General features: G+C 52.0%; 2 protein-coding genes across 2 annotated transcripts in view; both read left to right on the top strand.

The window, feature by feature from the left end:
* Positions 1–10,071, top strand: part of Il22ra1 (interleukin 22 receptor subunit alpha 1) — a 20,055-nt gene extending 9,984 nt beyond the window's left edge. The window contains exons 5-7 of the mRNA XM_057785522.1: positions 3,049–3,187; positions 6,938–7,059; positions 9,127–10,071. Of these exons, the coding sequence (XP_057641505.1) occupies positions 3,049–3,187; positions 6,938–7,059; positions 9,127–10,071 (1,206 nt within the window). The remainder of the gene's footprint in view (positions 1–3,048; positions 3,188–6,937; positions 7,060–9,126) is intronic.
* Positions 10,072–19,161: 9,090 nt separating this feature from the next.
* Positions 19,162–65,969, top strand: Myom3 (myomesin 3). Its single transcript, XM_057784604.1, has 36 exons — positions 19,162–19,322; positions 20,188–20,268; positions 21,213–21,372; positions 22,018–22,175; positions 27,264–27,359; positions 28,157–28,245; positions 30,307–30,351; positions 30,649–30,789; positions 33,161–33,322; positions 33,943–34,084; positions 34,801–35,000; positions 36,278–36,331; positions 36,717–36,844; positions 40,013–40,196; positions 40,506–40,680; positions 42,332–42,453; positions 42,832–43,019; positions 43,331–43,457; positions 44,805–44,983; positions 48,091–48,205; positions 50,070–50,226; positions 50,650–50,759; positions 51,154–51,198; positions 51,884–52,020; positions 54,574–54,718; positions 54,918–54,977; positions 55,294–55,361; positions 56,586–56,696; positions 58,925–59,012; positions 59,475–59,513; positions 59,775–59,883; positions 61,039–61,202; positions 61,807–61,843; positions 62,001–62,023; positions 63,538–63,593; positions 65,362–65,969. Exons 1-36 carry the CDS (start codon positions 19,162–19,164, stop codon positions 65,623–65,625), a joined length of 4,320 nt encoding a protein of 1,439 aa, XP_057640587.1. The 3' UTR covers positions 65,626–65,969.
* The last annotated feature ends 4,248 nt before the right edge of the window (positions 65,970–70,217 follow it).

The raw sequence follows: 70,217 nt of genomic DNA, 5'->3' as shown, positions 1-70,217 counted from the left end.
CCACGAGGCAGTTTTCTGGCACTTGCCTTGGACCGGTGGCTTCAGAACCTCCCCGGGTAATCACTGGAAGTGCAGCTCCTGGGGGCCCTGGCAGACATAACCTAAGGAACAGAAGGAGTCTCAGGTGTCAGCTGGCAAGGTGGGAGGGGCGTGGCAGAGCAGAGCAATGCAGATCACAGAAAGGGGACCCGGGAAGAGGCCAGGGCCTGACTCAGGCTTCAGGGACATATCCAGTGACTTCCTTCCTCCAGAAGATCACTCCCCAACCCTCACCACTTTCTAGAGAAGCCATCAGCTTACACATCCATCAAGGAATTGATCCATTCGTTAGGTCAGAACCTCCAGCAACCCATCTTCTCTGGACACACCCTCACAGACACCCAGACAGCTTCGCAGTCTCCTAAGTGGCTCTCAATTCAATCAAACTGATGAGATTACCCATCAGGGGCCCCTCCCAGTTTGCAGCTGCCTGGCTGAGACCTGGATTAGAGTGACCATTCCACAGGGGACTGACTCTTCCTTTGCCGCGAAACTTGAGGACCTCGGGTGTGGAGGGACCGTGGAGACAAGCTGGAGGAGCCTGTCGGGACTGTGGGGTGCAGGTGGTAGAGGAATTCTACAGTTGTCATGGGAACAGCGGGAGATAACCTCATCATCAAAGTAGCTCCTGATAAATATTTGGGTTGGACTAGAGATTTTATGGTTCCTGATTTCTAATTTGATTTGCCCTGCGGTCCGTGAGCCTGCTCTATCTGAATTAGTCTTTTTAAGCTCATGAAGGTTTATTTTATGGCCTGCCATCTGCTTGGCTTCTGAAGAAAATAAGTGTGTTTGGAAGGGCAGGGTAGTGTTTTCGACAAACACCAACTAGATAGTGGAGGCTAAGAGAGCACTCCGTCTGTATCTCTTCCGACGGGGGTTGGGGGGCACGGGAGCGGCGGCTGTATTGTTCTTTTAGCTAATCGAACTAACTCCTCAGCTAGGGATGTGAGTTTATTATTTCCCCTTAGTTTTGTGTATCTTTCTCTCATGCATCTTGAAACCTTTATTAAACATATGCATGGTTATTACATCCTTCCTGATAAGCTGGCCTCTAATCGTGATAGAATCCCCCTTTCTGTCTCCTGGGAAAGTCCACTTCCTCGGACATGGATATTGACACTCTAGTCTCCTTATTATATGTGTGGTATATACATGCGTATGTATTTCAAGGTTTATTTACTGTGTATGAGTGTTTGGACTGCACTTATGTCTGCGTATCACGTGCATGCTTGATGCCCCTAGAGGTCAGAAGGAGGCATCAGGTCCTCAGGAACTGGAATTATGGATGGCTGTGAGCCATTATATGGGTGCTGAGAACTGAGCCTGGACTCCGCAAGATCATTGAGTGCTCTTAAACACTGAGCCGTCTCTCCAGGCCCCAAAAGAGAAGCTGGGGAGATGGGCTCTGACATGGGAACTGAACTCTCAGAGTTTTGATTGTGAACCTTAGCTTTTAATGTCTGAGCTATCGATCCAGTCCTCGTGCCTTTCTATAACCATTTTTCTTTAACCTGTGTTTTTATATTTAAAATGCATTAATACAGACACTATTCTGACAGAGTATTCTTTTTGCGGTTTGTATATGTGTGCACGTGTGGGGGCATGCATATGTCACAGCACATGTGTGGAGGTCAGAGGACAATGTGCTGGAATTGGTTCTCCTTCCTCCATGTGGGTCCCAGGGACTGAACTCAGATCCCCAGTTTTGGCAGCAGGCACCTTTACCTGTTGAGCCATCTCACCCCACCCTCATTTATGATGAACCTATTTTCTTTTACGATCTTGAGCACAATTTTATTGTATGTGACACCTAACTCTCTGGTCGTGTTGGGTCACAGTTTTTTCTTTCATTGATATTTTGTAATGTGTACTGGATATTATGAATGCCACATTGAAGGGACTCTGGGTTGTGTGATAACCTCTAAAGGGTGTAGATTCGTCTTTGTTCTTTTGGGGGGGAGGGGGTTGCTGTTTGTTTATTTGTGTGTAAGTCTCCCACTATAGCCCAGGCTAGCCTGGAACTTATTTTGTAACTGGCAGCAATTCTCCTATGTCTGCCTCCCGACTGCCACCACACCCAACTTTCTGTGGTGTTTTGGCTTTACCTCGGCTGGACTTCATGCTCGGGTGTCTCCATCAGTCTTTTACATTCCTTTAGGCGTGGAGGCTGTCTCACACACGCAGTGTGTATGTGAAGGCATCCAGGGATAGAGCTGAGTTCACGCAGAGAACCTGGGCCGCCTCCACACAGTGTTCCTGTCTCTGGTTTGCCAGAGAATTCCCTCTGGGGCTCGCGGCTCCGGAGGACTCCATCTGGGGTAGCTGGCACCCTGTACTTGGGCAGAATTGGTGGTGGCAGAAACATATGTCAGAGAAGGCTCCTCATATACAGAAAATAGAAAGCAGAGAGAGAAGAGAGGAGGGGCCACGAGGGGAGGGCAGAGCCCTGAGCCGGGGGCTGTAGGTGGGGGTTTGACCAGGATGTTGCCTTCTGAATATGGTCGAGTAGCCAAGTCTCTGGAGAAAGATCACAGTGGCACCAAGAAGAATGTGCCAGTGAATGGGGACCAAGCCAGAGATGAGTGAGCAGTCAGGGGCTACTGCAAAGCCCAGGCTGGGGAGAGCAGGGCAGGAGGAGCAGAAGGGTGGAGGAACATAAGAGTCGGGGGAGGGTAGGGGTGATGATGGAGGTGGCAGGGGAGAGGCAGAGATGGTGGCGGCCATCACCCTATCACCCCAGTAGCTGAGAGCTGCAGGCTGCAGAGATGTGACAGACCAGGTGCTAGGAGGAAGGTTCAGAGAGCTTGAGGACTGAATTGAGGATAAAAGATGGGGTGGGGGAGGGGGGGCAGAATGAAGAGCCACCAGTTGAGCTGCCCAGTCTGATGGGGTCATCTGAGTGTCAGGAAGAGGAATGAAGAGGGGCATGTGTGTGTGCACGCGCATGGTGTGTGTGTGTGTGTGTGTGTGTGTGTACAATCACCCTGGGTTCTCTGTCCATTTCAGCACCTTGAAGGCAAACAGAGAGAATATGAGTTCCTTGGCCTGACTCCCGACACAGAGTTCCTCGGGTCCATCACAATTTTGGCTCCCATGTGGTCCAAGAGAAGCGCCCCCTACGTGTGTCAAGTGAAGACATTGCCTGGTGAGTTCAACTGAGGCCTTGGTGGAGGATTGCCGAGTGCCCGGCTTAACCCCCCTCCTTCCTCCCTGTAACCAAGGGGATGCTTGGCGGGACTCTGAGAACCCTTGGAGATTGGTGGTGTCCTAAGATTGATCTTTGTTTATCCACAGCCCGGCTGTCTAATGGGTCCACTTAGTGAATGTTTAATCACTGCCCTCAGCCAACGCCTGGATTTCTTTTCCCTGGCCCAGCTTTCTGTAAACTCTGGCAAAGCATATATAAATTATCAACTCAAGGAACATACACTCAGGGAGGAGGTGTGCAGGGGTGGGGACAGGAAGGACAAACTGATCCTCAGTGTCTTCCAAGCCAGTGAACTATAATGGCAATAACGGTGGCTTGCATTTCTGCTCAGCGGACCAGGGACCATGACTCCTGCACAGTCGGGGCGGGGCGGGGGGGGGGGGTGGGGGGAGGGAGATGCTTTAATCACCTTCATTCTACAGAAGAGGAAACAGGCTGAGGGTGGTAACATCATTTACCCAAAGCCACACACGAAGTGAAGGAGGAAATGAGGCCCAAATCCAGTGACTCTGTTCTACCCGCCATGTTTCTTCTCGGGGAGACGGAGGCCCGCCCACTTCCTCTCGCACATCCTCAGGACTCGGGTTACGGCTCAGTAGCAGAGCACAGGCCAAGTTTGGGGTTCCATCCCGAGCAATGGGAAGCAGGCTAACAAAAACTGCAGAGCATCTGCTCTTTGGTTAGACTCATGTAAGAGTCGTGATGCTTCGAGCTGCCAGGTAGAGCAGGACGGTGACGTCAGTGGGCGGGGTTGACTGTGAGGCTGGGGGCCGCCCGAACCCATCACGTTCAGGAGACTTCCACCAACTATAGTCTCCCTCAGAACTCAGTTTGAGAACTGGACAACGGTGCCTGGCACTGGGTGAAAAATGATCCCGGTCCTCAGCTTTGTCCGGAAACTCAACCCTTCAGAACCTGCAAGACGCTGGCTTCTCTGCCTGAATCCCAGGGCATTATCTGGCAAGAGACGTAACTGGAGGACAGCCAGCCCTGGCCGAAGGCGCGGGGCATGCCCTTCCTTCGTGAGGGACCCGGGTACCAGAATAGAACCTGGCAAGCAGGAGGCTAGGAACAGAAACCACTCTGTGGATGCCAAGCTGGGGCGTGTATAATGTGATCTTTGACCTTCACCCCAACCTCGCTGGATGTGCTTCACCTGTCCCCAGGCACCCCACCCCACCCTGCTTCTGGACAGCCGATGGGCCCCTCCTCACCCACCATCCTGTGGGCTTGACCTCACATGAGCTGGCTTGCAATGCCACACTAGGTTTTGCTTAGATTTGGCTTTCTTGTTATGTTTTAAGACAGGGTCTCCCTCTGTAGCCCAGGCTAGCCTCCAGCTCCTGATCCTCTGCCTCAGACTCTTGAGATGACAGGCATACACCACTTTCACCTGAGATCATTGCTGCTTTCATCTGAAGCTTGCTTTTCTTGGGTGTTTCTTGCCAATGAAACTAAGATGCTTGCTCCTTAAAGAACAAAATATAGTACATACCCTTCCAGCAATTACAAACAATCTGTCGCCGACATACCAGATGCTTTATACATTCTTTCATCTTCATGAATGCATATATTACTTAATTTTTAAAACAACCCCCCCAAAAAATGTTGGTAGCATAATCCTCATTTTATACAGGAGGAACTCTTGCTCAGAGAGGTTAAGTCACTTGTCCTTGGCTACACAGCTGATCAGTGAACCCAGTTAGCTTTGCCTGATGCTAACCACCACCTTACAGTCTAGTGTACAGCTAGCTCCTTCCACTGCAGGCTTGCTCCACGTCTCCATTCCAGAGTGAACCATCCCGCCCTTGACCTTAGTCTAGGTTTGGCCTCTCCCCAGATTCCAGAATCCCCTCTTTATTTCCTCAGGATGCCTGGGAGCTACAGAATACCATCCCAACATGTTGGTGGGGGAAAGGGGTCTCAAAGTTGTCTCACCTTGTTTATTTTACAAATGAGGCACAATTGTACATTGTCTGCGGGGATGCGCTCTGGAGTTGGTACTCTTCTGCTGGGGAGCTGTCTGACCCTGGGCAGGTCACTGAACCTCTCTGGGTCTCATCCTTGTTGCCCTAGAAGAGGAGAGCATCCCTGTCCTTCTGTGTGTCCTGGTGATTTGCTGGGAGAGCCTGGGCGTGCAGGCAACTGTTACGAAGATGCTGGAGCAGAGAGGGCTGCACAGCAGGGAGGATGCTCAGCTCATTGATGGCAAAACGGACCCTAAGGTCCCTGCTCCTCATCTTCAGGTTGCCATTTTCTCACCCTGCCTCCACATGGGTGAAATGACGTATGTAAGCTATCAGGCTGAGGATGTCTGTGTTCCCGTCTTGTCCTGGTACAAAGAGTGATGGCTTCCCACGAACACTGGGCACAGTGTAGAGGTGTTCACGTCATTCACTGTAGCAGTGACAGGGGCCAGCCCATGACTTCAGGCTGGCCAGATCCCCTAAGGCCCCAGGTTGGAGGAGGCTGGAAGTTAAGGTTCTGAGATCTCTACAATATCTGGTAATGGACTCCCTCACTGAAGTCAGCTGGGGCCACAGGGGGCATGGGGCATGAAGGAAAGGAGGCGATGTGGGGGGCCAGGACCCCAGATAATGTAAATAGCTGGTCACCGGAGCTTCCACCAGCCTCTGCCTCCCCAGCTTTTCACAAGTGGCCCTCAGCCTGACCACAGGACAGCACAGGGAAAGAGTCTCAGTACTCTGCCTCTCTCACTTTTCAGAGGCTCTGTGCCCCGCAGGGTCCTCCGCCAATGCCAGAGACAATCTACCCTCTGACCCCCTCAGATCCCAGCCAGTGGGACCCTGCCTGCTCACTACCCTCCTTCCAGAAGCTCTTCCTCTGACACACACAATGAAGAAGCCCCTAGCAACAGTGACAGATCCGTCTGGACTTTCCACATCAGTGGTTCTCAACGCTCCCCCCACCAATGCTATGACACTTAATTACAGCTCCTCATGTCGGGTGACCCCCAACCATGATTATTTCTGCTGCTATTTCATAACTAATTTTGCTACTGTTATGAATCGTCATGTAAATGATGGTCTTAGTTGAGAACCACTCTAGAACCCTTCTAGAGCACACTCTGAATAGGAGACACTTAGAAGTACCAGTGCCTATAACAGAGCTTGTGTCCTGACCAGGCTCACCTGCTGAAGGAAGATATCAGCTAGCATACAGACACTTGGTCCGGAGAGTGACCAGAAAGTGTCTAGATGCGGGGTCTGAACGAGCTGGCCGTGTGGGCTGGGACATCAGTGGGCAGCTGAGGCCCCTGGCTGTATGAGTTGGAACTACACTGAGGAAAGGGACCTGAAGAGAGGCCTTCCCTACATCTCACTGTGCGTCCAGGGCGTCCGCTGTGCTCTAGTGTGTCCGTCCGCTGTGCTCTAGTGTGTCCGTCCGCTGTGCTCTAGTGTGTCCGCTGTGCACTAGTGTGTCCGTCCGCTGTGCTCTAGTGTGTCCGCTGTGCACTAGTGTGTCCGTCCGCTGTGCTCTAGTGCGCCCAGGGCTTTGGGAGAGCTGGGCAAGCCCTCAACCAACCGAGCTACATCCCTAGCAAGACATTTTGCCCTTGAAGGTGGTGAAGAACTTATCCTGACTGTGAGGGTCACATCGATTTTGCTCAGGACGGAGCCCAGAGGTCTCCAAGCCTCACCAGTCTTCCTCTGTTCTCTTCTGCAGACCGGACGTGGGCCTACTCCTTCTCCGGTGCCGTGCTGTTCTCCATGGGTTTCCTCGTCGGCTTGCTCTGCTATCTAGGCTACAGATATGTCACCAAGCCACCAGTGCCTCCTAACTCCCTGGTAAGTCTCCCACCTGGGGTTAGAGAGGGGTATCTTGGGGAGACCCTCCAAGGCCCAGAGCACAGAGGAGGCCCCTGAGCAGTGTAAAGTTCTGCCTCAAAGCAGGTTGGGTTAGAAATAGGGTTCAGCAGGTTCAGGGTGTGTGAAGAAGGTGAACGGTCCGGGCAGTGGGACTGAAAAGGGGGTGCCCTGTGTCTTGAAAGCATCAGGGCCAGATGGGAATGCAGGTCCTGGGGAACATCAGGGGCTGAGCTGTGGGACTCTATAAGGCTGCAGAACACCTAAAGTCAAAGTTCAGTGTGTGAGTACGGTCATGTAACCCCAGGACTACGGGTACTGCTAATACAGAAGAATCTCAAGGTCCAGGTCAGTCTGAGATGCATAGTGAGACTTTATCAGACAAACCTACCCTCACCACGAACCAAGAAAAAGATCAAAAAAAAAAAAAAAAGCAAAGAAATAAATCAAAACTCAGGCAGAGGGATGATTAAACCAGTACTCAGAAGATGGAGGCAGGGAGGCAGGGGAATTGGGATTTCAAGCTCATCCTTAGCTAGAGTGAGTGAGAGCCTGTCTCACAACATGTAACAGGGGCTGGGGACACAGCTCAGTTGGCAGAGTGCTGCCCCTGCATGCACCAGACCCTGGGTTTGACTCCCAGTGCCGTGATCCCAGCACTCATGAAAGGGGAAACAGGAGGAACTCCAGATCATCCTTGGCTATAGACCAAGTTCAAAGCTAGCCTGGGCTACATAAAGCCCTGCCTCAAGAAAACAAAACCAGCCACTCACTGTGGTGCACATCTTTAATCCCAGCACTCAAGAGACAGAGGCAAGAGGATCTCTGTGAGTTCAAGGCTAGCCTGGTCTACATAGCAAGTTCCAGGTCAGTCAGGGCTGCATAGAGAGACCCTGTCTCAAAACAACAACAACAAAATTCAAAACTAAACAAAAGCCCCAGATCTGCCCTGCAAGGCCACCCACTGCCACTTTTTTTTTTCTCATGAGAATCAGGCTTCAGATTGTAACATGAGCTCTCTAATTTCAAATACTCACACCTAGTTTTAGCACTGAGTCCCTAGGGAGTCAGCACACCCCATCAGCGGCCCCACCTGGCTGTGGGCCCAGCCTCTGCTCTAGCAGCAAGGTCACCATCACAGCCTCAGGTTGATCAGTGTGACTCGGGGGGTCAACTCTCCATCTGGGGGGCTCAGATGGCATTCTGCATAGTGCCACAGTCCTGGCTATCCATTGTCTCTCAACCTCTTCCGGTCCTTCCCACATCACCAACCTTTTCCACCTCAGTCCCTCATAGCCATGCAAGCCACAACCTTGAGGAAGCTCAAAATCTGGACCATCTACTGCCTGGGCTGTCAATCACCTGGAGCAAGGAGATCCTAAGTTACTCTACCAGGTGTAACCTTGATTTTACAGACCACAACATCCATTTGCTTGTAGGCCTTGGTTTTTCAAAACATGGTCTCACGATGGAGCCCAGGTTCACCTCAAACTCAAGCTCTTTGTACGTCAGCCTCTCTAGCATGAGATGTCTCAGAGGCTGGGTGCATTCGGAGGGAACCCTGTGGGCAGGGATGAGTTACATACATCTTGAATGGACCCCCCAGTGCCTTGACAACCTACACAGAGGTCCTTGTGTACCCATATCACAAAGCAGAGCATGGAACTGGAGGAATGGCTTAGTGGATAAAGCACTTGCCGTGTAAACATGAAGATCAGAATTAGGATCCCCAAATTCACCTACGTGCTTGGAGGGTGTGGCGGCCCACCCATAAATCTAGTGCCCTAGAGGCAAAGATACGGGATTCTCAGATCAAGGTGGTTAATTAGACCCACCACACTGGTGAGCTCTGGGCTCATCAATATCCTGCCTTGATATAGAAGACGAAGAATGACCAAAGATACTGGGTGTCGGTCTCTGGCTTCCACACGCGTGTGTGTGCACACACACTCAAACACCCATTAGCACACACGTCATGTACAATGTCATAAGAAAAAAAGAAAAGAAAGCAGGACACGTGCTGAAGGGTGGATTCTTGTCTTCCCGCAGAACGTCCAGCGTGTCCTGACCTTCCAGCCCCTACGATTCATCCAGGAGCACGTGCTGATCCCTGTCTTGGACCTCCGAGGCCCGAGCAGTGTCGCTCAACCCATCCAGTACTCTCAAGTGTTGATCCCCGGGCCCAGGGAGCCACCTGGAGCTACACAGCGCCACAGCCTGCCCGAGGTCACCTACATAGGGCAGTCAGATGCCTCCATCCTCCGGCCCACCAACATGCCACCTCAGCAGACATTGTCCCCGCCGTCCTATGCCCCAAAGGCTGTCACTGAGGTCCAGACCCCTTCCTATGCACCTCAGATAGCCTCTGACGCCAAAACTCTGGTCTACTCGCCACAGCAGCTGATGAAGACCCAACCTTCCACCTATAACGCGCAGGACCTTCTGGATAGCTGGGCTGCTTCCTATGCTGTGTGTGGTGAAGACACTGACCAAGACTCCACTCCTGAGGTCATCCCCAGTCCCAAACACCTCAAGTCCAAAAGTCAGCTCCACGAAGACACACTTGCTGAAAGTTGTCTCCCAGGGGACCTTTCTCTGCAGGGAGTCACCTCCTTGGCTGACAAGGAGGTAAAAAGACCAAAATCACTCCCCCCACCTCTGGGGTTTTGCACAGGCAGAGGGCCTGACTTTAAGGCACTGCACAGTGGTGAACCAGAAACACCAGGGTACCTGAAGGGGGCATTATCCCTCCTGTCCTCAGTCCAGATCGAGGGCCACCCTGTCTCCCTCCCTTTGCACACCCATTCCCTCTCATGTTCCCCCTCTGACCAGGAACCAAGTCCCTGGGGCCTGCTGGACTCCCTCGTGTGTCCCAAGGACGAAGGTCTGGAGGCCGAGACTGAACCCAGTGCTGCGGCGTCTGAGCTGGAGCAGCCCACAGAACTGGACTCTCTTTTCAAAGGCTTGGCCCTGACTGTGCAATGGGAATCCTGAAGGGAGATCAAAGCGAGCAGGCCTGGGCACCCTCCTGCCTGACCCCCGCTGACAACCCCACACCCACAGGCTCTAAGGCCCAGCCCCAGGTGGGTACCCTGGTGAGAGCCAGCAAAAGGAAGATTTGGGCCCCAAGTGGGAACGCGAATGTACGGTGAAGGCTCTAAGGGAGAGACGACAGGCGGGCAGCATATTCAAATGGCCTGTGCCACAGAGCCCAGCAGGTAAGACAGATGGAGCTGGGTACTGCAGGAGACCCTCCTGAAGACCCATGCCACCCCGTCCCTCAGCTCCTAGGCCATTGGGCCGGAGGCTGCCTATCTTCACTTGCTTTCTGGCCAGCTTCCTAATCTAATTTAGCCAAGGGTGAGGCAGCCACCTTCTGGGGGGCCCAGAACACCCGGCGCTTCCACCAAGGCCAGAGGCAGCACTGTGGCAAGACTTCCGGGCAGAGTGTGGCTAAGGGCTCACTCCCTGCCACCGGTCCCTTCTTTGCTCTTCTGTGGGAGGCTTTATTCTGGAATGGCTTGTAAATCCATCATAAGATGAAGGGGGTGTCACACAAAACTCTTCTGCGGGCAGTGGTCCAGAGAAAAGCATTTGGACGGAACACGGGACCATGAAACCCAGAGGCTTTAGAATCTCAGCACGCCTGGGCTCACATTCCGGCCTCTCCATTGATATATCATCTATATGACAAGTGGATTAGCTAGCTCAGATTTTAGCTTCCTCATTGATGAAACGGGGATCATCACGTTCCCCTTCCGAGGTGGTGCCAAGGATGACATTAATGTCTGGGAGATGCTTTGTGGCAGGGATGACAAAACACGGTCACTGTCTTCTGCTAGGATTTTTTTTTTAATCTGAAAACACAAGGGAGGGCCTCCTCCCATTCGTGTTGGCTCATGGGCGTCTTCTCGTGGGAAAGAGACTGTTGTAGGCAAGGACTGGGCTATCTAGGGCAGACAGGTGGAGTCTCTACAGGGCTTTCTGGAAACAGGCCCAGAGGCAACAGATGGCACAGAGCCTTCTCTTTGAGGTTGTAGGTGGAAGCAGTCTGGACTGAGGCCATCACAGGGCCTTCTTGGCATGGAGGGAGCCCCAGGCCTGTCTGCCCCATCTCATGACACCGTGGCGGTACAGCGCCACCCTGGCCCCCTAATCCCGTGCCTGTACCCAAGAACAGGAAGCATCTTTTACTCTCTGCGGTCATGAAGCCATGCCCATTAGACCACTCCCATCTCAGAGGGGCCTTACCAGGAGGAATCCAAGGCTCTGCCGTGGACTTGGCCCTCAAACGCAAGGCCTTTTGTGTCGAGCGGATGCTCTCCACCCTGTTGAAATTCTTGGGGGCTGAGTCTGACCGAACACAGAGAAGAAAGGGCCCCTTAAAGCGTTCCTGAGAGATAAGTGCCCTCCCCATCACCTTCTTGCCCCAAATTTCTGCGACACAGCACCAAACTCCATCTGAGTCACGGTGGCCTTCCAGAAGTACACCGTGCCCTTCCACTGTCCTCACCTGTTTCCCCTTCTCTTCCCCGCCCCATTCCCTTAATGGCACAGGGTGACAGGTGGGGCTCTTATCTATATGTCATTAATATTTAACCTCCCTCCGAGGTCACTGACCCAGTATCTCTGACCAAAGGTTAACTGCCTCTCCTTTGTTTATGAGTAAAAAGAACGGCAGGCCTGTTCTGACTTGGTCAGTGCACCCACAGGTGTGGAGACGCTTTTATGGAAGGCCATAAACTGGCTGCCAGCTCCCAGAGCTATGCATGTGGCATCCATAACAAAAAAAAAACAAGGGAGAAGTAGGAGTGTCTAAGGAGGAGCCTGTGGTACCCTGATCTGGGGGCCCCTCTGGGATCACCACACACACTCCTCCCCTGGCATCCCAGGCCTATGGCTGGGTTGGGTCCTGCTAGAAGGCAGGATGTCAAAGTTCCACTGTGTCTCAGGTGAGCTTGGCTTTCCTGGGAACCCTCCCCTGCCCTATAACCTGGAAAACCTCCAGCTCTGCCTGCTGTGCCCTGTCCCACCCAGAGAAAGGTGAGTCCCCAAATCACCTGCTTCACAAGCAATGACAAAGAACAGTGACCGCAGCATTTCCCCAATCTTACCCTCCGGGGAGGAGTCCAAGACCCCAGACCCCTGTCCAGCTGGAACCCACGAGCTGCGTGCAGCCAAGGAAAGCTGGGACTGCGTCCCAACATGAAATAGTAAACTTGCTTAAAACATCACAAGATGCTTCTGTCTTTTTTTTTTTTCCTCTTTGGAATGCAGTTGCTTGTTTTTCCAAGTGCAAAGTTGACGGTGTCATATCCTGAAGATGCCTGAAACCTCAGGTGCTATCAGATGCTCTGGTGTGCTACATACCTGGGATAAAGCTTAATTTGTAAAGCAGGCTCACAGAGAGACTCACAACCACAGCAACTACACTAGAGCATCTATAGGAAGCACAGTGAAGGGGACTGGAGCATTGAGCACAGTGGGAAGGTACCACAGAGAGTGGATGCACCAGACCACACGACTATGCGCATCTCTGGCTTGACATCTTACGTCAACTGGGATACAGAGTAACATAAAACTTAAAGATTATGGGATTGGAGACGTGGCTCGGTGGCTAAGAGCACTGGGTGCTCTTTCAGAGGACCCAGGTCCGATTCCCAGCACCCACAAGGTGGCTCAAAACCGTCTATAACTCCTGTCTCCAGGGATCTAGCGCCCTCCCCTGAACTCGGTGGGTGCTGCATGCAGGTGGAACACAGACCGGCATGCAGGCGAAGCATCCATACACGTAAAATAAAAATGAAAGAAGGGGAAAGGTTTTAAACTTATGAATTATTTCTGGAAATTTCCATGTGATGTTGACTAAAAGTAACTGAATGAAACCAGAAAAGGCAAAACCGTGGACGAGGAGGACGTACTGTAGCAGCAGCTGTGAGAAAGAGAAAGGGACTCGAACTCTGCTACTTGGTGGATCCCTGGCGTCGCTTACCCTTCCGTTAATGCTCCTTCCACTGTAGTAGTGGTGCCCTTCTTTCTCAAGGAGGAAAATGTGACTCAGAGAAGTGAGTTTCCCTACTCTCAAAACTTGGGCTCTGGGAGTTAGGGTTCCAGACAGCTCAGCAGGTAAGAGCATTTGCTGTACAAACCTGAGAACCTGAGTTCAAATCCCCACACCCACTGGGGAAAAATCAGTGCACCTATAACCCAGCCTCGGGCGAGGGAAACACAAAAGGATCCCTGGGACTTGCTGTCCGCTAGCCCAGCTCCAGGTTCAATGACAGACTCTATCTCAAGGGAGTGACGGTGACGGAGCAGGAAGGTCGATGTCATCCTCTGTGTTCTGTACACACGTGGGCGGGGCACACTCACGCACACCCTACCAACAACATCAAAACTTGGGGATGCGGCTAAGTCGATAGCCTGCTTACTTGACATCCATGAACCAGGGCACTGTGGCACACACCTATGATCCCAGCGTGTAGAAGAGGCAGGAAGGACCAGAAGCTCAATTTAATTGGGCGTAAAGGCGCACGCCTTTAATCCCAGCACTCAGGAGGCAGAGGCAGGCAGACCTCCGTGAGTTCGAGGCCAGCCTGGTCTACAAGAGCTAGTTCCAGGACAGGCTCCAAAGCCACAGAGAATCCCTGTCTCGAAAAACAAAAAACAAGAGAGAGGGCGGGGGAGGGGGATTTCTTCAGACTCATGGATTCAGAGGAAATGCTCTGCATGATGGGGAATGTGTGGGAGGGAACAGCAGCTCCCCCCCTCCGAGTGAGAGTAAGGTTGGCGAGAGCTCCCCAGACCTTGCTGAGTCAAGAGGCACAGAGTGCATGTTGAGGTGTGTGTGTGCCGTGCAGGAGTCAGTCCTCACCTTCACCCATGTGGTTCTGGGGATCAAACTCAGGTCATCGGGCATGGCAGCAAAAGCTTTGACCCCCCCGAACCATCTTTCAGGCCCAAGGACTTATATTTGTAACAAACCCCTGTGAGATTTCCCCTCAAGCAAACTGAAGTAACAGTGTCTCTTTTCACAGCCTCAACTTACCACCCTCCACCACCCACCCCATGACAGGACGGCAAGGCTGGGGTGACTAAAACCTTCAATCTCCAAGCGCTTAGCTCTGAGAACAGACAGGGCCTGCCTGGGTCTCTGCCAGAAATAAGGCTAACTTGCAGCAGGATTCCAAACAGCCAGGTCCTTCTGTGTTCCTCCTGGGCCAGGGTCAACCTGATGCCACCACTCCTTCCTCCACCTTCCAGACAGTGGAGCAGAAACGGAGACAGCCATGACCAGAGAGACAGAGTCCTGTTTCCTTCCAATCCTGGCTGTGTTGAGAATCAGAACTCGGAGGCCCCAGCCCACACACTCAGCCACTCTGACTCTGCTGCATCGTCCACTCCCCCCCCCCCCCCCCCGCCCGTAAGGAGGAAAAAGCCCAGGAAGCTTTGACTGGTGTGCACAAGGGAGGGCAGCAGCCGGAATTAACCAGACTGGGAGAGCCACAGAGCCCAGAAAGAGACTTCTGTAGATTCTGAATCTCCGTGGACCAGGAGGGAGGAGGCAGGCACTCCAGCCAAACTGGTGCCATCGGCGCGAACGGTTGCTCTCTGGAAAAGTAAAAATAAAAAAGATTGAGCTCATTTATCAACCATCTATGGCAGGCACATCTTTGTGCTGTGGAGGAAGCCGAGGACTCTACCGGGATCCTTGCTTTTTAGAAAGTCCAGTTGGAGGCAAGGTCTCACCATGTAGGCCAGGCTGGGTCTGGACACCTGGGTCCATCTGCCTCAGCCTCCTGAGTGCTGGGATTACAGGTCTGCACCACCACGCCCCGCAGGCAGACTCTGAGGCAGTCATTACTGTCTCCTGGAATATAGATAAACCAAAAAAGGGTGACTTGCTAAATTATAAAACCAGGGGGTCATCGGGATCCTGAGCAGTCCCTCTGAGGTGCCCCTGACTCGGGCTTGTGTGTGAGTTCATCCCTGCAGGCTGCCTCAGAAGGCAGGAACAGCAGGACCTATTTAAGGGGCTGTGTTCTGCTGAACAGAGGCACCTCTCACTTAGCCAGCACAGCAAGTATGTGAGCCAAAAACTCTCTCTAGATGGATAATAGGAGGTGGGGAGGGCAGAATGGTGCACACTTTAAACCATGCCCCTTGGGAGACCGAGGCAAGAAGATTGCCAGTGGCAGGCTAGCCTGGGCTACATAGCAAACCTTGTCTTAAAATAACAACCAAAAAAAAAAAAAAAAAAAAGATGGTTGAGGGCTGGAGTGATTTCTCAGCGGTTAGAACACTGGCTCCGGGGGACCTGGTTCAGTTCCTAGCCCCCACATGGCAGCTACAGGCATCCGTATTGCCCAGCTTCAGGGAAGCTGATGCCCTCTTCTGGTCTCTGTGTTAGCAGGAATGCATGTGGTGTACAGACATATTTGCAAGTAAAACACTCATACAAATAAAGTTTTTTAAAAAGAAAGAAAAAATTGAAGAAAGGGATGCTGGAGCCAGGCACTCCACACTCCAGCATCCTCCCCGGGAGCTGCTGTGGCACGGGTCTGGGGAAAAGAAGCAATCAGGGAAGCTTAAAAAGGGCTTTGCAAGTGGGGCAGGAGATTAAGATTAGGACTGAAGAGCTCAGTGCCCTCATGTCCTCTCCCTAGGGAGCAGCCTCTAAAGTTCTAGGAAGAGCAGCCGGTGACATTAACCCTGGTGCCTGTGGTCCCATGAAGAGGCAGCAGAGAAGCCATGTTCTCCAGCCTGAAGCTGGCGCAGTCTTCCCAGCTCTCTTTATGCTCTGGGTCATATCCCTTCCTCATAGCCCCCCAGCTCCTCTCCTGGGCCTGCCTCACCACATACGACCATGGGCGGACGGGGAGCAAGGCCAGTAACTGCTGGAATGACGGACAGGAAGGAGTCACACATCTCTGCTTTAGCTTCCAAATTTGGGTCACAAATCTGCATGGACCAGGTATCCTGACACTGTCTCTGTCTTTCAGGAAGGAAATCAGATCAGGGAACCTGAAAACCCTTCCCAAGGGACCCTGCAACTAGGAGGAGAATTGAGAGCAAATTTTTGTTTTGTTTTGTTTTGTTTTTGTTTTTGTTTTTTTCTTTTTGGTTTTTTCGAGACAGGGTTTCTCTGTGGCTTTGGAGCCTGTCCTGGAACTAGCTCTTGTAGACCAGGCTGGTCTCGAACTCACAGAGGTCCGCCTGCCTCTGCCTCCCAAGTGCTGGGATTAAAGGTGTTTTTGTTTTTCAAGACAGGGTTTCCCTGTATAACAGTCCTGACGTCTTGGAACTCGCTTTGTAGACCAGGCTGACCTAGAACTCACAGAGATCCGCCTGCTTCTGCCTCCTGAGTGCTGGGATTAAAGTCATGCACCACCACCTCCCTGCTGAGAGCAAACTTCTATCGTGTGCATCCACCGTCCCCAAACCAGGCTGGAGCCCTAGGCATTACTCGTCCCTCTAGGCAGGGAACGGAGTAGGGTGGAAAGCCTAGAGGTGGGGGAGGAGCGGCGTGAGTAGTGGGGGCCAGCCCACCTGTTGCTGCTGCCCAGCAGTGCTGGCAGGGAGACACAGCCCTCCCCTCTGCCTCCACCCTCACCATAACTCCCATCCATTGTCATCACACTGTCTCAGCGCAGCTATATTTAAGACGGTGCAAGGCTCCAAGATCACATTCTTCACCCGTCCTCTCAGAGCCGAGGGCAGGAAGAGACCAGGGACCTTCTTACTGTCCTGGGGACATCTGAGTGAACACTGCTGTTTCTGTGAGTCACATACAGGGATCAGGGTCCGAGAGAGACCCCAGCTTTCCACAGGGAACGACCTATGGGGGTGGTGTATGTGGTATATGTGGAGTTTATGTCTGTGGTGTATGTGTGTCTATGGTATGTGGGATTGTGAAGGAGTATATGGTGTGGGAGGTGGTCTATGTATTAGGTTTACATGTATGTCTATGATGTGTGAATGGGTTCATGCTGTGTGTGTGTGTTTTGTGTAGTGCGTGGTAGTATTTTGTGACTATGGTGTGTGTGTCTATAACGCGGTGTCTTAAGTGTGTAAGATGTGTATATCTACTGTGTGCGAGTGTTTATCAGGTCTATATATGTAAATTTGTTGGAAAGGGGCTTGGAGCACCCCAGATGAAGACAGGCGAGCCAGACCTCCAGGCCTCATTTCACTTTTGTAGCCCCAGGTCTTCTGAGTGGTCTGCTCTATGTCCTCCTTGATATTAAAGCTACAAATAAAGAAAAGAGAAGACCCTTGGGTGTACATTTAGGAACTGGAGCCTTGGCTGCATGGGGCAGCCAGTCAGGGAGCCCAGGGCTGGCAGGTCCAGCAGGGCATGAGCCCTAGTTGTTCAACCCCACAGGCAGAGAAAAAGCCCAAGTCCTGGAATTCCGAATCCTAGGTCTGCCAGGTTCGTTCAGCACAGGGGATGGGGCCATGGGACTCTGCTGGGAAAGGAAGAGGCTCCACTAACCAGGGCCAGAGCATCACAACCTTCGGGGAGCCACTGCATGTCCCAGCCTGTGCCGACCCACTGGGCAGGATACGTTCACTCTGGCCGGGCAAATACAGCTCTTCCCAAAGGGTAATGGAGGCCACAAGCCTGTCCCTGCTTAATCCCACACTTCAGTCAGCGCTTTAAAAAGCATCCATGGCTCACCGCAGAGGAGGGGGTCTGGAGACGAGTGCCAGTGGGCCAGTGTGTTCATTAGGACAGCGTATCAGGGCGAGAGCCAGTGCTGAAACCAGAACACATGAGCCCTTGCCGTTGGGGCTGTGGCCAGTGTCCCAGGCAGCAGGGGAGCCTCGCTCCCCAGATCAACCCGTGTGGCTGAGGAAGAAGTGTGGGATGAAGAGGTCAGGCTAGTTCTCTGGGTGCAGAGAGGCCCAGGAGGGCTAGAGCCAGCCTAAGTGGGCAACTGTCATTTAGCTCTGCCAAGCCACTTGTCAGGAGCCAGGGGACCTTCTGGAGCAGCCCTTAATGGTTACAGGCTACGCAAGCCCGAATGTCACAGCTGTGCACAGGAAACCAGATTTTAAGGAAGCGGGAGAAATGCATGCCCCGCCGACTGACCCTCAGCAGCCTGAGCCCCACCACCACCAAGTCCCGTATAGCCTACAACAGCCAGGAAGTAGTCAGAGGGGGCACTTTCTGAATGAGGGCAAACTTGTGGGGTGCAAATCTAAAACACCAAAAGGATTAAAGGAGAGGAAGTTCTAGGAGGCCTCTTGTGTTTTCACCAGGCTTCAAGGAAGATGGTGGCAGTGACCCACATTGGGATGGGACCTACTTCTCCAGATTTTCAATGACCCTTTTTATTCCCCTGTCCCAGGAGTGTGATGAGAACATTTTACAGATAAGGAAGTCAAGTTATACAGCCCAAGGGCACGTACTTGGAAGCAGGAATGAGGAACTAGGGACGGGGGGTTGCACCCGGTTGGTCACTGACCCGCAGTCTCGACACCATGGCATCTTCAGGCTGGGCTTGGGACGGTGGCTGGGTGAGGAACCCAGTACTGCATAGGTACAAAGGGAGGATGAGAGGGAAAGAGGAGTTGCCTGCCCACTCTGAGACCACACCCAGCCTCAGAAAGGGTTGTGCTGGAAAGCCACGCCCTGGAGAAGGGGATGGGTGGGACATGACGGCAGCTGGCAGCCAGGGCTCTGCTCCTCAATGGGATTCTGCTCACGCACTGCCAAGGCACTTGGGACAGGAGAAAAGCCAGGCTCTCCCTGTGTCTGCCTTGGTCACTATGGTCCTTCACCTTCTCAGACCTCCGTTCCTGTGTGCCTCTAGAGCAGCGATTCTCAACCTGTGGGTCGGGACACCTTTGGGGGGTCGCATATCGGATATTTACATTACAATTCATATAGCAGTAACAAACTTAGTTATGAAATTAATTTTTGGTTGGGAGGGGGTCACCACCGCATGAGGAACTGTATTAAAAGATCACAGTATTAGAAAATCTCCGGAATGTTCCCAGATCACTTGGGAAGGGAGGGGAGGTGCCCGGTAGGATGACCATACACCTTGGCCTTGACAGGTTGTCGCGCTCGCAGCCATGACTCTGCCCCACAGTCCTGGAAATGCCGGGGAACCCCAAGCCTCCCAGGCCGTGCAGGTCCACCGACTGGAACACAGGCAGGAGGAGGAACAGAGAGAGGAGCGGCAGCAGAGCCTGCACATGGGTTCCTCTGTGCAGAGGCGGACCTACCGCAGCAGGTGGGGTACCCATCCCTGCCGGGGGCCCTCCCCATCCCAGGACCCGAGTTTGAAGGGGAAGCATAGACCAGCTGTCCGGAGACTCCTATCTAGGATGGAAAGCATAGGCCCCCTTCTGAGCTACCCCCAGCCCCATTTGAGTGAAAGAAACAAGGGGCAGTTCTCTAGAGGCCCTGTCTGAGAGGACTGTCTGTCTGTCTGTCTATCTGAGAGGACACACAGGCTGATGGGGGAATGTGTTGGGGACTTTTTGCTACCGTGTCCAAGCACCCGAGAAAAACACATTAGAAGTGGGTGGTTTTGGTTTTGGGGGTTTTATGTGTTTTTTTGGATGGCCCTTTTGGGGATTCATTCCAGTCTTGGCTCCCTGCTTTGAGCCTGAGGGGAGGCAGAACAAGCATCATCATAGCAGAAGGGTGGCCAGGGACAAAGAAGGAATGGAGGGACGTGGGACATGACAAAGCCCCAAGACCTACTTCCTCAGCTAAGGTTTGCCTCTGGATGTTTCTTCTGCCCCACTAAAGCCTTGAACTGAGTCCATCAGGAAATGTGTTGACTGATGAGCACACAGCCCTGTGGTCCAGTCTCTTCTCAATGAGTAGGTCTGCCAGTTGAGGACTAAGCTTTTGACACAAGTCCTTTAGGGGACGCCTCATATCCAGACCCTAACAGGAGGCACAGTGTGTCCTCCGGAGCCTGTCCGGGGTGAGCAGACATCCCTGGTCTCTGAGACGCCAGCATGAAGAGGGAGGTTCAGTGTGAGAAGGGAGCTCAGGGGGTGTCTGCTGATACCCTAATGTCCAGCCATGATCTCCGGAACCCCAGGTAGTCCCCCAAGAGCGGTGACCTCCCTTTCTCCTGGCAGTGAGGAGGAACAGCAGTTCAGCTCCGAAGACTATGCCCTAGCTGCTGCTCTGGCCCTGACGGCCTCCTCGGAGTTGTCCTGGTAAGTCACGTGGCTGACCCTGGATGAGGAAGAGCTGTCTTGTCTTGACCCTGGTCCCAGGTCCCCCGTCCTCTACCTCACCACTGGGCTCCTTTTGACACACAATGGACCTGTCTGAAGTTCCTTTTGGAGGAGAAGGGCTAGGCAGATCCAAACCAGCCACTTTCTCCACACCAGACTTCACCCTGTCCCCTAGAAGTATTCCCACGGCAGGAAAGGACTATCCCTCACGCAGTTATCCCCATCACTGAAAAGCAGCACAAGTAGGGGAGGGGTTGGCTGTGGGCTACAGAGTTGGTAACAATTGCAAGTCTCACATAAGGAAGGGAAGGTCCAGAGGCCAATCAAGTCACTAGGCCTCATTTTCCTGCTCTTATGAAATGGGGAGGGGAACACTGTCCACCTGGACACAGCAAAAGTCAACCAAAGAAGCTGGGCCTGCTAGTGGCACACACCTTTAATCCCAGCACTCAGGAGGCAGAGGCAGGAGGATCTCTGTGAGTTCGAGGCCAGCCAGAGTGAGTTCCAGGACAGCCAGGGTTGTTACACAGAGAAGCCCTGTCTCAGGGGAAAAGAAAACCATCCAATGGTTTGTTGAGGAACCTCACACTCTCTATTCATGACTACATATTAAACCCTGGCTGTAAGCAGGTGTCTTTCCTCTGCCCTGCTGCCACACATACACACACACACACACACACACACACACACGCACACCTACATACACACTTTCTTGAGACAGGGTTTCATGTAGCCTAGGCTGGTCTCAAACTTGCTATGTAGCCTTAAACTTTTGGTCCTCCCACCTCCTGAGTTCTCGGCATTCAGAGCTGTGCTTGTCCCTAAAGCACATTCCACAGAACTACTAGCACGGGGGGGTGGGGGGCTGGCAGCGTCAGACCGCTCCAGCCTCAGTGGGCCATGTCTGAGTCCTGACCCTGCAGGGAAGCTAAGCTGAGGCGCCAGACCACCACAGTGGAGCTGGAGGAGCGTGGACAGAAGCGGGTGGGCTTTGGCAATGACTTGGAGCGGATGGAGATGGCCTTCCTCCGGACCCAGAGGCTGCTGCGCCAGAGACGCGACCGGAAGGCTCTGCGTCAACGGGTGAGGTGCTGGGGTGCCCCCCACCTAGACTCTCACACTCACCACAGGCCCTGTCCTCACTCTCACCCCCTTCTCAAGAGGCATCCAGGAAAGGGCCCAGGCCCTGGTTTCCAACCCACTGCCCCTACGCTTGGCTGTGTAACCTGGGAAAGGGTCAGGCTGTTCCTGAGCCTCAGTTTCCGGTCTGTGACTCAGGTGTGGCTGTAACAGCCCTGAGCTGAGGTAGAGATTAAATGAGCTTAGATTTGTAGAGTGACACCTCAGATCTAGAAGACCTTCACAATTGTGCAGGGTCCAATGTCACTTCCCTACCCACTGCCCAGGTCACACTTCAGGTGGCTTCTTTACATAACCCCTGTGTTTTTCATAGATTGACACTTATTTCCCCTTTGCAATCCCCCTTTAGGGGGTGTGAGCAAATAAATACCTTCATCACCCTCATTTCACAGGCAAGGAGAATGAGGCTCTGCCTATGATCCCATAGCTGGTCCTAGAGCACATTCCCTGCCCACTGGGAAACACTGCCTCAAGGTGGAGTGGATGAGAGCTCAGCCAGAGTCTGAATGTTGGGCCTGGGGGAGAGGGGGGAACATGGTAGGGAAGCCATGCCTGGCCCCTAGGAGTCACACACCCCTTCGCCTCCAGACAGAGGAGAAGGTCCGGGAGGCCAAGGAGCTGATTGAACTGTGCACTGGCCGGGGCCCTTGGTTCTGGATCCCACTTCGTTCGCATGCCATCTGGGAGCACACCACCGTACTGCTGACCTGCACCGTCCAGGGTTCGCCTCCGTTCCAGGTCACCTGGTAAGCCCCTGGGCCCGGAGGCATCCCGCTAGGAGTGCTTTGTGGTCCTCTGTCTTCACCCAAGGCTCCTCTGTCTCAGCAAGGCCTCAGCCCACAGACTCTGAGCTGGGCCCACTCTACACACAGAGCAATGACAGCTGCCTGGAAGCCTCAGGCCACCTCAGGTCTCGGTTATTCTTAGTCACCTCCCTACCAGCCTGGGCCTGGAAGACTGGACCCCTGGAGCGCCAGCCCTTGTAAAAATACGATTCTGATGGCAGGAGAAGGCAGCTGCTCTGAGCTGGGCATCTTCAGCACGAGAGACTGTCTGAGAGTCAGGACACAGCCTAGCAGCTAGGGAGGAGGTGGAGAGGCCAAGACCCTGCTGGGAGAACAGGCTCTGATCTAGAGTGTGAGCCTAAAGTCAGGCCTAGCACTCTTTCTGCTGCCTTGGTGTGTGGCTTCAGGTGTGTGATCTAACCTTCCTGGATCTGCTTCCGGCTTTGCCTGTGGCTCCTGCTCATACAATGGGCTGAAGACCTCTTATCCTGCTGATTTATGCAAAGTTCCACAGAGAAAGTCCTAGACCTAGACAGGAGCTGGGAAAGTGACAGGCGTGGTGTGCGTGCCTGCGATCCCAGCACTCAGGAGACTGAGGCAGGAGGATCGTGTCTTTAAAAGAAAAAAATGGAAAGAGCTAAGAAAAGAGGAGACATTTCCAGAAGCATACCAGAACCCCAGAAGCCTCCCAACTGTGAGGGTTCCCCTGAACAAGGTGGCAGAGATGGGGGAATAGTGGCCAATTTCTAGAAGGAGGCACGCTGTCCACAGAGCGGAGTCTCTGTTCACTGGGTCTTGGGCCAGTTGTCAGGCATGCTGCAGGACAAGGAAGGTGACTCAACAATATCCCATCAGTATCACTGTGCCTGTCAGGGTCTCACCCTCAAGGGATACTCGGCCTAGGGAGAACCAGCCACAGAGAAGTCTATGCATGATCCTGATCAGATCAAACGGCAGGGAGATGGGGAGAAATGACTGTCCAGGACAGAAATGTCCTCTTCTCAGAAGGGGTAGCATAGGAGCTGGAGTGGGAACCGTCCATGGTCCAAAAACAGAAGAAAAGGGCGGCATCTTGCTGGGACCCACTTTACAGAGATCCAGCACTCATGTCCCGTCTGAGCCAAAGCTAAGGTCACACAACCAAAGTGGACCAGGATTCAAATTTGGGAATCCTTCCAGTAACCACAGAGCAAGAGATCAATAAGTAATTAAAGCACACACTGCTGAGAAGCTGAGGGTGGAAAGCATGCAGGCGGGACACAACTAAGAGAGACATCTGCCGAGTGACAGGGAGCTGGCCTCCAGGCTGGCCAGTTCCAGCTGGCACACCTTCAAAGTCACGCATGGGACAGGGTTCTGGGCACTGAGGTGCCATGGAGACCAAGGCAATCCTATGCGCAAGTGGTTGGCTCCAGTCGGAGGTCTGCTTTCAACTCAGATCTGGGCTAAATTGGGGTTCAGAGTCTCAGCTGGCTATCTGCAGCCACGCCTCGCCCACCTTGCCTCCTAAGGCCACAGCTAAGGCAGTCCCTGGGAACCTCTAGGAGGGGGATTGCTTTCTGCTCCAGTCAACAAGGAGAAGTCAAGCATTTCTGAAAAAGCAGAAGCCAAGACCAGGCTGAACGGCCCCACTGACTCTGGTGGCCCCTGGAGCTCCTGACTGTAATCTGGAGCAGAACCACGTGACTTGTCTCTAAGGGTGATGTCCCTGCTCAAGATCCAGGCTCACCAAGAGTCCGTTCAGCAACCGCTGAGTATTTCCCAGATGCAGAAACGTTGAGAGGACTCAAACTACACTTTCCCTAGAGAGGCAAACATGCTGAGCACTTGGTTAGACAGCTGGAGCTGGCATGGCTGAGGACAGATTTGCTGAGTAGGGCAGGCAGGGGAAGGGGTCTGTCCTGGGGTGGTGCCCAGTGGAAGCCTGGTGCTCTACTTGGGACTGCATGTGAACAGGAGAGAGAAACCCAAATCTGGGTATTTGGAGGAGCTCGGAGCTCAGAAGGGTGCTAGGGACAGGCAAAGGGAGGGGACAGCAACTGCTGGAAAGCAGGCTGGAGCCAGACAAGATGCTGTGACTGACCAGCCCAGGTACATGGAAGATAATGGAGAGTCCTGAAGGGTGGTAATGTCGTATCCTCAGCTTCATTGTCAGAGACAAGATGAGACATGGTAAGGGAGAGACACAGGAAAGTGCAGAGGATGCCTTAGGAAGAGACACAGGAAAATGCAAATGGTGCCTTAGAAACTCCAGACAGCTAAGGATCTGGGCAAGAGCTGACCAAGTGAAGGGAGGCCCACTCTGGCCGTGTTTAGCCCACAGAAATAAACCTTGAATCTCACTGAAGTCACCTAAAATAGATCTCTTAGTACCCTTAAAAATGAAATCTAGGGCTAGAGAGATGGCTTTACAGCTAAGAATGAGACCGCTTTTCCAAAGGTCCAGAGTTCAATTCCCAGCACCCATGCTGGAGCTCACAACTGCCTGTAACTTCAGCTCAATGAAGCCAACGTCTCTGGCTTCTGTGGGTTCTGCACTCACACGCACAATCCCACACACACCTCCTGCACAGAATTATTTTTTTTAATTTAAAAAGCAAATAAACAACAACAAAAAAAGGCTGGGTTGTGGTTCCAGGACATCCAGAGCTACATAATGAGACCCTGTTTCAAAAAACAAAAAATAAATAAAAAATAAAGATAAAATATAATCTAACATCAAAATACACTGGGAGAGCTAAGCTTAGAAGCCCAGATCTGTGATCCGGGCTTTCAGGAAACTGAATGAGGCAGGAAGTTCACAAATCTGAGACTGGCCTAGGCTACCCAATCAGACACCGTCTCAGAGAACAATGTAATTTAGGCAAATAGTAAACGTCTCTTTCATGAGACCTCTCTCGCTGGAAGGGAAGAATGAGGCTGAGGGCCTGGCAATGCAGGCCACGCCCGGAGCTGCAGCTGTGTCTTGAGAGGAAAGCAGAGCCTGGACAGCCTGAGGTGTCTGGAATGTTCCTGACAGGTGTGGGCTAGGGGCCTAGCCCTCAGAGTCTGGAGAGATAGACGTGTGCCCAGATTAGGCACTGCCCTCCGCATAGGGGACTTAGCTGGGCCGCTTTCGGAAATGGGTACAGCCTGGGGACAGAGTGGGCATGCCTCTGTTCTGTAACCATGGAGACAAACAAAGCACCTCTGCCAAACAGGCCAGATCCAAGGAAGGTTTTGTCCTCAGCCTGGGGCGCCCTCTGTCTGCAACAAGGATGCCCTCCTCTTTAACTTCAACTGCCAGTACTTGAGCAGGAAGAGGCATCTCTGCTTTCACCCCTGAGACACACACACATACACACCACCACCACCATAACAACAACAACAAAAATACTGGATGTGTGTTCAGAGTTTAGCCCTTGCCTGGCTTGTATGGACCTAGGAGTCAAGCCCCAGCAGGACTACACACACACACACACACACACACACACACACACACCAGTGTCCAGGTCCTATACCCAGAAGTCCTCATTTTATCTGGGACACAGCCTGACTCCTGAGTGTGGAGCTGCTTTGTTTTGTCCTTCAACAGCTTAAGTAAGGTAGGAATTTGTTCTTCTCCCTGGTGTCTGAACACAGCACTGGCCACCGGCAATTCTGCCCACAGCACAGCACCCCAGCCTTTTTCCATCCCCAGGACACAGAGGAGGTCAATGTGAGGCAGAGTGTGTCATCAGCAGCCCGGTGGCACCTGTCCTCACTTGCTGTTGACCATTGTCACATGACCACACCTCCTAGCAAGAAGGGCAAGGAGACAGGCAGTATGCTGGGAGGCTCCGCAGTAAACCCTATTTCTTTAGGAGTAGAGAAAACAGCTACAGGAGAACAATGGGTGGTCTCTGAGGCAGACCCCACAAGGCTTGTGCCAAACACCACACATAGTAAAGAGCCTTCGGTGCTGTTGTGACAAACCCCGGCCTCGTATGTGCTAGGCAAACGCTTCACACTGAGCCTGCACTCCAGCTCCTTGAAATAATTTTTAAAGTTCCTTGGCTGATTTAATTGAGAGCTAAAATTAAGAACAAAAAACCAGATGTGGAGGTGCATGTAACCCCAACACTCAGAAGGCGGAGTCCTGTGGATCTCAAGGCTCATAGGAGCTACATAGTGAGACCCTGTCTCCCAAAGAAGATGGAGGAGGAGGTGGGGAAGAAGAGAGAGGAGGAGAAAAAGAGAGAAAAGGAGAGGAAGAGGGTGGGGAGATGGAGAGAAAGAAGGGAAGAAGAAGAGGAGGAGGGGGAAACGGAAGAGGAGGGGGAAATGGAGAAGGAGGAGGAAGGGGAAAAGAGGAGGAGAGAGAAGAAACAGGGAAATGGAAGAGGAAGGGGAAGAGGAGGAGAGAGAAGAGAAACAGGGAGGGGGAAGAGGAGGAGAGAGAAGAGAAACGGGGATGGAGGAGGAGGGGAAGAGGAGGAGAGCGAGGAGAAGCAAGGAGATGGAGGCGTGGGGAAGGGGAAGAGGAGAGAAAGACAAGCAGCAACAGCTAGTTGTGGTGGCTGTACACTTGTGCGCCCAGCACTGGAAAGACGGAGGCAGGAGTATAAACAATTCATGGCCATCCTTGGCTACATTTCAAAATCAAAGCTAGCCCAGACTACCTGAGACCCAATTTCAAAACTTTAATAAATAATAACTGTAATTATAATCTGGGCCCTGAGGAGCTATAGAGGAAGGTTGTGGCGCTTTCGTTGATACAAGCCCCTCACAGAGGAGCGAAAGTACAAGGCCTGCTCCCGGTGTGCCCTGGGAGTGCCTCTGACAGCAACCCCAGACTGGAATGGATCTCTGAACAATGAGCAAGTGTTATTCCACCTCAGGGTCACAGCAGTCCTGCAGGGTCAGCCCCATGTGCAGGGCCCGCCCGGTGCCTTCCCATTTCCCAGGAGAGGATGCTGAGGTGGGCAGTGAAGGGGTGTTGTCAGCCGGTGAGCACATTACTAAGGCTGGACTCCATCCCTGAGAAGCTCAGTGTCCCTCCAGCTCACCACAACTACTATGTCTCCACAGGTACAAGAATGACATCCGGATTGATCCCCGCCTCTTTCCACCCGGAAAGTATCGTATCACCAACAACTACGGGCTGCTGACCCTGGAAATCAGGAGGTAAAACCACAGACCCAGTGTGGCCGATCCTCCATGACTCAGGCTCCAACACCACTGAGTCCAAAGCTGGACTCTGGCGTCCGGGTTTCCTCGTGCTCAGAAGGCTTGAAAGACTGGGAGGAAATTTGGGGGTCCAGTAAGACTGGCCTTTGAAGCAAGAGAAATCTTGCCCTGAGTGTCAGGGAACAGAGGGACACTAGGGACTCTTGGCTTGCTGATTGAGCCAGTCGGACACATCCTACCGCCTACTCTGTCATCAAGGTATCTTGGATAGGAACCAGTCGTGCTTTTTTTGGGGGGGTGGGGGAAGCACATATGGGATGGTCTGGCTGGTGATGAGACCCACGCCTGAGACAGAAGATTCGGGCATTGTGCCTGGTTCTGGCATGGACTGGCACTAGGCCTCAGCAAATCTTCTACCCTGTGGGAAAGTAGGTCGGACCGAACTTTATCTGGTAAATCACAGCCACGTAAATCACAGCCACGTAAATCACAGCCATGTAAATCACAGCCACGTGGTGATACACAGATTCATAGAAATGGGTTAATTGAAGATGTAAGAGGTAGCTAGAAATACGCTTAAGCTATTGGTCAAGCAGTTTTGCAAATAATACAGTTTCTACATGGTTATTTCGGTTCTGGACAACCGGAACGAGCGGCCTCTGCCAACAAGACCCAGTGACCAGCCCAAAGATACACGGTCCCAGGTCTTCCCCCCAGGCCCCCTTCCCACCCAGCCTTTCTCAACTGCAGAGGGGCATGAACTCCTAGGGAACTTCTCCCTTCCTCCTTTCCAGATGTGTGGTTGAAGACTCAGGCACCTACACTGTGCTGGTGAAGAATGCCTACGGTCAGGCCTCTTCCTTCGCCAAAGTCCTCATCCGATGTAAGTCCACCCATCCCCAGCAGGTCAGGTCCTGTGAGCTCAAGACCAGCAGAGAGCCATGGAAGAAAAGGGTCATGTTGGCTGAGATCGGGAATGGGGGTGGGAGTGGTTTGGACTGAGAGAACCTCCTCCTTCAGACTAGCAAGGATGGATAGGTAAGTTGATGGCATTAGCATGACAAGGCAGGAACCTCTGTCCCTGGAAACTGATGTGAGCGCCACCTAGAGGAGAAGGAAGGTGCTGTCTTTCCCCCAGCACTCTATGTATCCAGCAGACACACACACACATATACACACACACACACTCTTTCTCTATCCTGTGCTGGCCTTGAACTTAGCTCTGTCTATAGGGTCATAGCAGCTATGGGTCAGTCACTAAACTTTGTATAATGAACTAGGTAGATGGACTAGAAACAAGGGACTGTCCTCCAACTGGAGGACAAAACCGACTGGGTTTCAGGCCCCAGTGCTTCTTGATAGACCTCCCTGGAGAAGCTGTGCCAGGTGACCTTGTCTACCCAAATCCATAAGCATGTTGGAGCCCAACCCAGATGAGAGCCTGCAAGAGGTAGTCCAGGGTCACAGGCAATGTCTAAGCCCTCCCTACGCCCTGCCCCACTGCCCCTCTTGGCTTTCTTGTGTGTATTTCCTGTTAGACTCATCCCCTCCTAGATGTTGCCCCATGAACATTCAAAAATCACAGCTCACAGCAGATCAGACACCCAGATGTCAGCCAGACCTGAGTTCCCATCCTGGCTCCACCCCAGCTAGCCATGTGGGCCTGGACAAGCCACCTAAGCTCTCTGAGGTGTGGTTTACTTGTCTATCCAATGGGGTCCTGCTTCCTGCCTCGGATGCTCATGCTATTCGGTGAAATGATGCAGATAAGTTTGACACACTGCTCCTGGGAGAGAATGCTGTCCTCTGTCCCTTTGTGGATGCTACACCTGGTCCTCAGAGCTCTGGAGCGAGAGGCCCCCAGTTGGTGTATTCTCTCTGTCTTTACCTCTGCATATCTCTGTCTATCTCTGTGTGTCTCTCTGTCTTCCTCTACCCCTGAATTTCTCTCTCTCTCCCTCTCTCTCTCATGTGTGTGTGTCCCCCACCCATCAAGGCAGCTGTCCAGCCCTGTCCTCCTTGCCTGTCACAATCCTTGTTAAGCTGTCCTCTGCAGTCCTCTATCCTCTGTACATTCCTGGGATAGCTCTTGAGCGGCAGCTGTCCCCGTCACCAATCCTGATTCTCTATGTAGACATTTGAGCTGCCCCATAGGCTGTGCCCAGAGTGAAGGCCAAGGTCACACACTGGTCACACACCACTATCTAGCCCTCCCTCCCTCCATCAAGGCCAGCAACAATTCAAGGATTCCCGTCCAAGGCCTCAGCTCACAGATACTGCCCTCCATGGTGACGTGGGGGAAGGTGGTGTCTATGCATGTTCCTGTGCTAGGGTCTAATACTGAGTCTCCTACCAGCTCTGTGTACCATCTGGAATCTCCCCCTACCCTTTCCAGACCTCACTCTGGGGACCAGGGTCACATCATGGCTCAGGCTGCTGGGGCTAGCTGGGTGACTCTGCCTCAGTTTCTCCATCTGTGAGGATTGGCAGTTGAGCACTAGGGGCCGCTGCCCTTAGCTGGCTCTGGGGAGTCATGTCCATCTCACTGTGGACCTGCAGTCTCTGTCTGGGATGATACCTCCCAAAAGCCCAGAGTCTCTGGCCACGACTTTCCCCTTTGAGGACAGTGTATGATCCTGTCAGAAACTCCAGACAGAAGAGGAAATCCAGCATTTACAAAGCACCTACTGTGTGCAGGGCACTAACTTGGGGCTTTATTCCCGGAAACCAGTTTGTTCATAACCCATGCCATCAGGGAGCAACCACAGCTCCTCTCTTACTGATGAGAAAACTGGGGCACAGGAACCAAAGTGACTTTTTCCCCAGAGGGGCTTCAGGGATCACTGACAAGTAGGAACTCAAATCCACACCCAAGACCATGCCCTCAGATGTATAGGATTGGGTGCCTGGGTCCTCTCCAGCTGTGTTTGCCTTATTTCTGCAGCTTACCTTGAGAAAGATGCTGGCTTCGATTCAGAGATCTTTAAACGTAAGTGGGCTGGGGATGGATAGGGGCAGGGCATCTGGGATCCCCGTGGTGCTCCTCAGAACAATCACTATGGCCCGCAAAGGCTATCCACGGAAGGCTATCATATGTGCCGATCCCTGACAGACATGCTGACTTACGTGGTTCCTTCCTCCCACCCCACGACGTCTTTCCCAGCTGATGTGCCTCTGAGAACCAGAGGAACAGGGAACAGCCCAGAAGAGCCCTAGCTCACATTTAGGCCCCAGGACGGGCCAGTGTCTCAAAAGACTTTGACCTCACGTTTCTGTCCCCACCTAGGATCTATGTTCGGCCCCAGCGTGGAGTTTACATCGGTGTTGAAGCCCATCTTTGCCCGAGAGAAAGAGCCCTTCTCCCTGACCTGTTTGTTCTCGGACGATGTGTTAGAAGCCGAGCAGAGAATCCAGTGGTTCAGAGACGGTGAGGCCATGGCCTTCCAAAGCAGAGCCCCACTCCCTCCCAACCTAGGGACAACCTCCCCACCTGTGGGAGTCAGCCATGCCGCTCCCCCAGGCAGTGCCAGAGGAGGGATGGGCACAACCGGGTGGAGTTAGGAGTCTTCTTTGTTTCTTTTCCTGTTGCTGAGATACAACACCCTGACTATAGCAGCTTAAGGGGGAAGGGGTTTATTTCTGCTCACAGTTCAAGGGTGCAGTCTACCATGGTGGGGAAGTCAAGACAGCAGGAGCACCAAGCAGCTGCTCGCATCCCATCCACAGCTAGGGATGCAGAGAGCCAGGAGTGAGCAATGCATGCCAATTGCTGCTCAGGGAGCGCCCTTTCTGACTCAGTCCAGGACCCAGTCAGGGAAAGGCACCACCCTGTGGGTGGGTCTTTCCAAATCAACAAATGCAGTCCATTCCCCAGAGGCATACCCTGAACTCACAGGCTTCTTAAGCGTCCCTTGTCTGCTGGAGGAGGCTCAGTCCTGTCCTGAGGAACTCCTACTCTGAGGGGAAGAAACGCCCAGTCTGATGGAATGCACCAGACCCATCCCTAGGAGAAGCTGTCCAGGGGAGGATCATGGCTGCATCTTGGGGTGCCCTCAGTCCGAGGAAGGCAATCCTTCTGCCCTGAAGAGCATCCTATCTGGGGGTTTGGCCTCAGACTTGCCCCATCCCCTGTCTGTCTCGATCTGCCTCAGGAGCAAAAGGGCCCACTTGGCCCTCCAAGACTCCACTCTGAATTCAGGTCCAGGAGCGGGTAAAGACCAGCGTGGGCTTAGGGAGCTGCGTGTCAGTGAAGCCACTACAGCCACTGTTAGTGAGGTCTACCCAGGTGGCTGCCATCAGGCACTGGCTTCACGTGTCACCTCCACCCTGGAGTGAGCAACGATGTTTAAGACAAAGGGACCAGAGGCCAAGGTCAGGGGAAGCAGGGCAGGCTGTGTTGCTTACCCCAGGCTTTCTGAAGACAGTGTGGGAGCATGTGTGCATGTGTACACGTGCATGCACTTGTGTGAGTGTGAGTATGTGTGTGTGAGCATGTAAGTATGTATGTGAGTGAGTGTGTTTGTTTGTGAATGTAAGTGTAAGTAAGTGTGAGTATGTGTGTGAGAGAGTGTGTATGTGAATGAGTAGTGTATGTGTGTGAGTATGTGAGAGTGTGTATGTGGGTATGGATGAGAGTGTAAGTGTGTATGTGTGTGCGTAATAAAGTGTGTGTGCATGTGTGTGTTTGTGAATGTATTATATGTGTGTGAGTGTGTGTGTTCAAGGTTAAGAGCTCCAGGGGGCTCAACAAAGGGCTAGAGCCGGCTACTCTGAGGACAGGGGCCAGCTGGCTCTGTAGTCCTGACTGTGACCAGGCCAGCAACCTAAGGACAAGGAGCACAGCCTCCCTCTCATCTCCACACCCCTGCCTGGAGCCCAGGAAGGTGGCACCTGCTGGGGGCGGGGTGGAGTGGAGGAGCCCTGAGGGACAGCTGCAATAACAAGACCGATGTGTTTTCCCAAACCTGTCCATCACTCAAAATAGAGTGCCGACAGGGGGAGGAGTCTTGGCGAAAAGAAAAGTCCTTTCTCCAAGGCAGCTCTGGGCAAGGCCACTCCCACAGCCCCACTCAAGGGCCTCCTTACTGATCCCTGAGTCTTCTACTGACCGCGGTCCTCCGCCCTCCTCACTGTGTGAGACCCTGGCCTTTTCTGAGCTCCCATCTCTAGATCAGTCCACTTCCTACATTAAAGTAGGCTTGTCTGTCGAGCCTGAAGCCCTGGCTTCCATTCCCAGGACCACATAAATAGGGCATGAAAGCATATGCCTGTCATCCAGCACTCAGGAGGCAGAGGCAGGAGGATCACAAGTCACGGGCTACACGACACCGTATCTAAGAGAAAGGACACCACTACTTTCACCCACTGAGCCACTCCTGCTAAACCGCCAGGCTGTGTGCAGGGTTCAGCTCTTTTCCCACAGAACTAGTTCCTCACCTGCTAAACCTTTACCCTTGAACCCCACCCTTCCTGAGCCCTGTCCCATCCTCTAGATCTCTTACAGGAAAGCTCAGAGCCCACACTGACAGAGTCCTGAAAATCCTCAATATCCACCTCCACTGCTAACCTGAGCCTCAGCCTGTGGCCACACCAGCGCTCTCTCTCTCTCTCTCTCTCTCTCTCTCTCTCTCTCTCTCTCTCTCCCCTCTCCCCTCTCCCCCTCCCCCTCCCCCTCCCTCCCTCCCTCCCTCCCTTTCTTGCATCTGACCAGAATCCTCCAGAGCCCTGAGCTTCTGTGAGCTCCTAGGTGAGGCCAGGACCCCTCCTGAGCTCACACTGGACCATCTTCCCCTCCACAGGCAGGCTACTGAGATCTTCAACACGCAGGCAGATACTCTACGCAGACCGCCAGGCATTCGTGAAGGTGTCCTGCGCCTACAAGGAGGATGAGGGGCTCTACACTGTCCAAGTCTCCTCCCCCTTTGGGCCACAGGAGCAGAGTGCTTATGTCTTTATAAGAGGTAAGGGGTGGTGGAACCAGAGACCACAGCTCTGCAGGGGACACTTACAGCTCTCGGAGCCTGGGTCCCTCTGCTGTAAGATGGGGATGTTGAGTTGGTTTCTATGGGTCCCTGCAGTAGCATATTGTGGAATTTGAGAGGCTCGACCAAGTCTCCACAGTCTCTAGTAGGAAACGTGGTAGGGACCGGGGGTGGGGGGTCTCTGTACAGTGTGGTTACTGTCTGAGTTCTGCTTCTGGTGTCTTAACCCTGTATGTATTCAGCCCCTGGCTTGGTCATTCTGTGAGCAAGGAGTCCTTGAATACATTACTCCACCTCTGGGAGACTCAGCTCCTTACCTCCAAAACAGAGGTTGCTCTGAAGTTCCCAGATTAATTGTGTCAACTGTTCCGATGCCTGGTATAAAATGGCACCTAATAAATGATACATCGCCATCTTCCAGTGCTGCTGTCTAGTGGGGGCCAGGTTAGCCCCCTGTCACTGGTCCTCCAGGTCAGAACTGAAGCCCTAAAGGACTCAAGGGAAAAGGAAGTCAGACACGGGCTGGGGGAAGGTCTGGCTGCCCAGTGTTTTCAGGCTGAGGATGAGTCCCTTTTTTTCCCCCTTCTCCTGGGGTTCAGATGCTGCAGCTGAGAAGCCAGGAGCACCAGGCTCCCCGCTAAATGTCCGGTGCCTGAATGTGCATAGAGACTGCCTGACCCTGACCTGGGCCCCACCCAGTGACACCCGGGGTAGCATCATCACTGGCTACTCCATCGAGCTGTGAGTTGCATTCTGGTGTGGCAAAGCCCATTGGGCAGAATACTGACAGTTTGTGTGCGTGTTGGTGGGGGGAAGAAGAAGAGGTGAGGAGAAAACAAAATCCGCGCTAGGTCTCTCCTCCCTGATTCTCAGAACAGGGCAAGCAGATAACAGAGACAATTCAAGGGTGTGCAGATTTCCAGATCTCTTTCACACTGATGCCTAGAATTCTGGGAGAAAACCATTAAGTACTTTGAAGCCTGAGTACCTGTGAATTTGGTGGCTAGGTCAGGCCCCAGTGAGGGACACACTGAGATGGGGAAGGATGGGTGGAGACACAGAACTCCCTACATCCTTCACGTGCTGTGGATGCTGAAGCCAGAGCCAGGAAGAAAACCAGGCCTACGAGAAGAGGGGCCAGTGACCGCTATGTGTGTCTGGGCTTGTGTTCGGTTTTCTAGTCCTCTAAGTATGCAGGAACGGGGGACGACAAAATAGAAGTGGGGGTGAAGTTCCCACCATGGTGTCAGGGACACTGCCAGCTCTCCAGAAGCACTGGATCTTCCGATCAGCATGGTGGCAGATGGTGAAAGTCCTCTAGGCCCAGTCTGGAGCAAGGCTTCTAAGTGGGAGGAGGGGACATGCATGGGCAGAAGGCAGCTGCGGCCCGTGTGCAGAAACCAGGTCCTGTAGGGCTCAGACTGGAAAGGGCTGAAAGCCAGGGTTTATGTCTATAGGTGCAAGGGTGATTCAGAGGAGTGGGTGCCCTGCCATAAGGCCCCTGGGGGAACCTGTCGGTGCCCGATCCAAGGCCTCACTGAAGGGCAGAGCTATCGATTCCGTGTGCGCGCCATCAGCAAGGCCGGCAGCAGTCTCCCTTCCAAGGCTTCAGAAGCAGTTGTCATGGGTGACCATGATGCAATCCAGAGGAAGACAGGTGAGTACGGAGATTCTGGGGGGACGCTGGAGGGACCCAGTCAGGGCACTCAGAATAGACTACCTTAACTAGGAAAGAGGTGACCTGGTTCCATCGTCACTGCTGTGGCAAAGACACTTAGTAAATATAATGTAAGAAAGGGAGGGCTTGTTTGGGCTCCCAGTTTTAGGGTGCGGTCCCTCACATCAGGAGAACCTAGGAGCACAAAGCAGCAGGTCACAAGGTATCCATGGCCAGGAAGGAGGGAGAGACCACTGGTTATCTCAGTTTCTTCTTTTTACTAAGTCCAGAACCCCAGCCCATAGAATGCTGCCACATGGGCTATCTGTAACTCCAGTTCCAGGGGACCTGACACCCTCACATGACAGCTCACAACTGTCTGTAACTCCAGTTCCAGAGGACCTGACACCCTCCACAGACATTCATGCAGGCAAAACACCAATGCACATACAGAAAAAAAAAAAAGTGGTGCCCCCCCCACACACATTTAGGATGGGTCTTTCCACCTCATTTGACTCTCCCTCACAGGCATGCTCAGAGGTTTGTTTCCATGGTGATTGTAAGTTCTGTCAAGTTGACAATCTAATACCAACCATCACCGGGACACACAACCCAACCTCCAAGAAGTCCTAGCCTGAGAAAAGAAAGAAAGAGAGAGGGAGAGAAAGGGGGGGGAGAAAGAGGAAGGAAGGAAAGGAAGGAAGGAAGGGAGGGAGGGAGGGAGGGAGGGAGGGAGAGAGAGAGAGAGAGAGAGAGAGAGAGAGAGAGAGAGAGAGAGAGAGAGAACTCTTCCCAGCCCTAGTTTGATGAGAACTCATAGTTTGATTCTTAAGTACCCTTAGTCTGGTGGAGGAGGCTCAGGCCTGCCTTTAGGGACCCCCTCCCCTGAGAGGAGAGAAACAGCTAGTCTGGAGGAAGGCACCGGACCCATCGCTAGGAGACAGCTGCTACTTCAGGCGTCCTTAGTTTGAGGGAGGTGCCCTCAAGAACCCCACCTAAGGGTGTTAGGGATGTAGCTCTTCCAGCCCTTAGAAGTCACCATGCCTTGGGTTTGTCCCAGCTCTATGAAGTCTAAACACATGGCTCCTGTCTGTCTCCATTTGCCCAAGAACAACAGGGTCCACTTTGGACTCCAAGAAAGCTAGACCCAGAAGAAAGCTAGGTCCTGAAGTGGCATGGCCAGGACTGCCAGGCCAAGCAGAACCAGGCAGGATGCAGACCCTAAGGTGACTGGCTGGCTCCTAACCCAATCCCCTGTGCCCTGTCCTGTCTCCTAGAGATTCCCTTTGACCTGGGCAGCAAGATCACCATCAGCAAGAGTGATTTCGAAGGTATGTGTTACCTTCCCCCATTCTGCTCCTAGAACCAGCCCCTCACAGCTCTAGGACTTGTGTTAACTGGCTGGCAGAACAGGAAAGCTATTGTGTTCAGAGTATAGGAGGATCACAGGAAACCACACATGGGGTCCCCAGAGGAAACCAAACACGGGATCCCTGTAGACTGCCCGGCTGTGTCTCTGTGGAATAAATTACTTATAAAGACGAGCCCTGGGCAGGGACCAGGGTCTGGTGCTGTCTCTGTCTGGGTTTGCTGGACAAACTTCTGCCCCCCCCCCAGTCCCGCCCCATGGTCTTAGCACCCTCTGCGGAATGCAGGGCTGAGATTAGGGGTCTTTGAGGGCACACTCATCTCTCCCTTGATGACTCTGGATTCCAGATGCTGTGACCATTCCCTCAGCCCCAACCAATGTCCACGCCAGCGAGATCAGAGAGGCCTACGCAGTTCTGAGCTGGGAGGAGCCACGTCCCCGCGGCAGAGCCCCACTGACTTACTCTCTGGAAAAGGTACAGGTGGAACCGCGAAACAGCCCAGGATAGCCTAAGACAAAGGCAGCCATGTGGATCTGGGGTGGAGGCAGTACAGAATGTGGAGAGCCCCAGGAACAACTTTGGGATCTTCAGAGATGGGAATTTACTGCCTGGAAGGGCCTGAGCTAAGCCTTACTCTGAGGCAGGAGGATGGACTACATGGCCTTTTTGTGGTGAAAGCCGCAGTACCCTAGGGTCAGACATGAGGTCCACTGGCTTCCTAGGCACCTCCTACCTCCAGGTCACACCTAGGCCCAGCACTCAAGGCATGTTGGGTAAGAAGTGAGGCTTATATTCACTAGAGGGGGCACTAGGTAGTAGTCCTCAGGACTAGGGACAGAGATGGAGTAGGGGAGACTGTGGAGGGTAGAAGGAAGAAGGCCTTTGGAGAAGAAGGTACCTTCTTTCTTGCAGAAGACAGCATTGATGAGATCTACTAAAATCCAGACCCTGCTGTTTGAGTCTGGACCAGCTTCCTAAACTCACTGTGGCTCAGTGTCCTCCACCCTATATTATAGGAAAGTCTGCTCTGGGGGATGGGGAAGAACACCACACATAGCCAGGGCTAGCGACTGTGTCTCACTCACCTCTCTAAAGGCAGAGACTGAGTTAGTAGATGACTTAATGACTTACCTGACCGGGCATTTAAAATGTTCAGGGAGGACTCACCACCTCTGATGATCCAGAGAGGTCCTCTTTTTACCTAGTGGACAAACAGCCTTAGCAGTCTGGCATAAGGGAAGCTGTAGATAATTGAAAGTCTGTGGAGTTGGGAAGATAGCTAAGTACTTACTGCATTTGGACCCTCAGCATTCACATAAAAAGCCAGGCGTGGCAGTGGGCTCCTGTAATCCCGGTGCTGGTGTGAGCACAGAAAGGAGGATTCCTGGGGCAGGCTGGCCAGTCAGTCTAGCCAGTGAGTGAGCTCCAGGTTCAATAGAGACTGTCTAAAAGAAATAAGGAGGAAAACGAGTGAGAAAATCACCCAGTGTCAACGTCTGGCTTACACACACACACACACACACACACACACACACACACACACACACACACTTGCTCGCAAGCCTGGGCATGCTATTCCTTCACACAACCATATGAACAAAAGAGAAACTTTGTTTCCTAGGCTGTGGACTAAGGCCTGTGTGGGCTCAAAGGCTGCCTCTGCTAACTAGTAGCAATGTGACCTTGGGCAAGCTGTTGGCGTTAATCCTTCAGTGCCTCAGTTTCTTGTCTGGAACAATGTTCATAATAATGATACATTATAACATAAGAAGTCCCACACACCTTGTAGGTCTGAGGTGTGTGTCACCCGGATGTGAAGAGAGCAGAGCCCGGCACACATGATGCGCACAGTAGGTCCACTGGTGCCTATGAGGATTCTTCGGTGGCTTCGAGGCCCTGACAGTCACGTGGGCCTTGGAGAAGAAGAGCCAGGGAGGCAGGGTTAGCAGGTCCTCACTGTGACTCTCTACTCACCATCTTCCCAAAAGCTCAGGAGCGGTGGTTGCCTCCTGAGTCCTTGGCACAGCAGAGTGAGCCGCACGGGTTAACCCACCCCTGAATTTACATGTCCTGTCGGTATCTTGCTTGATGGATGACTTCAGACACAGTATCAAAAGGCCTCAACACCTACACTCCCTCCCTGGTGTGGAAATTAACATCCACCTTGCAGGAACTTCCTGGGAATTCACTGGCTTAGTCATCCATTCTCCCATGAGTTGGGACCTGGTCCTGGGGATACGCTGAGGTGGGGAGGTCTGAGAGACAAGACAAGGCTGTAACATTGAGGACAAGGATCCATTGTCTAGTGGGAGTTGCTAAAGCATGAAACAGGAAGCAGGAGAGACTTCTGAAGTCCCAGGCATGACTGGAGGCCTCCCCAGAAGGTGAGTTCTTCATAAAAGTCTATAGGAAGTAAGAAGCCAAGAACATTCCAGAACGTTCCTGGTACAGGCTCCAGCAAGTACAAAGGCCCAGAGACAGGACCTGGAGAGCAAAAGGATGACTTACGTATAAGGTAGCAGAGAAAGGCAAGTGAGTGGTAGCCAGACAGGTAGCAAGTCACAGGAAAGTGTAACAAGTCAGAAGGACACAGGAGCTTGAAGGGATTCTGTGCAGACAGGGGCCTGTTGCTATAAAGGATCCCATTGACAGGCACTGAAGAAAAGACCAGAATGAGGCATGGTGGTACATGCCTGTAATCTCAGCACTTAGAAGCTAGCAGCAGGAGGGTTCAAGAGCTCAAGGCCACCCCTGGATGAGTTTTAGGCCAGCCTGGACTACATGAGACCCTGTCTCAAAAACCAAAGGGCAGGGGCGGGCTTTGGTGGCACACACCTTTAATCCCAACATTTGGGAGGCAGAAGCACACGGATCTCTTTGAGTTCAAGGCCAGCCTGATCTACAATGTGAGTTCCAGGACAGCCAGGACTGTTACACATAGAAACTATGTCTTGAAAACAAACAAACAAATCAAAAAGGGACTGGAAAGATGGCTCAACAGTTAAGAGTTCAGAGGGCTCCATCAGAAAACCAGAGCTCTTCAAACACCTGAAACTCCAGCTCCAAGGGATTGGATGCCCCCTGCTGGCCGCTGGGTACTCTCACACACAAAATAATAAAATAATTTTTTTAATGGAGGGAAAAAAGATAGCAATAAGGAGAGAGGAAAAGAGAGAGGGAGAAGGAAGGGAAGAAAAGAAAAAAGCTTAAGTTTGAATGAAAGGGCTCGGTGAGACTAGTTAAGTAATTCAAGCAGCAGGTGATGTTGGCCTGGATCAAGGGAGCGGTGGGGAGTTAGAACTGGACTCTGGATGTGTTTTGAAGGTGGAGTCAACTGACTTTGTGGCTAAAGCACAGGCCTGGGCCTATTGTGCCAACGGTTTGGACCCAAGTGACTGCAGGTATTAATGCCATTAGTGCCGTGTGAACTACACCGGAACCCACAGTGCTGGCCACGCCTCCCATGAGCGGCTCAGCAGACAGCAGAGTGAGGAGGTTGAGGAAGCAGATGGCGGAGAGATCAGGTGCTCTGGAGTCATCCAAGCTGCACACAAGCTGCTCTAGGAGCCTTCAGGGCAGCGCCCAGTCCGTAGTCAGGCTCCGGCAGCCGCTGAACCATCCCCAATCCCTCTTGCTCTCCAGTCCATCATAGGCAGTGGAACCTGGGAGGCCATCAGCTCAGAGACACCCATCAAGTCCCCGAGATTTGCCCTCCTGGACTTGGAGAAGGGGAAATCGTATGTCTTCAGAGTGCGAGCCTTGAACCAGTATGGAATGAGCGATCCCTCAGAACCCAGCGAGCCCATTGCCCTGAAGGGCAAGCCAGGTACCAAGTGACGCTGCTCTATGGAGGGAAAAGGCAGGCTTCTCAGACTGGGGTTGCAGGGAGGGAGGGACTGAGATTGATGTAGAAGGCCCTTGCTTGAGTGAGGAGCAAGCTGGCCTGTAGGACAGGAGAATGAGCATCAGGCACACTCAGCTTAGGCTGCCCCAAAGCCCTGTAGCAGGTCTGGAATCTACCCACAGTCTTGACTGCTGTGGAAGTCTTCCCAAATCCCCCATCCTCCTCTACCTACCCCTCCTCACCTATCAGAACCATCACTCAGTGTTCTCTCTCCACCTCTCTGGTCTTTAGCGACCCTCCTTCCCCCAGCTCAAGTCCAAGCCTTCAGAGACACGCAGACCTCTGTTTCCCTTACCTGGGAGCCTGTGGAGGCTGGCACGGAACTCCTGGGTTATTACATCTACTCCCGGGAAGCAGGGGCATCAGAGTGGCAAACAGTGAACAACAAGCCCATCCTGGACACCAAGTAAGTCTGTCTCACCGGCTCCTGGCCGGGACGTCCCAGGCTGGGCACCACTCTAAGCTCTTCCATGTGCTGGGTTCTCCTAGCTCTCTGCAATCCTACTTTTAACATGGTTGTTTGTACTGCTGTTTTAAAGAAGGAGAAACTGAGGCATGGAGAGTTAAGGACCCAGCCAACGCTCCTATAATAAGTGAAAGTGGGGAGGGGGTACTTGGCCCCAGAAGGTCTGTTTTAACACATCCATTCATTGAGCGTGCTGTCAGCAGGAGTCTGAGGGTGGAGGTAACCTTTGTCGGACAGGCATCCCATAGAGCACAGGAAATGTGGGTCAGGGAAAGGGAGGCGCACGGTTCCAGTTTCATCCAGAGGAAACAGGAAGAGGAAGGCAGTTTCCTGCAAGCCAGGTTTTCTTCCAAGGGCCTGCAATGATAGTTGTCTAGAGGGTCTGTAACAGGGTTCTCAGGGGCTGAATCACAGATGGCCTCGGTGTAAATCAGACCAGACATTGTTCTCCTCCAAAGCTGAGGCCAGCGTCCTGAGCAGGCGTCCAGCAGCCCTGGGCCGGAAGTAGGCTTCATTGACCTTGACCCAGCCCCCTTTCAGGCATCTTTGCATCTTTTATATGTTTAATGTGGTGAATGTGTACATATATATGTTTGTGTGCATATATGCACATACGTGTACATGAGTGTGGAGACCAGAGGTTGACATTAGATGTCTTTCTCAATTCCCCCTTCTCTTTATAAAATGTGAGTGTGTGTGTGTGCGTGTGTGCACGTGTGTGTATGAATGTGGGTGTGCACATGACATAGTGCATATTTGTAGGCCAGAGAACAACCATTAATGTCAGCCCTCCTCTTCCAACCGACTAAGTCAGGGTCTCTTGTTCACCACTGTGTATGCTAGGCTAGCTAGCCTGAGAATCACAGTCATCCTCCTATCTGCCTCCCGCCCTGCTTAGAGCTGGGATTACAGACAACCATGTCTGTTTTTTTGTGGTTGCTGAGGCATCAAACTCTGGTTCTCAGGCTTGCTTTGCAAGGACTCTCTTTTCCCACTGAACTGACTCCCCAGCCCCTTAATCTTTTTTGTTCATTAATCTGGGTGCACGTGGAAGTCAGAGGACAGCCTGAGGGAATTACTTCTCTCTTTCCATCATATGGATCCCAGAATTCAAACTCAGGGTGTCCAGTTGAGTCACCTGATCAACACCTCATCTTATTCTTTGAGACAGGGTCTCTCAATGAGCCTGGAGTTCACTAATAGACTAGGCTGGTTGGTGAGTGATCTATAGGAATCCTGTCTCTACCCAGCACATACACCCTGAGCAGAAGTCACACACACACACACACACACCCCACCACACATCACTTTTGCGGTGGTGCTAGAGACCGAACTCATTTCTTCAGGCACGTGTGGTACACACTTTCCCCAGTCCCTCATCTTCGCATGTGGATGATGGAGTCTAGAAAAATCGATATTCTTTACAACCAACATCCTCCATGTACCATTTCATTTATCATTGTGAGATTGGGGCGATATTTTAGATTAGAACCTTCTACTTGTCTCTTGCTGGTGACCGTTTATCCCCTAAAGTGGTTCAGATAGAGTTAGCGGTGTAGACACCCCTGAGGGCCAAACTTCTCTCTCCCAGGTTCTCGGTTCCGGGGCTGAGGACCGGAAAGGAGTATGAATTTTGCATCAGGTCGGTCAGCGAGGCTGGGGTTGGTGAGAGTTCGGCTGCGACACAACCCATCAGGGTCAAGCAGGCTCTGGGTGAGTGCTGGGCAGGCCCAGCCTGCAATCCTCAGGGAAGCCTGACCTGGGCAGGAGCCAAGGCCATGTCTCGGAAGGTCTGATCCCTGATCCCAGAACTCCCTCAGGGGACCTGGAGCTTTTTGCTCACTCTTTCCTTCCTGGAGGAAGTGGCAGTGGCCTGGAACCACTGTGAGAACTGATCCCGGGGAGTGGGAAAGCTCCCTGGTTCAGAGATCAGACTCCAAGACACCCTTGAAGGGAGCAGACACTCCTGGCTCAAAGAGGACTCCCAGATCAGGGTGGGAACCCACCAGGGAGACTGACCAGCTCCCTGGAGCCTCACTACCCAGGGCAATCATCCCAAGGAGCCCTCTGCTCAGTCCTTGCCTCCCACAGCTACCCCATCGGCCCCCTATGACTTTGCACTCCTATCCTGCGGAAAGAGTGAAATGGTCATTGGCTGGAAACCCCCCAAGCGGCGGGGGGGTGGCAAGATCCTGGGCTACTTCATGGACCAGCATGATTCGGAGGAGTCAGACTGGCACCCAGTCAACCATCAGCCCATCCCAAGCCGGGTGTGCAAGGTGAGGCTTCAAGCGCCATCCCATCCCAAGCCAGGTGTGCAAGGTGAGGCTTCAAGCGCCATCCCATCCCAAGCCGGGTGTGCAAGGTGAGGCTAGAACGTGACTGCAGCCTTCATCACTACTGCTGTGCAAGGTGCAGAAAGCATGGCGGAATGCCTCGGACTTCCCCAGGCTCTGCCACCCAGTAGCCCCTAGAACAGCCATATTGGAAGTCCCCACGGGTCTTCTGCTCTAGCTGTCCCACTGCCCTGGTGCCTCCCACTTCTCTGTCCCAGCCTCAGCTTCCACAGTCTGACTTTTCACCCCTGCAGGTGACCAACCTTCATGAAGGCCATTTTTATGAGTTCCGAGCCCGGGCAGTGAACTGGGCAGGTATTGGGGAGCTATCGGCCCCCAGCAGCCTGTTTGAGTGCAAAGAGTGGACGATGCCCGAGCCAGGTGAGAGCCTGAGAGCCAATACCCAGACTTGTTCACACTCCTCCTGATCATACCAACCAACAACACAAATGCCACTGCCCACCCTGGGCATCCTGCCTTGCTCTGTTGGTCCAGACCCCACATTCTGACAAGCTGATCCTGTAAACCAGAGCTTCTGAACCTTCCTAATGCTGAGCCCCTTTAATACAGTTCCTCACGACATGGTGACCCCCAACCATAAAATTATTTTCATTGCTTTTTCTTAACTGTAATTTTGCTACTGTTATGAATCATAGTGTAAGTAGCTAATATGCAGGATATCTGATATGTGACCCCATGAAAGGGTCGTACAATAGCCCATCCAAAGGGGTCATGACCCACAAGTTGAGAACCACTGATATAAACCCTGACACAGACTATCTTAAGCCCGCCTGGGGGGATCCCTAACCAGACCACCACACAGTCCCAGCCAAACCGTCACCACCTTGACACCATCTGACTGCTTTCCGGCCACAGACCTTTCATTAGCCCAAGGCCACACCCAGAACTTCCAACCTAGTACCCCCAAACCCAATCCTAGACAGACACAAACAGTCAGCCACCCTGAAAACTGCTTCTGCAACCTTCATGACTGTATCACCAAGGAGACTCTTAGCTCTCCTAGGAAGAAACAGTCCCTGCCAAATCACCCTGTGTGTCTCAGTTCTGTGTTCCACATAAACCCTTCCCCGGAGGCTGGGAATAGCTCGATAGCGGAGCACTTGCTAGCATGTGGGATGCCCTGGGTATTACAAGCTGGAATGCGATCACAAGCAGCTAATGTCAACTGGATGTTTGCTGTGTGGGTGCTTTCTATGAATGGCCTCCCTTCTGCTTTCTACGGCTACATCTAATAAGAAGCGTTGTTGCCTCGCTTTTGAGGTGAGGAGACAGGACTGTCAAGGTTAAATAACTCCAAGTCCCCTCACTGGAAAGGGCAGAGGTGGGAAAGGTGGACCCTGACAGGCTGGCTCTGGAGGTCATCACCAGTCTACCCTGCATCCTTGCCATCAAAGTGGCAAACGTCCAGGAGGGGTCCTGCTGTTTCAGATGGGGTGAGGAAGGCTCTGGAAGGAGGCAACACTGAGCACAGTTTAGACAGTTAACCAAGCTTCAGGTCTAAGGTCAAGTGTTGTGTAACCAAGGCTGGCCCAAAGGAGGCACTTCCAGACTCAGTGATGACTGACGAGCCACCCAGCTTGCACACTGCCCACCGCTTACACACTGACTTGCACAACTCACTACCCACCTGTCTGGCTTGAAGGCTGTGGGGTAGCTGCCACCTGGCGGAACAACCCCACATCTCGGGCCACATTTCCTTCCCCGCAGGCCCGCCATATGATGTGAGGGTGTCTGAGGTGAAGGCCACCTCCGTGATGCTGCAGTGGGAACCCCCACTGTATATAGGAGCCGGGCCAGTCACAGGCTACCGAGTCAGCTTCCAGGAGAAAGGCTCTGAGGAGTGGAAGCCTGTCACCCCAGACGTCACCTCTGGCACCCATCTCAGGGTGAGTTTCTGCCTCTCTGTCCTCCTGGCCACTGCATTTGCCGGAAGTCAGTTATAATAACAAATACCAAGATAACAAGATCCTCATGAACAAAATAAGACAGACGGGAAAGTCTTTTTTTGTTTGTTTGTTTGTTTTTTGTTGTTTTTTTTTTTTTTTCGAGACAGGGTTTCTCTGTAGCTTTGGAGCCTATCCTGGAACTAGCTCTTGTAGACCAGGCTGGTCTCGAACTCACAGAGATCCACCTGCCTCTGCCTCCCGAGTGCTGGGATTAAAGGCGTGCGCCACCACCACCCGGAGACAGGCAGTCTTTATGGCAACAAATGTCACTATCAAACAGTGACTGGGATGTTTAGATGATATTAGGTCTTCTAGACACAGGAGCATTGGTATTAGGTGAGACCAGTGAAGAGGTAGAAGTCTGGCAGATTCTGGGTCAGTCCCCCACGGCAGAGTCAGCCGATGCATGGTGGACGCTCTCCTTGCCCTTTCCTGTGTGTTGGCCCAGGCCAGGGCAGATGGCCTCAGTGACTTGGGATAGTTTCCGCCTTGGATAGTTGGCTGCTACTCAGTAACTCTCTCACCACTTCTTGACACCTACTTGCTGCCAGATCTGGACCAGGTCCCAGACATTTTAAGCTAAACATGCCATGGGCATTGGTGACAGGAGGTTTCTGGGAGCTCCAGGGAGGGAAGTCAGAGACACTCCCTGGCACCCTTGCATAGGTCACAGCTGAACAAGGAAGCGTAGGTTGGAATCAGTTAGACTAAGAAGGATGTGGGGCTAGGTATTCAGGCCGATATCTCAGCAAGGGCCAAGGGCCAGGGACCCTGGGGGAGCACTAGAGTGAAGGTCACTTTCATAGGAGTAAGAGGGCAGAGGCTTAGGCACTTTGGGAAATGTTAGGTCATAAACATCAGAACTGGAAACTGGCCTGAAGACCACTGGAAGAGTTAAGCATAGTCAGATCGGCAGAGGTAAAGGCAGACTGGAGAGAGGTCCAGGGGGCAGAGATACCTCTGAGGGAACTGTGGGGCTAATCCAAAGAAGCAGGAACAGAGTTTCCATCCAGGCACAGCTGGGACATGCACAGGAGAGCCTCCTTCTAGATGTATTAAGGAGCCACACTTGGTGGTACTGTCTGTAATCCCAGCTACTCTGAAGGCAAAGGCAGGAGAGTAAGAAGTTCAAGACCTGCCTGGGCTCCAAAGTTCAAGGCCAAGTTGGGCAACTTAATTGAGGCCGTTTCAAAATAAGATAGTAGAGCTGAGGATGTGGCTCAGGTAGCAGACTGCCTGCCTAGGATGCACAAGGCCCTGCATTTGGTCCCCAGCATCACGTAAGCCAGGCAGGATGGATTGCAATCTCACCCAGGAGGAAGAGGCAGAAGGATCAGAAGTTCAAGGTCATCCTTGACTATATGTCTGATCTACATAAGACTGTTTCCATAAATTAATTAATTTATTGATTTTGAGACAGAGTCTCTCTGTGTAGCCTAGCTGGCCTGGACCTTACATGTAGACCAAGGTAGCCTCAAACTCCTAGAGATCTATGCCTCTGTACTAGGATACACCATCACACCTAGCTAAAATTTTTAAATATTTTTTATGGTTTATTTAACTTTATTTTATGTGCATTGGTGTGAAGGTGTCAGATCCCCTGCAACTGGATCTTCAGACAGTTGTGAGCTGCCATGTGGGTGCTAGGAATTGAATCTGGATCCTCTGGAAGAGCAGTCAGTACTCTTAACCACTGAGCCATCTCTCCAGCCCCCTAGCTAAATTTTTTATGTAAGGAATATAACTCAGTGGTAGAGTATTTGTTTAGCATGCATGAGGGCCTGGGTGCAATCCCCAGTGCCATTAAGGAGAAGAAAAAAAATAACTTGCTTATGGCTAAGAAAGGAGCATGGAAGGTGTCCCCAGGTCTATCTCAAAGCCTCTGAGGAGAAGGCTGTATCCGGGAGAGATGAGAAATGCAGGAAGGACTTTCTACGTGGGAGGACAGTGAGTTATGTCCAGTCAGGTTCCAGGTATCAGTGCCCAGAGGATAAAATCACACAGAGAGGCCAATAGAAAATGGAACTGACAAGCAGGCATGGTGGGACGTGCCTGTAATCCCAGTACTTAGGAAATACAGACAAGAGGCTCAGAGTACCAGGCCAGCCACCAATACATAAGCAAGTTAAAGATTGGCCTGAGCTGCAAGAGACCCTGTCTTAAAACAAAACAAAAATTAGGACTTGGAGACCAAGAATGAGGATTGGTGGTGGGTTTTCTTTAACTCTAGCCCTATCTTGGAACACTGAAATGTTGCTTTTTTTACTCTTTTTACTCTTTTGGCTTTTTTCTCTTTGGATCTTTTGGTGGCTTGCCACCCAGCTTCCAAATAATCACACACGGAGACTTATTTTTTCTTATAAGTGTCCAGTCTTAGCTTGGCTTGTTTTTTGTTTTGTTTTGTTTTGTTTTGTTTTGTTTCTTTCCAGCTTTTCTTAAATTATCCCATCTATCTTTTGCCTCTGGACTTTGTCCTTTTCTTCTGTATGTCTTACTCCATGGCCAGCTGGGTGACCAGGTGGCTAGGTGGGTGGCTGGCCCCTAGTGTCCTCTCTTCTTGTTCTCTCTTGTTCTTTTCTCCCTTCCAGATTTCTCCATCTCTTTACCCTCTCTGCCTGCCAGCCCCGCCTATCCCTGCTCCTGCCTATCCATTGCCCGTTCAGCTCTTTATTAGACCGGTCAGGTGGTTTAGATAGGCAAAGAATCACAGCGTCACAGAGTTAAACAATGCAATATAGAAGAAGGCAGCGCATCTTTGCATCGCTAAGCAAGTGTTCCAGAGCATAAACAAATGTAACACACCTTAAGATGATATTCTGCAACAGAGGACAGAGGCCTTTAACGTCGGTAGACCAAAAAAAAATGAGAGTCCCGGGCCAGCCTGGGCAGCATAGAGAGGCCCTATCTCAAAACAAAAGCAAAACCCGCCCTGGATCCCAGGAAAAGGGCATACTGTTGGCCTGCCCCAGCCCAGGAGGGGTCCCAGCAGCTCTGGACAGAATCTGGGCAGGTCAATTCTTCCTCAGGTTTTGCTCTCCCACCCCCAGGTGTCTGACTTGCAGCCAGGAAAGCAATACATGTTCCGGATCCAGGCCATGAACTCAGCAGGTCTAGGACAACCATCGGTCCCCACTGACCCTGTGCTCCTGGAAGACAAGCCAGGTAGGATGACCAGGGAGTGCCAGACTGCTCTGAGAGACTGGGGTCTGGGTGCAGGAGACGCTCAGAGGGAAGATGGGAGACGCATGAGGATGAGGCTGGAGGCCTGGACCCATTGGGTTCTGCCCACCCACCACTCTACCCACGGGCAGCTCAATTTTCCCTTCTGATTTGCCCCCCTCACCACCCTTTTCCATTGGCCGTGAGGGTGTCTTCCATGCTTTTGATCCCATAAATGAAGTTGTGCAACAACTTGAACTGATACTCAGCTCCATCTCAGTCACTCCATGTAGCTTTGTCTCTCTCGAGCTCACAGGGCCTGTAGTCACTATTGTTATGCATGTCAAGAGTTGCTCCTAGGTCCTCATGCAGAGGAACTCACTTGTTCCAGTGCAAAACAATTAAACCACCAAGGCCCACAGCTAGCAGATGACAAACTCACCCATATGGCTAACTATAAAGCATTTTGTTAAGTATTCAATTCACAAGTACTTGGTGAGGTCCACATGCACCGGCACAGCTGTGGATGAAAAAGCAGATCTTGGTCTGCATGCACCAGGGACACAGACATGGGTGAGGAAGCAGATCTAGGTTCGCATGCACAGGGGTATAGATGTGGAGGAAGCAGATCTAGATTTGCATGCACCGGGGACACAGACATGGGTGAGGAAGCAGATCTAGGTTTGCATGCACAGGGGTATAGATGTGGAGGAAGCAGATCTAGGTTTGCATGTACCGGGGACACAGATGTGGAGGAAGCAGATCTAGGTTTGCATGCACAGGGATACAGATGTGGAGGAAGCAGATCTAGGTTTGCATGCACCAGGATGCAGATGTGGGTGAGGAAGCAGATCTAGGTCTGCATGCATTGGGGGACATGGATGCAGAGGAAGCAGATCTCTGCTGTTATAATAGGGGAGATGGGAGCAGGGAGTTGACAGACAGTAGAAGCAGATGTCAAACTGGTCCACAAGGAAGTTTTAGGATAGCCAGGAGTAAGGTAGGGATGCAGCTCACTGGTGGAGGGCTTGCCTAGCTCTGGATTTTGTCACAGCACTACAGAGATGAAAAGAAAGAAAGAAAAAAGGATTTTTAGAGATAGGAGCCAGGTTATAGGTACACATCCATAACCCTAGCACTTCTGTTGACCGAGGTTTCTGTCCTGCCTGGTCCTGCAGTCGTTCAGTCCCAAAGAAATACACAGAAGTCTACATCAATCATAAACTGGTTGGCCTAGTAGCTCAGGCTTCTTATTAATTCTTTCTTACATCTTACATTAACCCATTATTCATGTCTGTGTTAGCCACGTGACCTGGTACCTTTTAAGGTGAGGCAGTCACATCTTGCTTGCTCTGTGTCTGGCTTCCTCTGAGGCTGAGTGACAACTGCAGACTGAAACTTCCTTCTTCCCAGAATTCTCATTGCCCCACCTCTACTTCCTGCCTGGTCGCCATCGCCCAGCCTATACTTCTTGCCTGGCTACTGGCCAATCAGCATGTTATTAAAAATAATACAGGTGACAGGATAAAAGACTATTGTCCCACAGAGCCCAAGGTTGTAGAATCGTGGATAACCTGGACTCCATAGTGAATTCAAAACCAATCTGGGCTAATGTGCCAAAATTTTATGTTAAAGAGAAGAATTAAGAGGTGTAGGGGAGAAGAGAAGGAAAAGAAGGAGGAAGAGGAAGGGGAGGAGGAAGAGGAAAAGTCAGCCAGAAGGACTTTTTGAGGAGGTGACATTTGAGGGTCACAAAAAGACCTTGGAGATCACAAGAGGTCTGATGCTCTAATCAGGGAAGCCACACAACCCCAGTTACAATGTTGAAACTGCCCCCTTGCTGTCTCTTCCTGGATCTCGCCCTCAGATGCACGGGAGATCGAAGTCGGTGTGGACGAAGAGGGCCGTATCTACTTGGCTTTCGAAGCCCCGGAAGCCCCTGACTTCTCTGAGTTTCAGTGGTCAAAGGATTACAAGGGTCCACCTGACCCACAGAGGGTGGAGGTGGAAGACAAAATCAACAAGTGAGTGGGGAGGGGTTGGGGGCAGCATCCAAGGGTGGCAGACCTGGAAGGCAGTCACACGGGTTGGCCAGGGCTGCCCCGCCTGCCATGGCAGTACCAGCTGCAGTCAAAAGGAGACCTTCTTTGGGGATTCTCTTTTGGTGGGGAGCCTTGAGTTCCACCACCTAAAATCCTCATGCCTTTGCGGAGTCCCTGGCTGCTTGGCTGTAGACCGTGTACCACACTGCCCACCCAACTCTAGAGCTTTTGCTGGTCCACAGGAGATATCAAGGGGGCACAAGAGGGCAGCTGTCCCTGCCATCATGCTTGGCCAGGGCCTTGGCAGAGTACAGGCCATGAGAGCCAAGATTCTCCAGCTCCTGCCACTCAGTGCATGAGCCTCAAACCCCCATCTCAGGGCATCAGCTTGCCTCTCTCTGCCAGGTCCAAGGTCATCTTGAAAGAACCTGACCTTCAAGACTTAGGTGTCTACTCAGTGGTGGTCCCCGATGCCGATGAAGACACCTCTGCAAGCCACACACTGACAGAGGAAGGTAATGGCCTCACTACCTCCTCAGGGGAACAAATCCTGATCCAGAACCCAAGCATCAGTGCCCATAGAAGCCAGGTGGACATTGAGGCTCAGCCTGACCAGCGCTGGGTACTAATGTGGTCGCTCCTACAGAGCCTGGCATCTAAGAGGTGCTTTTCTGAGGAGGTGGGAAGCCTATGCAGCCTTGGGGTCACCAAGAGTAGCTACAGTATCTCCCACAGCGCCCCAGGACCAAAGCCCACAGCTCTCATCACCAGCCTCGGCGGAGCATGTAACCCCAAGTTAATGGCGATGTGGAACTAGCTCTCTTGGAAGAGCTCGGCACGGGATGGCTGCAATGGAGCCCTGTGTCCTAATGTTGCATCTGTTTTCTTCCTTGTCCCTCACTGCCCCAGAGTTGAACAAGCTGAAGAAATTGAGTCATGAGATCAGAAACCCAGGTAAACACTGAGATGCCGCTTCCTGTGCTTCCTAAAGGTCTGTGAACATGTGCTGATCAGAACTGAGTCAGGCAGAGCACCAGGGATAACCTGGGAGCAAGAGGTAGGGGAACCACAGACTGGAAGACCAGAGACCAGAGGCATATTGATGGGACAAGGATAGCCAGCAGGGAGCCGGAGAAGTGTAAAGGAGGAAAACAAGGCAGCCTCTTATCAGCATAAGCATCACCATCATCATTATCACCATCACCACTGCCACTATCAACACTATCACCACCACCATCACCACCATCACTATTATCATCACAACCATCACCATCACCCCCACCCTTCATCATCAGCATAGCCACCACCATCAACATCCTTATCAGCTCTTGAGACATCTGGACATCAGATCGTCTAAACCTCCACTTCCTTCCACTGTCTCTGGATGGCGGAATCGTTAAACCCAGTCGAATACTTGATCACATGCTGGAACCAGCTTGGGAACTTTTCCAAATCTCGCTCCCAGGCCACGTCCCAGCCAAGTCAGAACGGCAGGGGTGAGGCCCAGACTCCAGTGTTTAAGGTGCCTTGAAGATGCTTCCCTGATATCACGTTAGTCTACAAAGAGGGTGGGATTGGGTGGGGCTGGGGAGTGCGAAGAGGGGAAGGCTCCCACCCACACCCTTCCTGTGTCTCCCAGTCGTCAAGCTGATCTCCGGCTGGAATGTAGACATCCTCGAGCAAGGCGAGGTGCGGCTCTGGCTGGAGGTGGAGAAGCTGTCACCCGCTGCGGAGTTGCACCTCATCTTCAATGAGAAAGAGATCTTCAGCTCACCGGTAAATGGTGCCCCCAGTCCCTGAGGAGGCTCCCCTGCTCCAAGGCCTCACCTGTGAGCCGGTGCCTGGGGCTAGCCATCATTTCAGAAATAGCTGCCACTTTGGCCGTCCTAGCCGGGGGAGTCTTGGCTTTCAGTGTATGGTGGGCAGGCACAGGAAGAGAGCACAGTGGTACTGGTTACTAACCAATTCAGGGGACGTTTCCACAAAGCACTTCCACATACACCACCTCCTCTTTCAAACTCCTCCCCAGCACCCCTAAGACAGAAAACTCATGTTGGGGCTGACGGTTTCCTAAGCCTCAACCTCTGCATTAGATAGAAATCTAAAGCACTTCATGCAGGCTTAACTAAAGACATCCAGGGGAGAGCTGCTCTTCTCTCAGCAACTATATTCGTGCTTGTCCATCTTCCTGTTCTGGTCCCATGCTTCCCCCACCCCATTACAAATCAGGGCAAGGGGCTGTGGCTGCAGGTCAGTGATAGTGCATTGTATCCAAGAGTCTACATGCCAAAATACATGGGGTTTAATTTTAAATGCTTTTTATACACGAGTATCACATTGTTTACATTTTAATGCATAGGGAAGGTACATAGGTTTGCTAGAATGGACTGTGGACTTCAATTGTTTTTACCTGAAATAGAGTCTCATAACAGTGTCCTGTCACATGTGGGCTTCACCGCCACATGGCAAAGCTGCTATCTGGAAAACACAGACTAGAGCAGGGATGCAAGTCAGTGGGAGAGCGTGTGCCTAGCATGGGCAAGACCCTGAGTTAGAACCAAGGGAGGAAGGAAGGAAGGAGGGAGGAAAGGAGGGAGGGAGGGAGGGAGGGAGGGAGGGAGGGAGGGAGGGAGGGTCTAGATCTTCCAGAGAAGAGGGTGATGGTTTTGATCAGAGGATGCATCAGACAGATGCAGGGAATGCACAACCAGCCCTGTGGGTGGCCCGTGTCTCCTCTCTGCCTCCCTCTTTGTGTCTGCACAGCAGGGCAGGTTTTCCTACGATCAAAAACGAATAGGCCAGGGAGTGTTTTGAAAGCTATGTAAAGAGTGTACATTGAGCTCGCCACATGCTATCAGAGGCACTGTAGGGTCTAGAGAAGTGGTTTCCAGCCTGTGGATCTCGACCCTTTGGAGCTCAGACAAGCCTTTTGCAGAGGTCATCTAAGTCCATCGAAAAACACGGATATTGACATTATGGTTCGTAGTGTTAGCAAAATTACATTTCTCATACTTCATAACTGCAATGAAATAATTTTATGGTCAGGGGCCACCGCAGCATGAGGAACAGTATTAAAAGGTCGCAGCCTCAGGAAGGTGGAGAACCCCTGGTGGAGGGGCTTCAGTGTACACTGTTTGGATAATCGACCACCCTTACAGAAAAATACAAGTAGGCCATTCCGTCAGTCACACATGCAGATAAAGCCAGGGAGTCATAAGGACCTAAATTCGGAGAATAAAACCTTCAAACTGTTAGTGCGCAGCAAGCGGTAAACAACTGGTATCTCCAGAGTGGGAGTATTTCATTGTAAGGGGAATACCAGGTGTGGATAGTGCTAGCCTCTGGTGTGGAGGTGGTCCAGGCTGAAGGATCAGAAGTTCAAGGTCATCCTCAGCTACAGGGCAAGTTTGAGGCCAGTCTGAGCTACGTGAGACCCTGCTTCAGAAAAAATACGGGGTCTGGAGGCTGGAGAGATTGCTCATGCAAAAGATGCCCAGGTTTGGTTCCCAGCATCCAGATGACAGCTCATAACTGTCTATAACTCTAGTTCTAAAGGATCTGATACCCTCTTCTGGCCTCCATGGCCCTGCGTAGGCATGGGGCACAGACAGACAAGCAAAATACCCATACACATAAAATAGAAATAAATAAATCTTTTAAGTAAAAAAATATTGGGGTTGGGAGATAGCCCAGTAGATGAAGGCATTTGCTGCCGAGCCTGGCAGCCTCAGTTCAATCCCCAGGGTTCACAGAGTAGAAAGAGAAAGCAGACCTGACTTCTTCAAGTTGTTCTCTGACCTCCACACATGTGCTGTGGCCCAATGCGTTCCCCACCCCCTACAACACACGCACGCACACATGCAATGCACACACACACACCAAGTTAAAATGTACTAATTTTTCATTTAAATTGTAAAAGAAGTTGAAAATAACCAACAACGAGACACAGTAAAGGTCCAGAGTTTATTATTATAATTAATTCAAGCATGGGGTGCTGGGGACTCCAGTCTACTCAAGCAGGAAAAGGCTACCAGGAACCCCTCAGTTCGTGGATATTGACAGTTCTGTACATAGCACCCCAATTTTTTTTTTCGAGAAAGGGTTTCTCTGTAGTTTTTGGTGGCTGTCCTGGAACTAGCTCTTGTAGACCAGGCTGGCCTCGAACTCACAGAGATCCGCCTGCCTCTGCCTCCCGGGTCCTGGGATTAAAGGCATGTGCCACCACCGCCCAGCTAGCACCCCAATCTTGATTGCATCCTGAAGTGTACCCCTGGCAGAGCTCCCAGAACAGGAAACGCCCAAAAAGGACTCAGAGATTTGTTCCCTCAGAACCGCAAGATCAATTTTGTCCGAGAGAAGGGCCTGGTGGAGGTGATCATCCAGCAACTGTCGGAGGATGACAAGGGGTCATACACCGCCCAGCTGCAAGATGGAAAAGCCAAGAACCAGATCACGCTCGCCCTGGTGGATGACGGTCAGCTGGCCCCGCCCCTCCCTGAAGCACCGGCCCCACTGGCTTGACCCCATCCTTCCCTGTTCACCCTCCCGAGGATCTGGGCTCCCAGCCCTGGGGTCTGCTGAGCGCATCCCTGCTCTCCCGTCCTCCCCAGTGCCCACTCCCGGGACCTTTGCTCTCTCTCCACTCATGCCGCCTCCTCCCGATGTATTCACAGAGTTTGACAAGCTGCTAAGGAAGGCAGACGCAACGAGAAGAGACTGGAAGCGAAAGCAGGGTAAGAGCCCTTGATCCGCTCTGGAAAATACCAACCCAGCCAGGGAAGTTTACCATGATCTTGATCTGGTCAAGCCCTGTCGTAGTGACAGGAAAAAAAACTTCATTTTCCCAGCCCAAGAGCCAGTGCCTCCTCAACGTTATTTTCATCTAAAGAGACCCCAGACCCCTTGCTTCACCCCGTCCTTGTCCTCCTCTTGGAGACAAGGGTCTTTAGCGGTCTCCTGCCCGGCTGGTTTCCCCGATCTGACCACCAGGTGGCGCCCTGGCTCAGCCTAAAGCTCATGACTCCTGAGCATGCCCTCTCTTCCCTGCAGGTCCCTATTTCCAGGAGCCTTTGAAGTGGAAAGTCACCGAGGACTGCCAAGTGCTTCTGACGTGCAAGGCAAGTCTCCACCCCACCTCCAGCTCTGCCATCAGCCCCGTGAGGCATGACCTGCGATTCATCCCCAAGCCCAGGGGCTCTCCTTGCTTCCTCCATCCTGGAATTTATCTCCTGTGCCTGGCTGATCCCACAACTAGGAAGTGGCACACATACATGTACATGGACACACGCACACACACATAAATATATACACACACATACATACACACTTGCACACACGTACATAGACACATACACCCATACACATAAATACACATGTACATACTTACGCATGTACACACACATACGTACACGCACACATACATAGACACATTCATACACACACACATATATACACATATATACACATTCACATATGCATATACACACAAAATACACACACAGACAGACAGACACACATACACACACAGACAGACACACATACACAGTGGGGGACAGCAGGATTAGTATGTGTTGAGTCAGGCCTTAAGCGAGATCTCCCAGCAGCTCCCGGGCCCAGGGGGTTGACGGGGCTTCCTGCTCATTATAACCCTCACCAGACACTGCTCAGTGTGCTCAGGGATGATTTAATGTCTCCTGCCTCACAGTCATCTGTTCTTTACTACCCCACCTCAGAGATGAGAAAACAAGCAGGAAAATAGCTGGACACACCTAGGTTCCAGAGGCCGGGTCCCAACAAGTCACCCTGACCCCAAAGCCTGGGTTCTTTCAGCGTCTTGCAGCTCCTTTGATAATGTGCAAGGGACTCCCACACCAGCACACGCTTCCTGAGGAGAAACCACCAGTGCTCACAAGGTCCTGGGCATACGTCATTCCCTTAGGCCTCGGGGAGCCCTCAACACAAGGCAGAATTACTGAAATTAGCACACCTTATGGATGACCAGACACATTCAGGACAGTATTAGTTATAGGGCAGGAGAAGCACTCTCTGGGGTCCTTCCAGGAGGACTACCTGGAGGAGGTGACATCTGACTCGTTAAGAAGCCTAGCTACTTACTGGGAAAACAGAGCAGAAGGGACCAAGAGGCAGGAAGTAACTTTAGCAAAAGTCAGGATCCAGAGGCCAGCGGATGAGACATGAGGCAAGAGGAAGGGACCAGCGGACTAGTGTGTGGGTCTCGGCGGGAGGAGTTGTGTTTGTAAAGAAGTTATCTGAGTTGGGTTTTTATTTTTGAACTGGAAAGTCTGATGGACTGATGGAGATTCCGCACGCCCTGTCCTCAGGTGACCAACACCAAGAAGGAGACTCGTTTTCAGTGGTTCTTCCAGAAAAAAGAGGCCCCCAGTGGCCAGTACGACCCGCAGACGGGAGCCGGACTTCTCTGCATTGAAGCGGTAAGAGCAGCAGGAGCTCGGGGTTCACCCTCATCAGTTGGACTGAGTGGAACCTGAGCAGAGCTGGTCACACAGGGACCCAGAACCCAGTCAAGATATATGCAAGGGGCTGGAGAGCTGGCTCAGGGCTGGAGAGCTGGCTCAGGGCTGGAGAGCTGGCTCAGGGCTGGAGAGCTGGCTCAGGGCTCTGAGCTCTCATTGCCCTTACAGCAGACCCAGATTCCAGTTCTTAGCACCCACAGCTGGATGTGACTCCAGTCCCTGGGGATCTGATGCCCTCTTCTGACCTCTACGGCGCCCTCTTCTGGCCTCCGCGAAGCCCTCTTCTGGCCTCCACGGCTCCCTCTTTACACTAACATGGTGCACAGGTGTACAAGCAAACGCGATACACATACAATTTTTTAAAGAGAATGTTTTTTAGAAGATAAATCCCAGAACCTGGGAATGTAGCTCAGCTGGTAAAGAGAGTGCTTGGTACGCACAAAACCTTGTTTCTGATCTCCAGCACCACCTAAACCTTGTGCAAAAGTGCCTGCCTACAATCCCAAAACTGGGGAGGTGGAGACAGGAGGGTCAGAAGTTCAAGGTCATTGTCAGCTAAATAAAGTGTTTGAGGCCAGCCTTTGTTACACGAGTCTAAAACACAAAAACTTACTTATAAAATTTTTAAACTCAAAATTAACATTAAAAACCGGGACATAAGTGTTTCAAATGACAGGCCCAGTATTACTTGTTACTGAATTTTTTTTTCTGTCTTGGGACCCAGGCCTGGTTCTGGTCCAGCATTTGCAGCCTTGACCTTGGGCTCGCCACTGGCCTTCTCCAGCCTTACAGTTATCTGTTCTCTGTGAGCTCCCTGCCCCAGTCTAGGGTTGAGGAAGGGAATGATGTCCCCCAGGGTGGCAGGTCCAGGGAAAAGCAAACTTGGAGCTAGATTCTTTCCTAGGTCCCTCCACATAGCCCCCAGACAACTAAGGCTAGTTGGGAGAGACGTGCAAGGCTGATTCCCCACCCATCAGGTTTCTCTGTCTGCTACTGACTTCCAGAACCTTCTGATTGGGTGCTGGGGGCATTGGACAATTGATCACGGGTCCGAACCAGGATGAAAATGGTAAAGTTCAGGGTCTTCTCCCTTGACCAGGACAGCACCATGTCAGCCTTTGTCAGCATGCGCCTCGAAAGGGGTGTGTCACTCCGTGGGTACATAATACTCATGGATTCTTGATATAATCACCTGCCCTGCAGGGCTTTCTGGCTTTCACCCAGTGTCAATCTCTGGGTTCCTTGTGGAACCTGGAGCACATAGCAAAGACACCCAAGCTGCTTCACAGTAAACTGAGGCTCTGACTGGTGAAGCGGAAGGACAGGAGGCTCCCCAGTGGGTGCAGCCATGTCTGCTCCACAAAACCGAGGCATCCCTGGTTTTCTGTCCACTCCGGTGCCCACTCTAGGAACCTTTGCTCTTTCCAGGGCCACCCCAGTAGGACTGGGTAAAGAAGAAACGGTGAGGGAGAATTGTGTTTTAGGGACAGACCTACCTCTGCCTTGGATCCTGCCCCAAAGTCTTTATGTAGAGGTGGCCTGGATGGAAAGAACCTTTGAGGAACCCTGAAGGAGTTGCCTTCTGATAAGATGTTACTTCTGACTTCTGCTTCTTGCTCCAAAACATGCCCCTGGGCCCAGACTGCCTTAGATGCCTTGCCTTGCGTGTGAGATGGCCAAGGTTCCATCCTCAGCGAAGGTTCTCAAAAGTGCAACCAGGTTCTCGCTTCGGTGGTCATTGCTTCAGATTTGAGACTGCCAACACATGCCAGAAGGACCCCATGTTCTGATCCAAAGAAAACATGCTTCCTTCTGGGGAACTTGCAGGGGACGCTTGCATCAGGGCCTCAGGGAGATCGCAAAGCATGGTGGAGAGTTTGTGTCTTCTACAGACAAACTCTGCCCAGGCTGGACATGATGAGCTGGGCTGGGCTCCAAGGAATCACTGGGAATCCAGAAAGACTCACACACACGTTCTCCCATACAAGCTCTCACACACACACTCACACCCTCACAGATTATACTCACACACATACACACATATTCACACACAGACACACGTGCACATGCTCCCTACACCCACCAACGCCAGAACAGAAGCCACGCGGGTTAGGAGCGGGGACCTCCTGGCTTGCTGTCACCTCCCCTTCTGGAACCCCTGCACACACTGTCATCCTCTTCTGTAGTTTTCCAAAGAAGACCAGGGGCTCTACAGAGCAGTGGTGTCTGATGACAGAGGGGAAGATGACACCATCCTGGACCTCACAGGTGAAGGTAGGAGCCAGTGATGTCGGAGATGGGACGCGAGGGCTGTGGAGAGTCACCCTGGAGCCAGCGACTAAGATTTATGGGGTCTCCATGTCACTTGGGGTAACTGTGGCATGGAGAAGTTAAGTGAGTTGCTCAAGGTTACACAGTAGCCAATGGCAGGGACCCGGTATGGGTGCTGCTGTGTTTTACCACAGTCAGCTTGGGCTTGAAGACCCTGCACCCACAGAGGGTTCTTGCTGTCTTGATGCTGGCTGACGCATATGACAAAAAAATTATCAAACAGCAGTATTATGCCTGATCTGTCACTCACCTCCCAAGAACCCCTCCCTTCCCCAAGTCGTTCTCCAGAGCCCCCATCCTCAGGGAAGCTCTGAATTCCCTCGTCCTTCTCCAAAGCCACCACTACCACCCCTGGACATTCCCAAAGGAATCCATACCCAGCTAAACAATCTCTGTCTTCCCCAGGCCTGGACGCTGTCCTCACTGAGCTGGGCAGGATTGGTGGTAAGTGAGCATGCCCCTCCTCTTTGCCTTGTCCTGATGCTGAAGAGCCTCTAAGGATGCCCCCCAACAGCCTCGGCTGCGGGCATGGGTCTAGTGTCTCCCTTCGGTGAAGGGGACGAAAGCCCCTGCCCCCACACAGTCCTGTGTTTCTACCTTACTGTCCAGAGCTGCAGCAAGCAGGCTGGTCCCAAAACACACCACTCACAGGTTTGGGGGCGGGTGGTAGGGGGGGAGACTGACCTTTGGCCTCTGTATCCTCAGCTCTTTCGGCAACCCCACTGAAAATCCAGGGGACTGAAGAGGGGATCCGGCTCTTCAGCAAGGTCAAATTCTACCATACGGAGTACATGAAGACCGCTTGGTTCCACAAGTAGGTTGGCCTTGCTCCAGAGCCTGTACAGCTGAAAGGTCCCAGCACCTGCCCCGTTAGGAGTCTCCTGCTCCCCCTTCCTAGTCCTCCCACAGGTCCCAGACCCTAGGGATCAGCAGAGGGGATGCTCTCACACAGGGATAAGAGGAATAGAAGAGTTTCCCCCCAGGGAATGTGGTGGCAGGATCTGGATCTGAGGTCTCCATGACAACAGAAGGATTATAGTCCCAAAGCAGTGTCTTTGGAAACCATGGGAGGAGAGGATGTGGGAATCAGGACGAGCCAGTCACAGGAGTGATGGTGCACTTGTGGGCCTACTGTGAACCCGGGTAGCCAGTCTCAGGAGGCAGGTACAGGCAGAGAGAGCTGTGGAAGGGTCAGGACAGAAACTCGGGAAGGTTTCCCCCAGATAATTTGAGAGTAGGATCTCCTGAGAGCATCTGGTCATGTGTATGCCTCAGCCTCATGGAGTAGACGTGACTGCACCCATTCTGTATTGACGCCTGGACTGACTTGGGCAAATCTGCAATGAGAGAGGGTGAGGGCCACGGGAAGTTTCAGGGTGATAGAGGGTCCCTTTTCAGCCAGAGTTTCTGAGTCCTGTGACAGTAGGCTTGGGCAACAGAACATTGGGAACATGGAGTAGGTCTTCAGGGAAGAAATTTAAATGGAAAAGGGAAAGAGTTGAAACTTTGATGGTTTCTAAGTTCAAAGCAACTGGGCAGAGATGCTAGTAGGGTTAAGATGGGAATGAGAGGTGGGGGAGTGGCTCCCAAGGGCAGGGAAGTCACTGCCCCAAGAAAGCCGTATGCTCATTGTCCCAGCCTACATATGACATATAGAGACCCAGCTTTGGTATGAAATTGATCTATCGTGGGATTTGATGAAGGAAAGAAGGAAGGAAGGAAGGAAGGAAGGAAGGAAGGAAGGAAGGAAGGAAGGAAGGAAGGAAGGAAGGAAGGAAGGGGTGGTTGGATGCTGAATGAATACATGGTCGTCTGATGAAACACTGAACAATGGATGGGTGGCCCTATAGCAACCGTCTGGTGGGTGGTCACACTTCTCATCCCCTCCATCTGAAAACAACAGTCCAAAGAGGGGCTATGGACAGTCAGCCCACACTCAGCCTTAGCCATCCTCTGCCTTCGAACGCAGAGACAAGCGTCTGGAGAGTACTGACCGGGTGCGGGCGGGCACCACCCTGGATGAGATCTGGCTCCACATCTTGGACCCCAAGGACTCAGACAAGGGCAAATACACCCTGGAGATAACTGCCGGGAAGGAAGTCCGGCAGCTCTCAACAGATCTGTCTGGGCAAGGTAAGCCATCCTCCTGTCTGTCTGCTGAGAGACCTTTCTAGAAAATCACATGGGATCAGGCACCGTGGCACACATCCAAAGCCCCCACACTAAGACAGAAGGATCCAGAGTTCAAGGCCATCCTCAGCTACATAGTGAGTTTGAGACCAGCCCAGACTACCTACAACCTTGTCTCACAGCAGGGGGGGGACAAGATGGCTCAGGAATTAAAATACTTTGTTACCCAGACCTTCAGTTCTGATTTCACATTCCAGAACCCAAATAGGAATGGAAGACGAGGACCAACTGCATGAAGTTTTCCTCTGCCTTCACATCCATGTACAATAATAACAATTTTTAAATTTTTAAAGAAAATTCCATGATGAGGTCAGGCAAGGAGACACAGCCCTGCAGTCTTGACCCTGAGGAGGTGGAGGCAGGAGGATAGCCAAGTTCAGAGTCAGATCCTTGGCTCTGCAGTGGGAACTTGTCTCAAAAAGAGAAAGAGAAGAGAGAGTCCCAGGTGTTTGGGGAAGCTCTCTCCTCCTCCAAACCTGGCACTGCCCTGGGAGAATCCTGGAAGGGGAGGGACGTTGAAGACAGTCCTATTTTCTTTGTCCCACAGCTTTTGACGACGCCCTGGCAGAGCACCAGAGACTGAAGTGAGTGTCCCCCACACTCTCCTTGTGAATCAGGGGTCCCTTCAGGGGTGGACTGTTTCCAGGCCCCCACTGGGAGCCCTATCTAGTTCCACCCTCCTGTCTCACCCGGTGAGAGCAGACACCTGAGACACACCTTGTTCCCATTTCTGTCTTTCAGGGCCTTGGCTGTCATTGAGAAGAGTGAGTCCCCAGTGGTCTCCTTCTTTGTGTTCCTGGCTGACTGCGGAAGTCCTAGCTCCCAGTGGGCTCTGTGGAGTTCTGGGCCCTCACTCTGCTCCTGGGGACCCCTGGGAGCTAGCTGACAAAAGACAGATAAGGACGTCATGGGTTGGACAGGCCCCGTGTTGGTCTGGTGCTGAGCGGGGGCACCCCAAACCTTGATGGGAGCCCAAAGGCAGGGAACTGAGAGGAGTAAGCCTGGGCTAGCCTTCCAAGTCAGCCATGGAAGAGGGTGGCCTGGAGCCTAAATATGAGGTTTGGGGCAGGGTGAGGCGATGGCGAGTCTAACCCAGGAGCAGCCCCAGGTCCAGGGGTGTGACACAGCTTCTGAGCTACTCCCCACCAAAAAAAACACTAATCCATGTTCAAATCTGCCCTACTTATGAGGTGCTTCGAACAACCCAGAGTTAGCAGTATAGCCCGTAGGTGTCCCTGGCGCAGTGACGGGAAATAGGGATTTCGGTGACAGACAGTGACGGCAGCAGAATCCCACAGCCTTGCCAGCCTGACGAGGAAGGGACCTAGAGGGCTATGAGCATCAAGGACACTGCAGGACCAGCAACACAGAGATGTTGGTGCCCCTCCCTGCATGATGCCGGACAGGCATTGGATGTATAACGGCAGCCCTGGCAATCCAAGGTTCCAAGTGACCTCACAGTGTCAGCCAACCTTGGGGGAGACAGCACATCCAAAAGCCAGCCTCCCATGTACCCAGGAGAGTGGGGACCCTCACCCCACCACCTAGTTATATGCTTGACACAAATGTCCCCTCCCATCCAGGACTCCCATGAAGGCATTTAAACTTGACCACATGTGGTTGCTGGGTCCGCTCCCTCAGCTATGGAAAGCCGGTGCAAATTCCTGCCCATGGCAGTGTCCATCCCTGGGGCCTTTTCTGTCTGATTCCCGATCCTTCTCCCTTAGGCCCAGTAGACAGTACATACATGGCAAATATTTTGCACCTCCGGGACACAGGGTCTAGGTCTCCCCATGGCATCTGGTGCAGTCTAAGGGATACATTTGACTCTCTACTTAGCAATTTATTGCTACACTGTCTTCCTGTGGCTGCCAGGCCCCTCCTTGGACCATAGTCAGAGCACCCAAAAATGTTGCTGCTTTCCCTGACCCCCTTTTGGTCTCCCACACATACCCTTCCCCGTGGCTCAGAGACAAAGTTTATTGGGTGGATTCTGTTAGTTCCAGCCAAGAGCAATCCCATCCACTCTTTCTCTTGAGGACAGCGGCAAGTCACTGTCACGCTTGTGTACCACTAATCATAGTGACCTCAACTCCATGGGAGAAGCTGCTCCCATATAGCGTATCTCCTACCTGTGAGGACAAGGAACATGGGACGGGGTGTTAAGGAGGGAACTGGGAGGAACTCTCCCTGATACTAGCCCTCCACTCTGAGGGGAGCTGCTGGGCAGGAGAGAAGCTCCCAGATTCACCACTCGGCTCTTTTCTTTCCATTCCAGATCGGGCCAAGGTGGTAAGGGGCCTGCCAGATGTGGCCACCATCATGGAAGATAAGGTATCATTCCTCCCAGCCCACAGCCAGCCCCATGCCTATATTCCCTTGAGCATCCCTCCTGGGTCACGACAGAGTGGAGTGCTGTGGATTCGAGAGCCAAAGGTGACAGGCTGACCGGAAAGGTTGGAACTACCACAGCTGGTCAAGAGGCTCGATGGGTATATGTGTGTTGGAGCCTGATGTCAGCTCCCTGTGCTCCACCTGCCTCTGCCCCATCTTTACATAGTCTTGGGGGGAGCCTGTGAGTCTGGCTTCCACAAGAGTTCAACTAGGTAACCCCCGAAAGCCATAGTGTTTTCCAGCCTCATGTTTGCTTTCTGCTGGCTACTAGTATGTTAGTACATATCTCCACTGAGTTTGCCTCCAAGGCAACCACTGAAAAAGGAGTATTGATTCTGGTCCCCCTGGACAGCCAGGGAAACTGAGACCTAGCGTGGATGAGGGACTGGTAAAGGTCACACAGCCTGAGGGATAGAGCTGAGGTTCATACCCCAGCAGCCCGGCCCCAGAGCCTGCGAGTTTCATTATTATGTTGTAGTATTCTGCCTCAGACCTCACTCAAGAACTTCCAAACTCAATTCACAAAGCTTTGTGTTAAAGCAATACAGTCTTCAGGGATGAGAGATAGCTCAGCAGCTAAGAGCACTGGCTGCCCTTGCAGAGGAACTAAATTCAATTCCCAGCACCCACATGATGGCTCACAAGTATCTGTAATTCCAGTTTGAGGGAATCCAATACCCTCTTCTGACTCCTGAGGGCACTGCACATATGCGCTGTACATACATACATACATGCACGCAAACATTCATACACAAATTTTAAAAGCAATATCATCCGTCAGGTGGTGGCGCACACCTTTAATCCCAGCACTTGGGAGGCAGAGGCAGGCGGATCTCTGTAAGTTTGAGGCCAGCCTGGTCTACAGAGCGAGTTTCAGAAAAGGCTCCAAAGCTACAGAGAAATCCTGGCTCAAAAAACAAAACAAGGGGCTGGAGAGATGGCTCAGAGGTTAAGAGCACTGGCTGCTCTTCCAGAGGTCCTGAGTTCAATTCCCAGCGACCACATGGTGGCTCACAACCATCTGTGCTGAGATCTGGCGCCCTCCTCAGGCGTGCGGGCATACATTGAGGCAGAATGTTGTATACATAATAAATAAATAAATCTTTAAAAAAAAAAAAAAGAAAAGAAAAAAAACCAATATACTTTTTGTTGCGTGGTAATGTCACAATGGCGTGTATCTTACCAAAAGTAAAACTGCAGAGTACAGGCCATTCTGGCTTGGTCACTGCTAGAGAATTGTCTAAGAGTCTGCCTAGGAATTTTCCCTATAGAAGATTGAGGCTTGGAGAAAGTGTGGCTGAAATAGGACATGTCTCCCTTTATGGGTTACAACAGAGCACACGGAAGAGCTGAGGGTGTAGCTCAGTTGGTAGAGTTTGCCTACCATGCACAAAGCCCAGGCTCCCACCCCCAGCACTACATAAACGTGCATGCCTGTATCTCAGCACTTAGGATGTAGAGCCAGGAAAAGAGAGAAGTTCGAGGTCAAACTCAGCTCCCTAGCAAGTTCAGGGCCTGTCTAGGATACTGAGACCTTGTTTTTAAAACGCGCAGGCAAACACACCTGTGCACACATGCAGGCACGCACGCATAACCTTTGCTCATCACAGCTGCCTGTCCCGGTAGCTCTCTGTGTGCTGCGTAAAGGTGAATGCCTAGTTCAAGTTACAGGGAAGTAAAATCGCTCTCTTTCTGTCAATCAAAACAGACCCTGTGCCTGACCTGCGTCATCTCAGGAGACCCTTCCCCTGAAATCTCTTGGCTAAAGAATGACCAGCCTGTCTCCTTCCTCGACCGGTACCACATGGAGGTGAAGGGTACTGAGGTCACCATCACCATTGAAAAGGTCACCAGTGAAGACAGTGGGCGCTATGGAATCTTTGTCAAGAACAAGTATGGCTCAGAAACAGGCCAGGTCACCATCAGCGTGTTCAAACACGGGGAAGAGCCCAAGGAGCTGAAGAAGATGTAATGGGAATGACCAGGGCCAGTCTGAGATCTACCTGCCATGGACCAGCAAGCCAGCCAGTGGGTCATAACTTAGCACAGGCTGTGGGATGGGACAGGGGAAGGGACAAGGACATAACAGAGCTGGATCCAAAAGAAGAGGAGCAAAGCTTTTGTTGGGGTCCTCAGAGGACTCCAGGCTGCGGGGTAAGCACTGACCTTAGAAATCAGAAGCTGAGCCATGCCTTTAATCCCAGGACTCAGGGAGGCAATAGCAGGCAGATCTTTGTGAGTTTGAGGCCAGCCTGGTTTACAAAGCAAGTTCCAGGACAGCCAGAGCTACACAGAGGAACACTGTCTCAAAAAGAAGAAGAGAAGGAGAAGAGAGGGAGGGAGGGAGGGAGGGAGGGAGGGAGGGAGGGAGGGAGGGAGGGAGGGAGGGAGGGAGGGAGGGAGGGAAGGAAGGAAGGAAGGAAGGAAAGAAGGAAGGAAGGAAGGAAGGAAGGAAGGAAGGAAGGAAGGAAGGAAGGAAGGAAGGAAGGAAGGAAGGAAGGAATCGGAAGCTGGAGGTACAGGACTCAGTTTCCACAAAATCTCTTGACAAGCCTTGCCTTTCTCAGCATCAGAAGGGCCTTATGAAAATCCCTTATCAATCTGTATCAGTGGGTCACAGCAGGCAGGAGGCACCTCTACTCTGCAGGGGACAGTTGACAAAGCTCACAGAGTTTGGTTGTCACAACTAGAAGTATTTGCTGGCATTGAGTAGGTTGAGGCCACACATGGTGGTGAACACTTCCACTCCCACGGCACAGAATGTATCTTTTAGAATTGTCAGAGTTCTGTGTATCTCCACTCATTGGAAGCATACTCAAAGTTGAGGATGGCCCTGGAGCTACGAAGGTAAACATTACCCAGGCCCCACCCAGAAACAGACTTGGGTGCAGGTGACTCCGAGGCGAGGCAAGAGATAATAAAGACCACTAAATGCATCTATGTAAGGTATCTTCATTGTTCAGAGGAAGCGGGCAATGGCCAATCCAACTGGGAGATGCAGGGCTTTATACACCCTTCCAGACTGGGTGGGACAGTGTTGGGCCCTGAAAGGTGAATCCAGTTTGGCTGTGAGATGGGAGAAGGACATTTCAGGAGCAGACGTGGAAGAAGCAAAGGTGAGCATAGAAGAGAGTCTGTCCCAACCTAGGTGACCTGGGAGGCCAGGCACGCCGATGATGACCGTTGGTGATGACCTTCAGGGCTATCTTCCAACATGGAGCCTGTATGGCCCGTGACAGACACTTTGGCTGGCCTTACTCAGTGGATCTCAGTACATAGCTGGACATTTCTCTGCCTTCTAGTTTCCCCTACTAAAAACAAGATGTGGGAAGGCTTATAAAATTATAACTGTTTGTTGCCAAGTCTTGGATAACTTTGGAAATTATAAAGGAGGAAATAAAAAAAAATTAAAAAACTCTATTATCAACATCAAGAGGCAGTGCCTGCTTGTGGTTTCTGAAAGGACCTTGTAACTGTGGGACAAAATGAGCCAGTCCTCAGCCCAGCAGCTGGTCACACAGCAGGATGTGTGGGTACCTGCAGCCCCCAGAGACTCATGTTCTGGGCTGCGTGGTGATTAATGAGATCTCTGCTGAGGAGAGGTGGGGATGGGGTGGGAGGTCTTGAAAGTTTGGGGATTCATACAGGTCTTTATTACTAATGTTTAATTTATGTGTGTTTGTGTGCGTGTGCGTGTGTGTGTGCACATGTGCACACCACGGCACACATGTAAAGGCCAGGGGATGACTTATGGGGGCTGGTTCTTCTCCTTCTATCATGTGAGTTCCAGAAACCAGACCCAGGTCATTGGGCTGCAGGGCAGAGGCCTTTATCTCCTGATCCGTCTCACCCACCAACACCTCTGGGCTTCAGAGACCTTTCTGTCCACTAGCCATGGGTCTTACAAGTTCTCTTCCTTTTTCTGAGCCTCAGTTTCCTATCTATGAAACAAGACTATCAGGTAAGGTGACACATGCCTGTAGTCCCAGAACCTCAGAGGTGGAGGTAGAAGTTTGAGGCCAGCTGGTCTACAGAGAGAGTTCCAGAACAGGCTCCAAAGCTACAGAAAAACCCTGTCTCAAAAAAAAAAAAAAAAAAAAAAAAGGAAGGAAGGAAAGAAAGAAAAGAAAAGAAAAAGAATAAAGGAAAGCTTATTAACCATAAAGGAGCATGGTATGAGCGCCCCCTATTGGCGAAGTTTATATTGCACTCTAAGAAAAGCCTATCTTGGGGAAAGTGGGAGCGTTCTATTTAGGTGTCAAGCCTGTTTGGGAACAGAAACTGGCACCTGTTGCACCTTTAGAGCCTCTGTAGCACATTAACCATAGGTGAGATTTTTTTAACCCCTGAACTTATAATTCCAGTACCCTGAGCATCCCTGAGCCTGGCTCTAATATCTGTGTGGTCTGCTTTCTAGCCTGCCCTTGTATTTTCCTATGGAAAGACAAACCAGATAAAAATAACCAGGTGGAAATAATTGTCATAAATGATAAAACACTACATTTTTACAGCAAAGGGAAAGGCACGGGCTTTTCTTTTTTTCTTTTTTTTTTTTTTTGGTTTTTTGAGACAGGGTTTCTCTGTGGTTTTGGAGCCTGTCCTGGAACTAGCTCTTGTAGACCAGGCTGGTCTCGAACTCACAAAGATCCGCCTGCCTCTGCCTCCCAAGTGCTGGGATTAAAGGCGTGCGCCACCACCACCCGGCAAGGCACGGGCTTTTAATTATTATTTAAATCTAATTTTAATTATTAAATTTATTATATAAATAATAAACTGACATAAGTAAAGGGGGAAAGCAATGGCTTTTAATGCCGAGGGGAGGTGTGAGGTGTGAGAGGAGAAAAAAGTATTGTCTGGTGTGTGACTGGGTCTCCAGTGTTGGGGACTGTGGACCCCCATTCTGAATTTTCTGTAAATAACTTGTTTTCCTGTGTTTGCAGCTGCTCTGAGCACGAGACCCTCAGGAGTTCCTGATGGCAGGGGAGGGGTTTCTGCTGGGCTTACAGCTGAGACTTAGGGCGTGGGTGAACCTGTGAACTGATGGAGAAAGGTCATTGGTTAAAAAATAAAGAAACTGCTTGGCCCTCATAGGTTAGAACATAGGTGGGTGGAGTAAACAGAACAGAATGCTGGGAGGAAGAGGAAGTGAGCTCAGATGCCATGCTCCCCTCTCCCGGGCAGATGCAGGGCAGCTCCTCTGAGAGACAGACACCATGCACTCCTCTCCTGAGCAGACACGATGAAGCTCTGACCCAGGATGGACGTAGGCTAGAATCTTCGGGGTAAGCGCACCTTGGGGTGCTACACACATGAACAGAAATGGGTCAAGCAGTGTTTAAATGAATAGAGTTTATGTGTTGTTATTTTGGGACATAAGCTAGCCAGGCTACCAGGAGCTGGGGTGGCAGGAACACAGCCCGCAGCTCCCACTACAGTGAACCTGTGCCTGGTCCCTGGACGCCACACCCAACCCTCAGGCTTCCCTTTCCTCCCCAAGGTGGGCCAGGAAAACTCCACAGCTGGCAGTAGGTGTTTTCCCTTCCCTTGGTTGATTAGAAACTAGTAAAATGGTGGTCCTAAGGTCAGGTTCTAGTGGGACTAGAAGGGTCTGGCATATTAAAAACTGGTTGATTTGTCCTCCTCTGTTTGGATGTCAGAGGGGATTTTTGTCAGCTGTTCACTGTAAGGACATGGTCTGGCTCCTACAGGTAAAACTCACCAAAGTGAGGGAACTCCCAGAGGGCTGGATCACCTCAAATCCTCCATCAGACAGAGTCTCCAGTGAGCCATCAGCTGAAGCTCATGTCTGGACCCCAGCACTGGTTCCCACACCCCCTGCGAGGTCCTGTGTTCACCTGTCTGTCTCTCCGCCATTAGGAACGGCAATATGCCTTGTGACCTCGACTTCTCGGACAGCTGGGTCTAAGAAGAGTGGTTTGGTACTTGCTAGAATGGGGGTGACAACTTTTAACCTTATAGATTAGACCGCAAAGCAGAGCCCCAGCTCTGAGGAATGCAGGCAGTTCTCTGGGTGCGGCCTCCTGTGGAGCTGTCGCTCTGACCTCTTGCACTTAAGTCCTAAGGATCATCACTGGTTCCACAGGGTCAGGACCCAGGGGAGGGGAGAGACAGCAACCAACAACCTCCATATGGGTCTTTTCCATCTCCAGCCTCTATATTCCTTGAGCCTAGGCTTGTGTGCTATGTTCCCGTGAACCCAGACTACCCAGCTTCATCTCGTTCATATCTAGCAGCCTGGAAGTCCGACCTTCCCTGCACTCCCTTTTCCCAACCTGCCCCAAGATCCCCCGGCCCCAAGATCCCCCGGCCCCAAGATCCCTTGACTCCACTTGGCCTGCTCCTCTGAACATCTTGCTCCTCCTAGGATTCCCATCAGCCCCTCCTACTGCTCTTTGTCTGACTCCTCCTGGGAAATAGCTCAGCTCACCCAGCCTGACCCCCCCCCCCCCCCCGTCCCTTGTGAGGAACACTATACACAAAGAACCTTGACTCTGACCCTACTAGAACCCATTAACAGCACCCAAGCAAAGAATTCTCCAGAAT

Source organism: Chionomys nivalis, chromosome 11 (genome assembly GCF_950005125.1).
Source record: "Chionomys nivalis chromosome 11, mChiNiv1.1, whole genome shotgun sequence".
NCBI lineage: Eukaryota > Metazoa > Chordata > Mammalia > Rodentia > Cricetidae > Chionomys > Chionomys nivalis.
The sequence above is the reverse complement of the archived record's forward strand: the minus strand, read 5'-3'. Positions and strand labels throughout refer to the sequence as shown.

Bases quoted from the DNA above. Each gene is read 5' to 3' on its own strand.
- Myom3 (XM_057784604.1), top strand. From the start codon at position 19,162: ATGACTCTGCCCCACAGTCCTGGAAATGCCGGGGAACCCCAAGCCTCC. The intron at 19,323-20,187 runs GTGGGGTACCCA...TTCTCCTGGCAG, and splicing joins AGGCGGACCTACCGCAGCAG to TGAGGAGGAACAGCAGTTCA. The intron at 61,844-62,000 runs GTGAGTGTCCCC...TCTGTCTTTCAG, and splicing joins GCAGAGCACCAGAGACTGAA to GGCCTTGGCTGTCATTGAGA.